The sequence below is a fragment of the Dendropsophus ebraccatus genome, chromosome 1 (assembly GCF_027789765.1).
Source record: "Dendropsophus ebraccatus isolate aDenEbr1 chromosome 1, aDenEbr1.pat, whole genome shotgun sequence".
NCBI lineage: Eukaryota > Metazoa > Chordata > Amphibia > Anura > Hylidae > Dendropsophus > Dendropsophus ebraccatus.
This window is the reverse complement of record NC_091454.1, coordinates 199,196,369-199,253,243: the sequence shown is the minus strand read 5'-3', so window position 1 is coordinate 199,253,243 and position 56,875 is coordinate 199,196,369. Positions and strand designations below refer to the sequence as shown.

The 56,875-nt window shown below is 45.4% G+C and overlaps 1 protein-coding gene across 2 annotated transcripts; it reads left to right on the top strand.

Annotated features, from left to right (window-relative positions):
• Window positions 1–19,704: 19,704 nt before the first annotated feature.
• On the top strand, window positions 19,705–54,807 carry LOC138786178 (zinc metalloproteinase-disintegrin-like agkihagin). 2 transcript variants are annotated; one of them, XM_069963019.1, is made up of 25 exons: window positions 19,705–19,825; window positions 21,108–21,190; window positions 22,255–22,334; window positions 22,545–22,623; window positions 22,994–23,070; window positions 23,922–24,093; window positions 35,241–35,303; window positions 35,649–35,720; window positions 36,828–36,997; window positions 38,394–38,478; window positions 38,852–38,979; window positions 41,169–41,346; window positions 41,552–41,641; window positions 43,014–43,209; window positions 45,074–45,134; window positions 45,231–45,375; window positions 47,339–47,419; window positions 47,956–48,031; window positions 48,294–48,399; window positions 48,502–48,595; window positions 48,924–48,989; window positions 51,307–51,372; window positions 51,616–51,684; window positions 53,101–53,163; window positions 54,317–54,807. In XM_069963019.1, exons 1-25 carry the CDS (start codon window positions 19,774–19,776, stop codon window positions 54,341–54,343), a joined length of 2,379 nt encoding a protein of 792 aa, XP_069819120.1. In that variant the 5' UTR covers window positions 19,705–19,773; the 3' UTR covers window positions 54,344–54,807. The 2 variants fall into 2 exon arrangements, with proteins under 2 accessions (XP_069819120.1, XP_069819202.1); XM_069963101.1 differs by having other exon boundaries at window positions 19,706–19,825; window positions 22,258–22,334.
• The last annotated feature ends 2,068 nt before the right edge of the window (window positions 54,808–56,875 follow it).

Below are 56,875 nucleotides of genomic sequence, written 5' to 3'. Positions count from 1 at the left end.
CTCTCCCTGGGAAAAGAGCTAAGGCCAAGTATCTGAGGGAGCCCTGCTCTAAAATCTAAATCAGGTTGTATGGACTGTGCTATTCTGTTTTGTTGGTGCCAGGTACTAGGCCTGCACTGAGTTTGCCGGGAGCATTTGTGTTTAGTTAGAGCCGGACAGGCATAGGGTTTTCTTTTGCTATTTTATTTTGTTTTGCTACAACCTGAGAAATAAAACTGGCTGCAGTCGGTTAAACCAAACCTTGGTGTGGACTGACTCCTGCATGTGTGCCTGCCCAGAGTGCCTCTTTCCTGCTACCTAATCCCTTACAATTGGTGGAGGAGGCTTTAGGCACAAAAATCTGGCAGAAGAGACCACTGTGTAAAATTTAAAGGGCCAGTGTTCTTTTTGTGGTTCCGATAAAGGACTATAAACCTGCACATATAAGATGGAGGACATGATCAAGGCTTTGTTACATGCTGTTGCAGCACAACAGGAGGCTACCAAAGTGCAAGCGGAGGCTACTAGAGTGCAAAAGGTGGCTCTAGAGGAGACTAACCGCAGACTGACTGCACAGGAGGAGCAGAGGCAAGACAGAGATGCTTTAAAACAAGTTGTGCAGCAACTATCCAGTGTCGCTGGAAGGTCCGCAGGTGTAACAGATGCCAGTCCTACCTCCATAAGGGCTAGTCATTTTTTGCAAAAGATGACAGCAACTGATGATGTGGAAGAGTACCTAACAACCTTTGAAAGAACTGCCGAGCGAGAAGGTTGGCCAAAAGACCAATGGGCAGGACTGTTGGCACCTTTCCTTTCAGGTGAACCACAAAAGGCATATTTTGACCTTGATAATCAGGATGCCATGAACTATGACAAATTAAAAAGAGATCTTAACACGGTTGGGAGTTACCGTTTCTGTCCGTGCCCAGCGTGTGCATAACTGGGTGTACCATATGGACAAACCTCCCCGCTCTCAAATGCTCAACCTCATCCATCTTACCAAGAAGTGGTTGCAGCCAGAGATCCTGACAGGCCCACAAATGGTGGAACGGATTGTAATGGACCAATATTTGCGGTCCCTGCCAGTCACCTCACGGAAGTGGGTAAGCCATGGGGATCCCAAAAGTGCTGATCAGCTGGTGGAGATGGTCGAGAGGTACACTGCAGCTGAGGAACTGATGAGTCTGCCACAGCGCCCCCTAGCCCCACAGCGGAGAACTCCAGGCCTATCTGGTAAGACTGTTCTGAGGGTAAAGGGGGCTGGCAGAGCTGATAGAATGGTGCCTACACATGTAGAGACTGAAAGTCAGGGACCTGAAGCCTGGCAAGCTGTGTCAGGAAGGTCGGTGACATCTAAGAGACTTAATAAAGATTTTATAAGATGCTTTTGATATGCCAGGACATGTTGTTGCTAATTGCCCTATGTCTTATGAACCTATGCAATGTGATGCTGCATCCATAAACCGTCGTTTATCACTTTACGCTAGGCTAGCATGTGTTGCATCGCCTGGTGGTGATAGTGATAAACAAATGTACATGATTACAGTAGAAGGTAAAATGGTAAATGCCTTACTAGATTCAGGTAGTCTGGTCACTCTCATCAAATCTGATTTGGTAAACCCAAGGAAAAGTCAGGTTGGAACCATTTGATGTCATTTGCATACATGGGGATAGTTACCCTACTGCAATGGTTGATATACATACCCAGTGTGGTCCTGTTAAATTTAAGGTTGGGTTAGTGCCAATGCTGATGCACGATGTCATTGTGGGGCGGGATTTCCCACAGTTCTGGGAGCTGTGGGAAAATAGAGTTCCATCTAATATTCAATAATCAAATAATGTAAATCAGCTCACCAGACCTTGTTTTGATGGTGTATATGGCTCTCCTTTTTTTCCCGAGCACGAGAGACTTTTATTGCGGGCCGTATCCCGTTCAGTCCAATGCGAAAAAGAAAAACTTTTGTCTCCAGCTCTTCAGTAAAAATCCAAAGTTTTATTTTTTAAAAATAAAACTTTGGATTTTTACTGAAGAGCTGGAGACAAAAGTTTTTCTTTTTCGCATTCCATCTAATATGCCTGTATGTTATGAACCTGAGTCTGTAAGCATAACTCCAGGTAACCCCAAAACGTTTCCGTTTTCTGTTATGGTTGGGGAAGCAGAGGAAACTAGTTCTAATGATGGGGCTTCTACAGATCGGGGAGACCTGACGACAAATTACATGCCTGACTTGGATGTGAGGAGGGACCAGTTTGGGGCCGAGCAATTAAAAGATCTGACCTTAACTAGAGCCAGGGAGAGAGAGAGACATCTGAGCACCTAGCAGACTTCTATAAGGCCATCACACCTGAGTCCTGATTACTCTGCCTCAGAACTCTAAAACCCGGACTGTCTAGCTGTGGCCTGGATACAGCACCCATTACCAGGCTTTACACCAGACCTACTGCATACATTATGATAAAACTTGGGGAAATATAGACTCCATCTACAACTTCTCCACATTGTCTGTTACAACACTCAGACCCATACAGATCAAGACATGTTGCAATGACTTAAAAATGTATTAGACCTAAGAATATACACAAGTCAGAGTCCAGATAAGACCCGGATATAATTCAATCTCCAGATCAGACCCCTAAATGAATTAGAACTGATCCGACCATTAGTCACACACCAGATCAGATGCTTAAGCTACAGTATAGCCCAAATCAGACACCTAAGTCATGGTCCAGATCATATGACCACTCATAGGTGCTCTTTCTCTTTGTCCTATCCTGTCTGTCCTCTCTTACACACACTCAGCCCTGTAGGAGGAGTTAGCTCTGTGTGGGAGGAAGTACAGGGAGTTAGTTGTTGGAGGTTCAAGGGGACCGATACAGGAGAGACTAGCTCTGACAGAGATTGCTTCTACAGCAGCAACCACTACTTTCACTATGCAGTGCTAAGCTACCTTAAGGGCAGAGAAGCTGTCAGGGAGTCCTGGGGTCCGGGAAGATGGAAGTCCCTTGTCTAGACCCGCAACCCCTGTCCCTACCTGCTTGCCCCCCTAGGCTAACCCCTAGGGCAGCAACTGGGCAACAGTCCCTAACTTACTTAGGGATACGGGGAGGTAGACAGTACACACAAACAGGTATATACAAACAGGTCAGGCAGTCCGAGTCAGCAACAGGAGGTCACGTCAAAATCCGAATCAGCAAACAAGGGGTAAACAGAGTCTGGTCCTAGGTCAAACACGAGAGGTAACGCAGTACAGAGGATGAGGCAAAAGCGAAGTCCAAGTCCAAGTGTCAAAATATCTAGCAGAACAAGATACGCTGGTGTAGCTGGGGACCAAACATACACTGGCAACTACAAGGTGTAATTCACCAGCTTAAATGCTACCAGAGCTCCCGCCCCAGCCTCTGATAGGAGCAGGGAGTCTGACAGCAGCATGAGATACCAATAGCAACCAGGGAGCCCTCCCCTGTACTCAGACAGGAGCAAGCCTCAGGAGAATGCAACACCTGAAGGCTTAACCCCACGAGCACCAGAGAGGAGTCAGGAGAAGCATGAAGCCGGGTGTCGGCTCCCTGGCAGCAGAGCAAGAAGTGTGAACAGGTCAGAGAGAAATCGGGCGTCAGCTGATTCTTCCAGCCGAGTTCACACACACAGACTGAACTCTAACCGAAGCCACTTAAGAACACCCAAGCCCATGCCAGGAACCTCTTAAGATTGTACAGGGCAGACTCCTTAACCAAGAGGAGCTGATCCTAGTAGGACAAAGCTACCAGAGTAAAAGGTCTACGTATCCTACTGCACAGCGCAGGGAAATCTCGGGCACCTGCTACACCCAGATACCCGACAACTGGGGCTCGTGCTACCCACCTAGGATGGGTTCTACGACACTAGGGGGCAGAAGGCGGTCAGACATTAGTCTAAACGTGAGTAAGAGTATCACATATCTAGATCTATATATAATGCAAATCACTGAATTATGAAAACCTTTAAAATTTCACTTTTATTTCATTCATTAAAAAATAAAAAACCTTAGACACACGTGACTCACCACCTCTTGCTACTCTATAACGGCCACCATCCTATTTCTGTATTTTCTGGCCTTTATATACAAAAAATCGCACCATGTAAACAGTATTATAAATATTGCACCAGTCCTTTAATTGTTGCACTGCTGATTGCACTATTCCACTGGTCCTTCTTAGCCCTATAGTGCAGGTGTGCTTTTGTAAACAGAAGACTTCTTAGTGCAATATAATATACATAGTAGTAAAGTTTTTACTTTCCTTTTTAGTAGATACAGTCTTTTTCTTGAGAACCCAACGCCGTTTCCATCGCTACTTTTCATCAGGGGTCTTTATTTAGCATACTTGTTCAAGACACTTGCTATACATGTGCGTACGGCTCTGATGGCGGCCGCACTCTGAGCTGTGAGCTCACGCTATTTATGTGTTAGCTCCTCCTCTATCCATCAAATGACTTGTGATCCGCACGTCCTACTGGTTGCCTGTTCTACATACCAGACCTGCAGATTGACGTGATGGGAGGAGGATCCCGGTGAATCCAAATATGAGGTCATTGAACCGCATTTGCTGCCAAGCCTCGTTTTCATTCCTAGTCCGTACCGTGGTAACTTCTTTCTTATTTCAGTTCATCCTTACCAAAACGTGAATACAATCTACCCTTAATTCCTCCTGAGTGTGGATATTCATATCAGTCTTTATCCGCACTAATTTGTTACAATTATACCTACACATGCAACCGCCTATTGTGAATTGATATGATGCGTTTTTTTCTGAACATGTGCATTTTTTTGCATATGCATTCCCCATATTGCTGCTTGATCCCCTATGTGCTCAGATTTTTTGAAAATTTTTTTTTGTTGTTTGTTACATTCCTCGGATTTCTGTTATAGTTTAGTTTCTGTTTAAGTGTTATTGTTTGTTGAATTCCTCATCCGCTTTATATTTAGTTCAATTATTTCGTGGTGTATATGTAGAGATAGCACAAAACCCCCTTCTCCACTGTTGTTTTTATTTCATTCTATAAAGCAACTATAGGAGATGAAATCATTAAGACCCCAGGGCTTCACTGTTTGTAATCTAAATGTCCATTCAGCTTCTTTCTTCAGAATTTTTTTGTCCCAATCTCCTCTTCTTCTAGTCTGTTTGATTACTTCAATTATTTGGCATGTCAGACCTGTTGGAACCTAATGTGTTCTCGTAGCCCTTCTCTCATACTCCTAAAGGTTTTCCCCACATAATTTTTTGGGCACGAACAGGTCAACATATATACAACTCCTTTTGTTGAGCAGTTTCCCAGGTCTCTGATAATGTACCTCTCTTCTGTGCTGCTGCTGTGAATTTCCTTACCTGGTTGCATATATGGACACACCGAACAATGACCACTCCGGTAGGATCCAGTAGTTTGCATCCAATTCTGGTCTGACATCCTTGGTGGCATATAACTGTGTGTTAACCTGTCCTTCAGGTTCTTCCCCCGTCTGTACGTGATTTGGGGGTTGTTTGGGATGATATCAGAAATCGTCTGGTCCGTTTTTAGAATTTGCCAGTAACGCGACAGTATTTCTCTGACCTCACTTGCTTTAGCATCAAAGGTACCAATTATTCGTGAGACCCCATTATCATCTTCTTTCTTTTTAGGAGTCAGTAGGTCCTCTCTTTTACTTATTAAGGCTCTATGATATGCTTTCCTAAGGACCTTATTCGGGTAACCTCGATTTCTGAGCCTCACTCTTAGCTCCTTCGCTTTTTCTTTGTACTCCTGGATGGTGGTACAATTCCTCCGGACTCTGAGGTACTGTCCTACAGGTATACCCGATTTAAGTGGAGTCGGGTGACAGCTATCCCATTGTAACAGTGTGTTTGTTGCTGTCTTTTTCCTGTGTATCGTAGTGGACAGTTTACCCTCAGGTCCGACATTAATTTCAAGATCCAGAAAGACCATCATCTCTGTGCTCAGGTTTGAGGTAAATTTTAGACCCAGATTGTTTTTATTCAGGACCTCCACGAATTGATTGAAGTGGAATGCTGATGATGTCCAAATTAGCAGAACATCGTCTATAAACCTTATCCATAAGCACCTATTCCTTAAAAGCATTTAAAAACAACATTTAGTATTTATTTGCTTTATACCCATCCATTTTATATATTAGCGCACTGTGACACACTAACTCTCATTCATTATATGAGATAAAAGCATAAAACAACACATACTAAACACTAAGGCTCAGTAATTAAATGTACTTATAAGTATCTGGTCCCATCCATTACTCAACACTCTTATGTGAGACACAAGCAGCCTGGTACTGTCATAGAAACACTCACCCAGGCTTAACAAGCACTCTATAGTTTATATAGACAGTCTATTATAAAGTCAGTTTATATTGGATCAATATGGTGTTGACCTCATATACGCCACACAGGAAATATACAATGGACTGGCGTTCTATCAATTCTAAAAACAAAAATTAGTTGTCAACAGTTGTCATGGTAAAGAGCATCCTTTGTTATACTGTGGCGAGATCATTATTATTGCCCTACAGCCAGTAGCGAAATTTGATGGGGGGCAGGGGGGGCGGCCGCCCCCGGGCCCACTCTGGCAGGGGCCCACCCAGATCGCTATTGATTTTTTACGCCGCACGCCGCACGCCACACGCCGCACGCCGCACGCCGCCCGGCATCCTGACGCAGGTCACCCGGCCGCCGCCATCTTAATCAGATGCGTACGGCCTTAGCGCACCGCTGCTGGTGCGTGCGCCGCCCTGGCCCGCCCACCTGCCAATCACCTCTGGCGCCGCGCTGTTCCGTCTCCCGCGCGCGCGCACAAGGTCAGTGCCGGACTGCTGCAGCACACAGACAACCCAGCTGGTAAGCGGGGGGAGCTGGATATGTGGACACAGGGGGGGGGGAGCTGGACATGTGGACACAGGGGGGGGGAGCTGGACATGTGGACACAGGGGGGGAGCTGGATATGTGGACACAGGAGGGGGGAGCTGGATATGTGGACACAGGGGGGGGGAGCTGGATATGTGGACACAGGGGGGGGGGAGCTGGACATGTGGACACAGGGGGGGGAGCTGGACATGTGGACACAGGGGGGGAGCTGGATATGTGGACACGGGGGGGGGAGCTGGACATGTGGACACGGGGGGGGGAGCTGGACATGTGGACACGGGGGGGGGGGAGCTGGACATGTGGACACAGGGGGGGGGAGCTGGACATGTGGACACAGGGGGGGGAGCTGGACATGTGGACACAGGGGGGGGGGGGAGCTGGACATGTGGACACAGGGGGGGGGGGGGGCTGGACATGTGGACACAGGGGGAGCTGGACATGTAGAAACAGGGGGAGCTGGACATGTAGAAACAGGGGGAGCTGGACATGTGGAAACAGAGGGAGCTGGTAAACAGGGGGAGCTGGACATGTGGAAACCAGGGGGAGCTGGACATGTGGAAAACAGTGGTTTTCTGATTTAACCCTATTTGGCCCAGTTCTCTCTGGCAGCTTCATAGAGGAGCTGGGGGCTGATCTGGAGATCCTGGGGGGAATGGGGGCAGAGGTCCGACCCCCCCACCCCAGTCTCTTACAGGATAAGGGACAAGTATGTTTAAATCAGAAAGCTGTGATTCGGATCACAGAGAGCAGGGTGCAGCAGCCTGTAGTGGCTGCCCGAGTTAGCTAGTGATTGAGCCTGCGGTACCTCCCTGTGAGTGATGCACCTGTCTTAAGCAGAATGCAAATTATCTACCTCTATGGTATATGGGTCAGTCAGTGTATAGGGAAAATAATAGTCTTTGCATAATGGATTTAACTTTTTTTTACAGTTTTAACTACAGATCTCAGGTGAACCTGTTATACTGCCCATACATCCATGACATTGGGATAGTGAGCGACTCCGATGAGAAGACACCCCTTGTAAGTCACTGTTTCATTTTATGTGTCTATATATGTAAATGTAGAAGCCTCTAACACTGCTCTTAATTCACTATGAGTAATGGAGCAGAATATACCCTTTATTATTTAGAAAGCATTGTTGTCAAGCGAGGTTCCCTTTGGGTAACATAATCGGTTGGGGGCCCACTCAGACTTGCTCGCCCCCCCTAGGCTGAACCCCTAGCTACGCCCCTGCCTACAGCTCTCTTACAGGCTAGACCCCAAAATGTCATCAGTACACATAGATCTGGTCACTAGAAGCAGAACTAGACTTTACCGATTGCAGTGGCTTTTCCTAGATCCTGTTTGTGACTCAGAGTACTCAGATACCCTCAGGACTTACAGTACAGCTGAATTATATGATAAGCTGACAGTCCACAGAAAAAAAAAACATAATGTGTGAGCAGGTAATTGAAGTAAAGATAACAACTTACCAACAGACTCCTTGAACCAATGATGATGGAATGGATGAAGGCACAAACTTATAATAAAAGCTTATTCCCACACTCCTTATAACACAGAACCTATGGACAGGGAAGCCCTGTAGTAGACCTTTTTCCCGCCAGGCATCATGTATCAATATGATGTTGGTGTAATGTCAGGAGGTTCTGCTGCAAGGTTAGAACATAGAGGTTGGCTGTTATCACCTCTGTCCAGCAGGGGGGTCAGTTCCCAGATAGGAGTAATAGCTATTACTGGGGAAGAAAAAGCCTGAGGTGCAGGAAGGTTGACCCACCCAGTATTTGCAGGGAGAGAACAGTCCAGTGCTGGGGGTCAAGGGCAGGGGCCTGTAACAGAATTAAAGAGTGGTGTGACAAGGTGATCCACACAGCCAGGTCCATAAGGGCTACAAGAGACAGAGCACTGAAGGAAAAGAAGAGCAACACAGCCCAGTGCATCACTGCAGCAAGAAGGAAGGTACTGCTCGGGGAAGACAGTTTCTTTAGCCATGAATTTACTAGCAAAAACTCACAGAAGTGCAGCCATTTGAAAATTTTCCATCTGTTCCATGACTCTCCAGTGCTGAATTGCCACTTTGGACCCCCCCCCCCCCCCCCGCTGAGCTCTGGGACATCTTGCACAGCTGAGGTCAGGACCCATCCAATCAGTGACTGGGGCGGGACACTGCTGCAGTCACTAATTGGCTGTGCGTGCAATCCATCAGCCGGGATGGGCATTTTTCCCATAGTTGTGACATCATCAAAACTCAAGGGGGGGGGGACTTTTGGGGGGATGTATGAGAGCTGAAATGTGATTGGTTGCTAGGGGAGGATGACTAGTGTTGATCAAATCTGTCTTTGGCTTTGGCAACGTTATCCAAACCTGAACGCTAAGCGTTTGATTCCCCCTAGCCCCAGAAGTTGGATGCCGCCCTATAGAATCCTGGAAAACATGGATACAGCCATAGGCCATAGACTGAATCCATGTTATCCTGGCAGCTCTAGGGCGGTATCCAACTTCTCCAGAAGCCGGGAATCAAAGGCCGAGCGTTCAGGTTCGGATAATGTTACCAAACCCCAACATTTTGATAGGTTAGATCAACACTACCTACGATTCCATCTCCTACCAATATAGCTGTTAAGTATTTAAGAGGGTTAATATGAAATAGACCATTAAAATGGGGAGAAGACCAACCGGGAGTGGCCCCACCTTAATTCTGTATTTGTCATGTTATATCTATATCTGTTATACTGTGTTGAAATTGCTCAGTTATACAGTAAAGGATAGACTGTATGTGTTGTCATGAATTAGCCAATGTACAGTAGCGGACTGACGAAAAAATCTCATTTCCTAAGTAAACTGGTAAACATTTACAACATATGAGCCACATGTACAGTACTTTAAAGGGAACCCGTCACCATGAAAATGCTATCTAAGCTATCGGCATCATGTTATAGAGCAGGAGATGCTGAGCAGATTGATATATAACTTTATGGGAAAAGATTTAGTATAACTTGTAAATCTCTGATGTTTCCAAACTAAAGAGTCCAGCCCATTGAGTGACACCGCCCACTGGACTCATTATCAGGGATTTCAATCAGCATGTTGCAAGTGATACTTAATTTGTTCCCACATATATCAATCTTCTTAGTTCTTCTTGCTGTACAACATGATAGTGATAAAATAGGTAGCATTTTCATGGTGACGGGTTCCCTTTAAGGCTGCTGTTACACACAGCAGTTTTTGTGCCAAATCCAGAAGTGGATCCACCAGGAATCCGAAGTATAAGCCCCTACTTTATATTTCCCATTCCATTTAGAGTCACTTCAAACTCTGGCTCAAATACTACAGCGTCCCCCCCCCCCCCCCCCTCCCCAACAAAAAACATCTCTGTGTGATTCTAGCCCTAAAGGAGGGGGAATTTTTTCAAATCAACCAGTGTCAGAAAGTTATGCAGATTTGTAAATTAATTTTATTTTAAAATCTCAAGTCTTCCTGTTCTTATCAGCCACTGTATGTCCTGCAGGAAGTGGTGTTTTCTTTCCAGTCTGACACGGTGCTCTCTGCTGCCACCTCTGTCCATGTCAGGAACTGTCCAAAGCAGCAGAGGTTTTCTATAGGGATTTGCTACTGCTCTGGACAGTTCCTGACATGGACAGAGGTGGCAGCAGAGAGCACTGTGTGAGACTGGAAAGAATACATCACTTCCTGCAGGACATACAGAAGTTACAAATCTGTATAACTTTCTGACAACAGTTGATTTAAAAACATTTTTTTTCCTTTAACCTGAAGCTCCATGTCGGCCATTACTGCTGCCACACAACGTATAATGATGCATAGATAAAAAAAAATTATATACCGCTATTCTTTGCCGCATCCTCAGTGCCTAATTGTACACTGTGTAATTTGTCCTTGTCAAAAATGAAAAATTTTTCAAATAAAGTGTTAAAAAAAAAAAAAAAAAAAATTATATACAAGTTTATTCCTTTACCCCATGTTCCTTTACCCCCTATGTTCACACTACGTAAGTTTCCGGCCGTAGCACGTTCCGTGAATAAGCGGCCGGAGATTTACGTAGTTTGCGTACAATGGAAAGTATACGATCTGTACGGCTGCACAGTTCACACTACGTACGAACTTACACCAGGATCATATGCGGTGCCGTAAAAAATGAACCAGACCATTGTTTGAGGACGGAAATGTCGTAACTTACGCCCGTAGTGTAACATGCGGTCCCGTACGGAGTGGGGATTTCTTCATTTTTGCACTTTTCTTTGCCGATCCAAAAGGTTCTGTGGCGTGTCCGGGGCTAGCCGAAGATTTCCAAGTAAAAGACCGCTGTCAGATCGTTACGTACGTCGCTCGGGAAGCGTAAGTAGACTTCGGGTGTAAGTTCGCGGACCGTACGTAGCCGGCCGCAACTTGCGTAAATCCCCGGCCGGAGTTTAACACGTATATGTCCGGCCGCGAAAATATGCGGCCGGACATATACGCAGTGTGAACATAGCCTTAAGTAGCAGAGAGGCCTTTTGGATCCCAGTGATGCTTGGAACCTGGTTGTGACCGCTGTTAATGTGCACCCGATAGCTACACTCCTACATCACATATAATGCCTTGTTGTTTAATGTCATGTGTAGAGATGAGCGAACCTGGAGCATGCTCGAGTCCATCCAAAACCGATCGTTTGGCATTTGATTAGTGGGGGCTGCTGAAGTTGGATAAAGCTCTAAGGTTGTCTGGAAAACATGGATACAACCAATGACTATACCCATGTTTTCCACAGAGCCTTAGGGCTTCATCCAAGTTCAGCAGCCACCGCTAATCAAATGCCGAACGTTCGGGTTTGGATGGACTCGAGCATGCTCCAGGTTCACTCATCTCTAGTTATGTTCACATCTACTACGTAGTCAACCTTCCGAGCATATAGTGACATACTGACAGAACAGGATGCCATTATATACAACTACATATCTCTTTCATACCCTGTGAGTACAATGGACTGACTACAGTCTGCTAGGGATTACACTTGGTCTATTTCTAAGCATATACAATTACTTGAGTCCCCCCCCCCCCCCCCCCCCCCCCCCCCCAAAAAAAAAAACCTCTACAACCTTCTACTTTTGGTCCATTGAACTCAATGAACACAGCACAGGTACGTTGCAGTATACATGGGCATACTGTCAGTGTGCCGGGTCCTAAGTAAACATAAACTAATGAAATGATTATGTCTATAGAAAGAACTAAACCCCAGCGTATGATGTTGTAACAGGTCACTTCTTCTTTCTTATTACCACTTACTTTCCCTAACAGAATATCCGGAATATGTATGCAGTGACCCAGAGCGGAACATGAGCTTGGTGGGAGAGCTGGGGCACGCTTGTGGCGAGCTGGGCTTTGCGGTGCACCACAACCCTGTTACAGTGTGACTCAAGGCTTTTCACTGGGCAGTTCCATGCTCCCTTAGGCCATCACAGAGAGGAGGGCGTCCGCACAGGTGTTTGTACTCCCAAAATAAGCCCTAGCCATTTTTTAGAGGAAAAAAAAATTATATGACCATGTCTTACTTTTGGAGAAACATGGTACTACTCATCATCAGGGGGTTCAGTATTACTAAAACCCAATAGCTTTGACCTGGTAACTAAAGCCTCATGGCTGCCTCACCACTTCTGCATTCAGACCTGTAAAAAGAAACTGCAGCTCAACCACACTAAGGCTATGTTCACACACCGTGAACAACTGGCCTTTCCGTCACGGAACGTCACGGAACGGAACGGCCGGTCTCTGCCCGGATCATCACTTAAGTACCAGCCGGATGATCTGTCCAGCCGCAGAGCTCTAGTAATCAGGTGTGGTAGATAGTTGCCCCCAGTAATCATGTGTGGTGACAAGGAATCTTCCTGACACTGAGTTGTTTCTGGCAGGTAGCTACTCAGCCGCAACAGCACCGCAGTGGTCTTCTCCATGATTGTGCTGTGCACCCAGGATGTATGATGTCATATGCAGCTTACGCATATATAACATCTTGTTAGCTAAGAAAAGACAACAGGGCAGGGGCCAGGAGAATGTTGCGTCAACAAGTTGAGGTAATTTACCGGCCTGTCATTGCACAGTCTGACTCCCCCATGTGCCTGAGGAAAGAAGGTCATCTCGCCTCATGGCAGAAGTGGCTTTGAGTAGGTGCCCACAGTAGGTAGATTGGTGCCCCCAATAGGTATGTAGTATTTACTGAACACATATCTTATCTAGACTCATAGCACTTAGGAGACTTAAATGAATTACATGTTACCCCCAGGCAGGGCCGGGACAAGGAGTTTTGGTGCCCTAGGCAGAGAAGGCAAATGGTGCCCCCCCCCCTCTCCACACACACAGGAGCATGCTGGGAGCTGTAGTTCTACCTCTGCCACACAGGAACATGATGGGAGTTGTTGTCCAACCTCAGCCACACAGGTCATGCTGGGAGTTGTTGTCCTACCTCAGTCATACAGGTCATGCTGGGAGTTGTTGTCCTACCTCAGTCATACAGGTCATGCTGGGAGTTGTTGTCCTACCTCAGTCATACAGGTCATGCTGGGAGTTGTTGTCCTACCTCAGTCATACAGGTCATGCTGGGAGTTGTTGTCCTACCTCAGTCATACAGGTCATGCTGGGAGTTGTTGTCCTACCTCAGTCATACAGGTCATGCTGGGAGTTGTTGTCCTACCTCAGTCATACAGGTCATGCTGGGAGTTGTCCTCCTACCTCAGTCATACAGGTCATGCTGGGAGTTGTTGTCCTACCTCAGTCATACAGGTCATGCTGGGAGTTGTTGTCCTACCTCAGTCATACAGGTCATGCTGGGAGTTGTCGTCCTACCTCAGTCATACAGGTCATGCTGGGAGTTGTCCTATCTCAGTCACAAATTCCACTAACACACACACACACACAGTCTATTAGTGTACACACACACACACACACACACACTCCATTAGTACACACACTCACACTCACTCCATTAGTACACAAATACTCACCCACCCACACAGCAGTAGCAGTGGAGGAGGACACTGAGGATGTTTCTGAGGATGCCGATCAGTCTCCTCATCGTTCTCTGTCCGGAGGGGGGGCGGGGGTTGGGGTATCTGCCATTACACTTGTCCCTGCACTTCTCCCCTCTCCCGATTGGCTCCAGAGGTCATGTGACATTAATTAGAAGCTTTTCTTCTGCTCCGGAGCCAAGCAGAAGAGAGGAGGAGCAGCGCAGGTCCTGCCGTTGCGGAGCTGGAGCAGAGTGGAGAAGGGATGCTGCTGTGTGAGGTCAGGTGGGGGGATTTTTACGTGAAGCTACATTGCGCCCCCTGTAATTCACCAGGAGATGGCGCCCTAGGCCATCACCTACCCTGGCCTACCCTTTGTCCCGGCCCTGCCCCCAGGTGTTTATTTGAAGTGCACCCACAAGCAATCATCAGTAATCTATGGGAGAACCAGGCTGGAAGTGTTTAATTCCCCTGCTCGGGTATGCTAAACTGTGTAACAAAGAGAGAGAAGTTCAATGCACCCCGACCAATCGAGACTTTTGATATGTCTCTTACTCTGTTTTTTATATGCTTCTTTTAATTGAATTGTAGTATTTGCCATGCGCCTGCATACACCCATCAGTGTCCTACAGTCTCTGTGAGATATACACCTCTATCAGGTGAGAATCTTAAGCATCAGGACATTCTATTTAGCTGACTTCCTTCTTCACCAGAAAACCTCAAGATGACAAAGCGATAGATGGCCGGTGAGAAAAATGCAAAAACATAGAATTAACAAGCTATATATATGCTACAACAGGAAAGATGAGTTATACATTTCTACTGGTGTGATGTCAGTCATGTTTCTTCAGTATTTTATTTGGTGATCCATCCCACTGATATCCTCCTGCATGTTGGACATTAAATCAGTTCAGGGGGTAATCCAGTCAAGACAAAAACTGCTGTTATAGGGAGGGGACACTCCAATCAAGGCATCAACTGCTGTCATAGGAGGCACTGCTGCTGTTATAGGGGGAGGTCCAGACTACACAACCAGACAGCTGTTATAGGAGGAGGCCCAGAGTGCACAGTCATACAGCTGTTATAGGAAGAGGCCCAGACTACACAACTAGACAGCTGTTATAGGAAGAGGCCCAGACTACACAGCCATGCAGCCGTTATAGGGGTCGGGTCTGACTATATAACCAGATGCTGTTATAAGAGGAGGTCCAGACTACAACTAAAAACAGACCCAATACAGAAATGAAAATTGCTAAAAAAAAAAAAAAAAAACCCTCTAACTTCTCAACAATTTTATAGTGTTAGACACATATAATTTTGTTTTACACTTACCATAGTTACTTCAACACACGAATGAGGATGTTTCAACATAGTCTTATATGTCCTGTTGCAAATTACAAGACCTCTTACAGGTTTTTGCCCAACCTGTGTGTGTTGCTATTTATACTGAGCCAACATAGACATAGATAACAAAACGGATTCTGTCGAATTTTACAATAAGGGTGAGTTCACACTATGGAATCTGGGTGCATAACCCGTAGGTGCATAACCCGTGCCATAGACTCCAATCTATGGGCAGGCGGATTACGCTGTTCACTCAAAAATTGACATGTCAATTTTTTAGGCGGATGGCGGATTTCACCCGACCATAGATTAGCGTCTATGGCACAGGGGGAGATGTGTGGGGTTGTGAGTGGGGCCAAGCAACTGAATCAGCGGCGCGTTATCCAAGATTCTGTAGTGTGAACCCACCCTAAGAGTTGTCCAGGATAAGAAACAGTGCCATTCCTGTGGCTGTATCTGGTATAGCAGGTCACATTAATTAATTGGAAGCCTAAGAGGATGACTCTAAACAGAAATATACATTAAGGAATCTCCCCTTAACCAGCATCTTTTTTTTTCTATAATAAATGTATTTGCTTTCACAAAGAAAAGAAACAACAGTTACATAGTACAGAAATTAAATTGGTCAAACAGAAAAATATCCAAAAGTCCTCCAATCATATCCAGGTAAAATAAAAGCTGAGCTGTGATTGGTTGCTCAGAGCTGTTTACAGCAGTGGATATTTTACACCCTTTGATAAATCTGGTCCCTAGTGTAGGTCTGATTTTCTTCACGATTGCCTGCCCTAGAGAGGCGGACTATACAGTGTGGCATAAACTCGAGAACCAAAATAATACTGTAAATAATAGTGTAAAAATGTCCTCAGTGACGTGGCCAGGCTTGATTCTGAAGGCGGTGCGTCATCGAGGTCAGGGGATATTATTAAACTGGGGGGAAGGCGCCGGGCCCGTCTCCAGTGCATAGAGCAGGCCTGTGCACAAGAAGAAACCAGCGCACAGTGAACTTACCAGACGTTGTTTTGAAAAATGGACCAAGCCACCTGGATCACCGCACAAGGGTAAAAAAAATATTTGAATTACAAGATGGCATTCCTCTTGCGATAAACCTGTCTCCCAAAATAATGTGGAATTATATCTATGAGAGGAAATATTACTTACAAAATCATCCCACCTTTAAACCATGACTGAAAGTCACCATCAGATAGAGTGATACATCCAGAGAATTCCAGACCCTTTAGGATAATTATTACTGATAGAAATACTGACTGGTGCATTGATCTGAAATCAATACTCTATGTCATGAATTTAGGTATCATTGACTTTTGGAAGGAGATCATGTATAATCTATTTTAGACCAAGCAGACTGAGAAATGTGAAAATTCTCTATCTTCAGGGTGATTGGTTCTCCACATATCTATAAGATCAGAAGAAGACAGAAATTGCTGCAAAATCGTTGGTGCTTCCAATTTAGGCCAAACATCTGTGTTGGTGTTCTGTCTGTCCTCTTCTATGGATACAACTGAATTTACAGTACATCTCCACATAACAGAATGCAAGATAAAGAACTTCTGGCTATGCCAATTAGGTGTATAGATATTTTAAAGGATAATATGCCCCCCCCCCAAGAGTATCGAAAAAGGAGATACATAATTTTTTCTTCTGTATCAGTAAATGAGTCAGGAAAGGTGCAAGGAAAGTGTTACTAATACGGATGAGTTCCCCCGCCTTTCTGCCAGCAGACGGTGAACCATAAACAGCTCCATAAACTTTTCATACAGTGTTAAATGTATTTTTTTTTTTTTTAAACTGCAATATCAGATCTTAACTTTTGAAGATGTTTCAGAACATTGTTTATCAAGGGAAGACAGCCCTTTTACATTCCAGGAAACTATTTGCATATCCTGTGAAAATAAGGTAATATGAGTATGATGAGGTTAACGTCAATGGCCACAGAAGGCTCGTACTGACGGCATTTACAGGAAACCTGCCAGAGATAGGATGACCTACATAAAACCAATAAACCTGAAATGAAATAAAGTACCCAGTAACGTAAAAAAAAAGTGCCCAACAGTGTGATAACATTTCGGACTTTACTTTTTTCACATCTACTTAAAGGCTCGCATCCTCTGGTGAACATTTGAGTTGGAACAGTAGAACCTTCTAGTGGTAGAGCTTCCGTCACACGAACTCAGCAGACAAGAAGTCGACTTTTCACTTGTGAACAGAATAAGATGTCATTGTCAAACTGTAATTGATGCTGAAGAAACATGATAGGTTATTGAGACATTGACATATTTTGTTGGGGTATACCCACCAATGTTGTTGGCTTTTGTTTCAATTGTTTGAAATGAGGAAAACACCATTGCTGCCTCTATGCAAATGCCCCAAAATATACATATCACCAGAGTGGGAACATTTTTATAGAAAACAAGCCAAATATCCCTAACTTTTTGCGAGTAGTGTATACAGTAGTAAATAAAGTAAGCCAGCTCACCATTCCTTGGTGTAAGCTTCGCACGATCCACACTTTGTCCAAGTGTACACAAACTGACTTGAAATCAGCGTATGCAAAAATCTTTAATCTTTATTGTTTCAGACCCGTAAAATCAACAGACCAGCATGATTAAGGGGGTACAAGCCGCCTGAAACGCGTAGATGTTCATCCTGGGTGGGATGCTGGTCTGTTGATTTTAGGGGTCTGAAACAAAGATTGAAGATCGTTTTTTGCGTATGCTGATCTCATGTGGGGAAAAAATTATTTTATCCACTGCCGATTTCGCACATTTTTTCCACCTACAAAGAATGCAGAGGTGTGTGATTTTTATCGTCAGTACACTTCAACCGTGTGAGACAGAATCTATAAAAATATTCCAGAAAATTTGCTTGTATGATTTATAAATAATTATTTTGCATTTTATTACATAAAATAATGATTTCATACAATAAAAAAACAGAACCTAATATTTGGTCCAGAAACCTGTGTTTGCAGTTACGTTTTGGACGTTTCCTGGAGTTCTTGACTAAGTTTGCAGACTCTGCAGCAGGGATTGTGTCCCGCTCCTCCATACACATCTTCTCCAGATCTTTCAGGTTTTGGGGCTGTCACTGGGCAACATTGAGTTTCAGCTCCCTCCAAAGATTTTCTATTGGGTTTAGGTGTAGAGACTGGCTGGGCCACTGCAGGACCTAGCAAAAATATTAATAAAAGTATTGTATTGCCCCCCAAAAGTTATACAAATCCCCAAGATACACTTATTATGGGGAAATGCTTATAAAGTGCTTTTTCCCTGCACTTACTACTGCATCAAGGCTTCACTTCCTGGATAACATGGTGATGTCACTTCCTGGATAACATGGTGATGTCACTTCCTGAATAAAAATGGTGATGTCACTTCCTGGATAACATGGTGATATCACTTCCTGGATAACATGGTGATGTCACTTCCTGGATAACATAGTGATGTCACTTCCTGGATAAAATAGTGATGTCTCGACACGACTCCCAGAGCTGTGCGGGCTGTGGCTGCTGGAGAGAATGATGGCAGAGGGATGCTCAGTTTCCCTCCAGTGCCCTGTGTCCCTCAGTGTCCCCCTATCATCATCCTCTCCAGCAGCCACAGCCCGCACAGCTCTGGGAGTCGGGTTGTGACATCCCCATGTTATCCAGGAAGTAACATCCCCATGTTATCCAGGAAGTGACATCACTATGTTATCCAGGAAGTGACATCACAATGTTATGCAGGAAGTGAAGCCTTGCAGTAGTAAGTGCAGGGAAAAAAGCACTTTATAAGCATTTCCCGTAATAAGTGTATATTGGTGATTTGTATAACTTTTGGGGGGGTAATACAATAGTTCAATAAAAATTTTCGCTGGACTTCTCCTTTAAGTGCTTCTTATTGATGCCACTCCTTAGTTGCCCTGGCTGTGTGTTTCAGGTCACTGTGGGAGAATTGCGCAGGCTTAGCATCCGTGGGCCTTCCACGGAAATCTTTGGACGTGTCACTTTGATACATCAGAAGTCTGTAAAAGTGATATGCACCCTTTAAATAACTTTCTAGCATTCAGAACTGATGCTTTAGGTTCCATACAGTGTGGAAGGGAGACACTGTAACTAACATAGATTACATCACTAGTTTTAGTGATTATATAGTTTTAGTGTTTTATATATCGCATTCTATAAAGGAAATCCTGCTAGATTGTAGGTGGCATACTGTGTCAGTTTCTAAGATTTGCATGATCTTATCTTCTCTCTTCCCTTCCTTACATCTGTGTATATATATATATATATATATATATATATATATATATATATATATATATATAGATATTTTGCGGTTCTGTCAAACACGTTGAGGCTATCAGTTATACCTACTTTAGCTCATAATAAGGCATTTTGGAAGTTAGGTCGATGCGTACGTGATGTAAGGTCATAGATGAAGCATTATTGGGAAATCGCTTGCGCAGGACACTACTCACCACTTTTAGCACTTGCACACAGTTTCTCTGTTACTTCTTCATCTGTGACTCAAGAAGGAAGAGCATAGAAACAATGCTGAGGGCTGCGCTGCTCCTCCTCGTGCTGTTGAGTGGCTGGAGTCAAGGTGGGTGCTCACTGTAATACGAGGGTCCTAGGGGGATTGAGGAGATTTGTTTTCTCTGTGCTCAGTTGTGATTTTGGAGCAGGAGGTTTCTGCTCTCATTTTATGAAGATATATAAAAGACTTCTCAGGTTATTTCCCCTTTTCGTTATAGAATGAATGCAATGTGTACCGGATGCTAAGTGTCAGGGGAGAAGCAAAAACAGCCCACTTAAAGGGAAAGTGTCATCAGAAAATAACTTATTGATTAAATAATGTTTTTAAGTTAAACATATTTTTTAAGATTTTTTCTAATCTTCCATTTTCCTATATATTATAAAATAATTCTGATATCTTGCCGTATTATTCTCACCAATAGGGCTAAAAGTCAGCTAAGACTTCCTGTTCTGTATGGGGTGATAAAAAGAGGCTGCTGTAAAGTGATCTGTAGAGCATTGCAGTGTCATGTGACACCTGTAAATATATGAGACAATAGCAGCTTCCGGTAGAATGATGTCTTCACAGGTCACAAAGCGCGCTCAGTAATGTTTCACATACATCTCAAGGGGACAGACTATGGGGGACATTAAAAGGCGAACATGCCTTTTTTAGGCGCAGATGGGCTGGATAGGCTGAAAAATATTAGCAAATTGTCTATTTGCTAATATTTTTTCGCATCGGGCCCATCTGCGCCACCTTTGCCAGTGGGGCGGAGAAAGGGCGTTATGGGAGTGCGGCAGCACGCAGAGGGGGAGCGGCCTCTGCGTGCGCCACATTTATCATTTTTCCTGGGGAAAATTGATACTGAAACCTAAGCCAGCTCTGAGCTGGCATAGGTTTCAAATTATTTGCACGGACAGGCTCCGTGCACACGGGATTTATGTAGAGGCAATGCGCCTCTACATAAATCCTCTGAGCTCCCGAGCTGCAGGGACATTTGTGAGCCTGGCGTAAAAAACGCCGGACTTCATAAATGTCCCCCTATGTCTATTGTCTATTGTCGTCTATGTCCATGGGGCTTGCTATAAAGCATGTCATTAAAACCTCTTCTGCTCTGGACAGTTCCTGACATGGACAGAGATGGCAGCAGAGAGCACTGTGTCAAAACTGTAAAGAAATCACCACTTCCTGCAAGACATACAGCAGCTGATAAGTACTGGAAGACTTGAGATTTTTTTTTTAAAGAAATTACAAATCTGTATAATTGTCTGGCTCCAGTTGATTTAAAAACAATTTGTTCCCTACAGAGAACCCCCTTTAAGTTCTAATATTATGATATCAGTAATCCTTTGGCCTTTTCTTGTAGGCTTCAGTAAAATTCCAGCAGGGCAAAAGTATGAATTGGTCTTTCCGCAAAAACTTCACGCACAACACAAGAGAGACGCTCAGGTACAGAACTCTGAAAAAAATAAAGTGACTATGGATGGGTTGTACAGAAGAAAGATCTCAGCAGGGATTTATCTTAGATTGTATGAATTAATACCATATATTTATTTCATATGGATATTATTAAACATGGTGTAAAGTGAAACTGGCTCAGTTGCCCCTAGCAACCAATCAGATTCCACTTTTCATTCCTCACAGACTCTTTGGAAAATAAAAGGTGGAATCTGATTGGTTGCTAGGGGCAACTGAGCCAGTTTCACTTTACACCATATTTGATAAATCTCCCCCTATGAATCTATTTAATATCTTCTGTTTACATCTATATACTGTATACAATGGAGAAAAGCAGCACCTGATAGCAGGGGCGTAACTATGATTCATGGGACCCCCCCTGCCGCAGGGGCCCATAGCAGTTGCGTGGTCTGTCTCCATGGTAGCTACTGCTTGATAGTAGAAAACAACACAGTTGAGGCAACTGAACCAACCCTGACCAGAGGAGTCTTTGAAGACTTATTCTCATCTTATACATACAGCCCATACAGCGTAAAATGGCCAGGTGCTAATATTTTATTCACAAAACGGCCATTTGCGAATAAATTAATTCGCATATGCCCATTTTACGCCAAAAAATACTACTTTTTGCTTTGATAACTTCCCCCCTATGTGTGAACATAGCCTACTAGGAAGTTCTTGTTGAAAAGTTCTTGTTGCTATGTCCTTTCATGGCTATGTAGTAACTATGGCTATGTCTATGATATTAAAGCAGGTCCAATATTCCTGCCATAGGCCATAAATGGTCCTATTAGAATATTTATTGAAGAGTATCACACAGGACAAAGGAGGGTTCGTTACAATTCCAGATTTGAACATGGATTTTAAGGCTACAGTATGTTCACACAACGTACATTTCATTAAAAGAATTACTGTTCTTTTCATAGTGAAATGGGTTGCAGCGAACATCAACATAGCCTAAAATAACCTCTTTATTGTATTCAGATTAATGTTATTTTACCACTTCCACACTGTCTATTAGGTAATATACTGAATAAATTTGCCTCTTTTCTTAGCAGAGTCGGTATCCGGACCTGGTACAATATGGCCTAGAAGTAAATAGTCAACCAATAGTTCTTCATCTAGAAAAAACAGAGTAAGTGTATGCTATGTCTATACTGGCTTATTCTGAATGTCTACATAGTATTTTTATAGGTTGACCTTCCCCAACTATCTTCAACCCTTACACTGCCATCTTTTCTCTTGACCCCTATCCTAAAAGCCAACCATTACATGAGGAAAAGTCAAGCAATGTAACACCAACCTAGTTGACCATTGATGCCAGTGTGACATATGTTTCTTGCAGAGACCTCATATCTGAGAATTACACGGAGACTCATTACCTAGACGATGGTTCTCCAGTTACCACCAGTCCTGATGTAACGGTAAGGTCTTTGATTTCATTGAGAGGGCTCACAAATGTTTTACCAATGTACTTATATTTTCCATTCATAATAAAGTAGCGGGGGGCGATTTAGAGATCCCGAGGGGGCACAAAGGTTGGACCTTATGCAATCTCATACTGCCACATAAATGATCCTATTAATCCTGCAGATACTGAAAGAATAGTCCAAGTGTTCTGTTATTTGTACGGTCATCCTAGAGGCCATATTACCAATCTAAACAGTGCTTTAAACAAGTTTTAATTGCCTAGATTTACATAACACAGATAGATGATTATGTGGCAATGGATTCACAAGCAATCACTAGGCGGCGTTTTGTTTTTAAGTGACAATTATATTTTTTGTCTTGTAGGATCACTGCTTCTATCAGGGGTATGTGAAGAATGAAAGCGGCTCCCAGGTCAGCCTCAGCACATGCCATGGATTAAGGTGAGATATTAATATTGAATCCAAAGATAGAGAAAACTTTTCATGATGCCTGATATACTGGTAATCCCCTTGGTACAGGTACGTCATGGCGATTCTGTGGTCTCAGAAGCAAAGCCCATAGAATCGGTGAGGGTAGTTGGCTGTAAATTACAGCTGCACTATATAACACCATAGATGCCGCAGCTAGTATAACCTAGTAACTAATGTTGTCTGAGATGGGAATGCCACTTCAAGCTCTGGAATACACCAGTGGGTGTGGGGGTCATAAGTAAATCCTGAAAACATGACCTGCTGGGAGTCCTTGAGCACTGGGTTTGGAAATACTTAGGAAATTCTTAGTTGACAGATGGGGAACCCCTGTTCAGGATGCTTATCTCTTGGTCAGAGTACAGAGAGTTTATAAAGAGCAGTTTCCTACTCTGGAGGACCTGTCCTGTTCTGCATTAGGGCCCTGTCATACTACGGAATCCACGAAGATAAGCTCCGGTGGATTTCGTGCGCACTCCTGCTTGAACATCTGGCCGTCCCATAGGCCCATTCTATGGTCAGGCGGATTCCGCCGTCCGGCCAAAGAATTGACGGAATAGAATGGAGCCCATGGGACAGGCAGATCTTCAAGCGGGAGCACAGAGGGGGGGTGAGCACACAAAATCTGCTGGAGGTTATCCGCGCGGATTCCATAGTGTAAACGCATCCTTACACAGAGTATTATAACTTCCTATATATTCCTGGTGATCTGCCTATAATTATAGGTCCCTTCTACCAAGAAAGGGTTCTCCAAAGCAGACAACCCATCTAATATTACTAGAGAAGTTGGTTTAGAACAAACATACTGTGATATTTTCTTCTAGTGGAGTTATTATGGTGCAGGAACAGAAATTCTTGATTCAACCTTTGAATATGTCAGAGACCGGGGCACATGCTGTATATCAAGCCCAGAAGACCTCCATAACCTGCGGTGTGGATGATACCAGTGTCAATAAGACAATGACCAAGATTGACTTTTCTAGTACCAGTAAAGAAGTAAGGAATACTTCTTTTTTTCTTTCTTTCTTTCAACCAATTTTATTTTGTAAGTCAAGTAAGTCATAGAAACACAGAATAAGTACCAAAAAACTGGCCACACAGGAAAAAAAAAAAGAACAAAACAGCTCAAAGCAGATAGGTACAGTCCAGTCTGGGCAAATCCATAGCTCTACAGCTCTACTTCCTGGCCACAAGGATCTCCTGATGAATGTGTGGAGTGAAGTGGAGATGAAGTGCCCCAGTATAAGTGGTTCACTAAGTTTTATACCACCTGGGTAAAATATCTCTGTCAGTTCCCCTCTAGGGAACACCTTGTCCGCGCCAGGGATCCTTCATCACCATTCAAGCAGTCCAAATGTAGTCAAAGGACTGTTTCTCAGTAAGACAAACCAATGTATTATACAAGTTTCACATGGCTATCCTGGGAGGTCTTGGGAAGTCTGCCATATCCAGTTGTATTAAAAATAAAAAAGAAAGAAAAAAACTTTGGGAGCGGTAACGTCTTCTGTGTGAACTAGTCTTTAGAAATGGTGAACTTACACTTGGTGAGTGGTGAGGATTTCACCACTCCTAAAAGTAACACGCCCAAAGATAATTTTGCAAGGCTCGCTGCGATCCTCCCGGTGTGAACTCCCAGTTCCCCGGTCTCCGAAATACCAAACAAAAAAATATAAAAAAAATAGGAGAGCGAACTTTACATCTGATAAAATCATAAATATGTATTGTTAAAAAAGGGAGCACAGATGTTACTTACGCTGAGGAGGGGAGTTTTGGAACGCTCCCCTCCACCTCCAGGTTCTCCTTCAGAAAGATCTCAGCAGGCATCCAGATCAGTCTTCGTTTCTTGTAGCTACCTTTCAGCATCTGGAGAGAAACACTGGGATTCCTGTATCCCAGTGAAGTAAATTAAGGGTTCTGTATACACTTTACTAGGTTTTATTCATATCCCAACGCGTATCGAGATATCAAATCTCTTTCTCAAGGACAATGTTCAACAAACACACATGCAAGCTTAAAAAGCCCTCCCCTTGCTCCTCCCCCTCATGACCTCATACTGGAACCATTTTACAAAAAAAAAAAGAGGCACAATGTTAAAAAGGTATAAATACATAAAAACAATAAAAATCTCTATTCTTATCAATGTGGTTACACTCTTTCCAACATTTCATTTAGACCATTTGGTGTTAGTGTGTTTAGCCTAAAAATCCTATAGCTCTCTCGTTTGCATAACTTCGCAAATCTATGTAATTGGCTTTCTATTCTTTCTACTGGATACACTTTTAGCAGGCTGGCGTCGGCATTGTGGAACTGAGCAAAATGCCGTGATACACTATGCTTGGCAAATTTGTGTACTATGTTAAATCTGTGTGTATTTAGTCTGACACGTCCTACCTACGTACTGTAGGCCACAAGGGCACTCCAGTACGTATATAACAAAGTCACTGCTACATGATAAGAACTGTGAAATTGCTATTTCCTCTCCTGACACCTTACTTTTTAGCATTTTTGTTTTGTTAGCAATATTCGGACAGGTTTTCCACACTATTTTTCCACATTTGTAGATCCCTGAATTTTTAGATTTTTTTGGTTTTTAATTGGGATAAGATGGAGCTATCAGTTGTCCTAAAGTTTGAGCTCTTCTAAAAATCATACGTGGGCCCTGGGTCACTGCTTCTGATAAAAAAGGATCTCTAAGTAGAATTTTCCAGTTTTTTTTCTGAATTTTTTCAATACTTCTATGGTTACTTGTGAACTTAGTGATAAATGAGACCTCTTTTTTCTCTCTTTCACCTTCTTTTCCTCCTTTTTCCTTCCTGTATTCATTACCTGTAGCTTTCTATCCAAACCCTCTGCTCTTTTCTTTGCTCCTTCAATAATTTTTTGGGGATAGTTTTTTTGTTTAAATCTTTCTTCCAGTACTTTGGTTTGTTCTTCAAATACTTCCTTTTCTGTGCAGTTCCGCTTTATCCTTAACATTTGACCGAACGGAATATTCGTTTTCCATTCCTTTTTATGTTCACTGTGATAAATATGTGATAAATATCCATTCGCGTCAATAGGTTTAAAATATGTTTTTGTATTAATTTTACCATCCTTAATATAGATATTCAGATCCAAAAATGAAATTTCAGTATAGCTACAATTTTCTGTGAACCTCAGGCCCCATTGGTTATTATTTAAAAAAACTCATAAAATCCATCAATTTATCTTTAGTACCGTTCCAAAATATTAAAAGATCATCTATAAATCTTCCATAAAAATTAATATATTTCATAAAATTACTGTTGTATACAAATTCCTGCTCGAACGCTCCCATATATAGATTCGCGAAAACTGGCGCGCATTTCACGCCCATTGCGGTCCCGAGATGTTGAATAAAAAATTTGTTTTCAAAAACAAAATAAATTATTTTCTTTTTTTTCCAATTCAAAAGAGTTTTATTGTAAATTCAAGAAAAAGAGTACAAGTACAAAGAATCAAAGCAGGAGATACATCCATGACATAAACATAAACAATGTCCAGGGGGTTGGTCCCGTTCCCACGGGGGAACGGAGTTCGTGGTGAACTAAGGGCCTGCACAACTAAACAGGAAACAACAACCGTAATTAAAATTATTAACCAACGTATCGGCTAAGAAGCATAGATCTATTTGCTTAGGCAGGAGGGATAAAGCCGACAGGCTCAACACAAGTATAGATCACGTGTGTAGAGAACAATCCATAGATCAATCATATTAGAAAGGAGAATACAGTTAACCAGACAAGAGCAAGAAAAGAAGGGGGACAAAAGTAGGAAGGGTGGGAGTAAGAAGAACAAAAGAGAACAAAAGGAGAGGGGGAAGGAACCCGAGTGCTCCGGAGGCTCCTTGGGAGTTAAGGGTCCGGGGGGGGGGGGGGGGGAAGGGTCGGGTTTCGGTGTACATTAATTCCCCGAAGAGGCACCCGGGGGAGTCGCAGGTCCCGACAACGAGGCCGGGGCAGTAATCGAGCGGTATCTAGGGGAAGACAGGAATTCCAGCCAGGGAAACCAGGATTTAGAACATGTCTTGGATGTTTGTGGGGTGGAGGCCAGCAGTTCTTCCATATGATAAGTATGGGAAACCTCCGTAAACCACTCCTCTAGGGACGGTGGATCCGGAGATCGCCAGTGTCGCGGGATTACCGTTTTTGCAGCCTGCAGAAGGTGTCGCAGCAAGGATCTTTTGAATTTTTGTTGGGGTATGGGGAACATGAAAAGAAGGACGGCTTCTGGAGTGCTGGGGACGCAGGCACCCGTTATTTCCGATATGAGTTGAAGCACTAACTGCCAGAACGGTTGCACTCTAGGGCAAGACCACCAGATGTGCGTCATAGAACCTACATCGGAGCCACATCTCCAGCACTCCTCTGAAACCTCTGGATACCATCCATGAAGGGCCTGAGGGACCCTATACCATCTAGTCAGGATCCTATAACAGGTCTCCTGGGATCTAGTGGCAATGACAGCCTTATGGGTCAGGAAAAAACACTTAGCCCATTGTTCCTCCGTAAATTTCATGTTTAGTTCCCGTTCCCACTTATTACAATAAGTAGGAAGAGGCTGGGACCCGGAGGCCAATAATAGTCCATAGATGGTAGAGATAGAGTGGGGGGGACAGGAGGGGGCCAGGCAGAGGTGCTCAAAGTCTGTGAGAGGGCGGTGTAAATGTTTACCCCTGTGGACCGTGGCGTAGAAATGACGAAGCTGGAGGTAAGCAAAGGGAGCCCGAGGGATGGGTGTGTCTGCAGGGACAATGTCGGAAAGGGGTCGAAGTGCAGTGGCAGACAAGGCGTGATGGAAGCGCATAGGGCGGGATTTAGTGAAGCCTAAAAAGGGGGAAGTGGAGGCTCCCGGTGGAAAATCCGGGTGGTCCGTGACTGGGAGCAAAGGGCCGGCTCGGTCGACCAACGAGTCTCTGACACCGATGAAATGGAGGCTAGCCGCTGTGTGTCGCGTGGAGAATGACATGGCAGAGGTGTCAGAGAGAGAGGGGGCCCAGACCCAGGGCATGGACGTCAGGGCTTTGGAGCATAGATCTTGGGCGATACGGACCCATAGTTTGTTTTGTTCGTTATGGAACATGTCCAGAATCCGGGCATGGACGCAGGAAAGGTAATACAGCCTGCAGTCAGGTAGCCCTGCGCCCCCCGACAACTTGGGACGAGTTAAGGTCTGTCTGTTGAGGCGGGGGCGTCTCGATGCCCACACGAAGGTCCCAAAGCACCTCTGAACCTGCCGGAAGTAGTGGGAGGGGATAGATATGGGAATGGTTTGTAGGAGGTATAGCAGGCGAGGCATAAGGGTCATTTTTACAATGCTAATCCTCCCGAACCAGGAGAAATCAGCGCGGTCCCAGCTCTCCAGATCCTTTTGAAACCTGCTTAGTAGAGGGGAAAAGTTAGCAGCAAACAGGGAAGATAGGTCAGGGGGGATTTTAATGCCCAGGTAGGTGATGCCTTGCAAGGGCCAGGAGAATGGGAAGGAAGCCTGCAGGGTGTGGACAGTCCGTGTGGGCAGAGAGACGCCAAGCGCCTCGGATTTTGACAAGTTGATTTTGAAGTTCGACCACGAGCCAAACTCAGATAAGCGAGCCATCAGAGAGGGGAGTGAGATCTGGGGGTTGGTTAAGTAAACCAGCAGGTCGTCTGCGAATGCGGAACACTTGTACACGTTACCCTTAATAGAGATACCCTGTATGTCCGGATCCCTGCGGATCGCCGCTAGTAAGTGCTCCATAACGAGGACATATAAGAGTGGGGACAGGGGGCATCCCTGTCTAGTACCGTTTAAAATTGGGAAAGGGTGTGAAAGGGCACCATTGATCTTTAAGTGCGCGGTAGGGGAGGAGTAGAGGGCAAGAATTTTAGATGTGAATATGGGGCCAAGTCCGACATGGCGTAAGGTTTGTGCCAGGGAGGGCCAGGAGATCCTGTCAAAGGCCTTCTCGGCATCAAGTGAAAGGATCATAAGCGGTAGCTTCTGGGATTTAGCATAATGTATGATGTCTAAGGTCTTAATAGTGTTGTCCCTGGCTTCTCTCCCCGGCACAAACCCCACTTGATCAGGGTGTATAAGGGAGGGTAAGATGGTGTTCAATCTGTTGGCCAATAATTTGGAGTACAATTTTAAATCAACGTTTAGGAGGGAGATGGGTCTATAACTACCACATTGCTGGGGGTCTTTTCCGGGCTTTGGAATGACGACAACATGGGCGGTGGTAGTGTGCCTCGGCAAGGGGGAGTCAGGGGAGACGTCATTAAAAGCAGCGAGCATAATAGGGAGGAGAAGTGTCGAGAGCTCTTTGTAAAACTTCGCCGTGAACCCGTCGGGCCCTGGACTTTTCCCCCCCGGAAGGTCCCCGATTGCCGAGGCCAACTCCACCGAGGAGAATGGTTCCTCCAGGGAAGTGAGAATGTCATCGGGTAGGGGCGGGAAGGGGATGTCAAGTTCGTGGGGGGGGGTAAATTATATAGTGCCGAGTAAAAGGAGTGGAATTGCGCCGAGATGTCCTGTGTGGTGTGGGCCTTAATCCCTCCTCGCGTCGTAATGCAGGGTATATGGGAGTGAGCTATGCGCGCTCTAAGAGCCCTAGCCAACATACGGCCGCTCTTATTGCCGTATTTATAAAACCGGCTCCGACAGACCTGGAGTATGCGGCCCCAAGATGATTCTAGAAGGCGTTTTACCTCTAATCTGGCTTGTTGGAGGTCTCTCAGTACTGAAACCGAGAGAGCTTGCTTATGGGCTAGCTCGAGTCTGGTTACTTTTTGGAGGGCCTTAGAAAGGGACTGGGCTTTTGCTCGCTTAAGCCGGGAACCGTGTTTAATTAATACCCCCCTTAAAGTGCATTTCAACGCCTCCCATTTCAAGAAGGGGGCTGTAGGGTCGTTGGCATGGTCCTGAGCAAAGTTCGCAATGGATTGTTTTAGGTCAGCCATGCAGACCGTGTCCTGCAACAGGGATTCTTTTAGTCTCCAGGACCACGTTGGTCTAGTGAGGTGGGGTAGGCGAAGTGAGCAAAATATGGGGGCGTGGTCTGACCATAAGATGTTGCCGATGTGCGCGGAAACCAGCCACGGGAGCGCGCTATGTTGTAAGAGAATATATTCTATGCGACTGTAGGTGCCGTGCGGGGGGGAGTAGAAGCTATAGTCGCGATCCGAAGGATGAAGCAGCCTCCAAGAGTCGCATAATTGTATTTGAGAGAGGCCCCGTTTCACCTTCTTGATTGAGGAATAGGCGATGCTCGACCTTCCAGACGAATTGTCCAGGGTGGGGTCGAGGGTGAGATTAAAATCCTCGCACAGCAGTACAGTCCCCTTCAGGTGTGGGAGGGATATGTCTATGAGGCGCGTGAGGAATTCAGCCTGACCAGCGTTCGGAGCGTAAACGTTGAGGAGGGTGAACTCCTGGCCGCCCACAGAGAGACCCAGGATGATGTAGCGGGCTGAGGGATCAATTACCGTATGCAGGACTCGGTGGGGCAGGGATTTATGGATTGCGATAGCAACCCCTTTAGATCTGGAATCAGGGTTATTAGCAAAAACCCACGTGGTGTAGTGCTTGTGTTTGATATGAGGGGCATGACCGGTTTTAAAGTGGGTTTCCTGGAAACAAGCTATGTGTGTCTTTTTGCGGTGTAAATGGTGTAATACCTGGGCACGTTTCTCAGGGGTGTTCAGGCCCTTGGCGTTGAAAGAGGCGATGTTGAGGTCTGCCATATGTCGGAGGGGAGGGGAGGGGAGGAACGACCAGAGCACTCAGAGACCTAGAAGCTGAAGGAGAGGAGAGATCAGTCCTAAAAAGAGGGGAAGAAAACGTACACGTAAGACAACACAAAGAGAAGAAAAATAAAACAAAACAAGCAGTAGTAGAGCGACTGCAGCTGTATCTAGAGGTAAAACTAGAACTCAGAGTGTCTAGATATTCAGGAGAATCTAGACTAACTCCCACCTATTGGGGGGATTGTGGTAGGAGGGAAGTAATGTAACAATGGATACTCCGGGGTCTGCTCCCGATGAAACATATAACTGATAATTGAGTACATCGGACAGACATGTAGAAGAGGGCCGGCAAGAGGGTCCAATTCCTAAATGGAAAATTCTGGCTAGGGGAAAAAAGCAAAGAAACGGCTAACGGTTAAATCATGCTATAAGATGTAAACAATGTGGAAACAACAGTATCAGAGGCGGGGCCGTCAGTTCCCGGGAGGGGGAGAGAGCCTCCCATGTAGAGGAGTACGCTGGGAGGGTACCGACGGTCGAGCGGTTCTTCTCCGGGACGAACTGGGGGACAATCCAGTCTCAGCGGTTGGGGACCGGGTCCGAGCTTGTTGGGGGTTTGTTCTGGGGCGTTTCCCCGATAGTGGGGTGAGAGTGGGCCACTCTGGTAGAGACACGTGGGGCAGGTCTAGGTCCTGAAGAAATTCCGGCAAGTCATCAGGGGTGCGCAAGGTAAAGACCCGCCCACCTCTTCGCACCGTTAGGGCAAATGGGAATCCCCATCTATATGGTATGTTGCGGTCCTGAAGCTCCGACAGCAGCGGCTTCAAGGCTGCCCTTTGAGCTAAAGTGTGGCGGGATAGGTCCGAGAACAAGTAGATCTGTGTATGTTTGTAGAGCAATTGTTTCCTGCGTCTGGCTTTCTGCAGGATCTCTTCCTTGGTCGCATAAAAGTGCACCCTGCAGATTACATCTCTCGGTTTTTGGTCGTCAGAACTGGGTGGGCGAAGGGCCCTATGGGCTCTGTCCAGCTCAACATGAGAGCCGGCGGGTCTTTCTAAGATGTCGTTGAAGAGAGAGGTCAGCACTGCAAAGAGATCGCCAGGAGGGACGGTTTCGGGGAGGCCTCGGATGCGGAGGTTATTTCTTCTGCTCCTGTTCTCAACATCATCAAGGTGTTGCTGTAGGGTGAACAACTGATCAGAGTGCTGTTTCACTTGGCTTTGGAGGGCCTGTAATGTAGTTTCAGAAGAATCTTGTGACGACTCAACCCGGGTCAGTCTGTCGGACAATGAAGATATTTCGGAGCGCATCAGGGCAAACTCATGTTTACATTCTATCACGAGTTGCTTAGCCAGATCAGAAAAGTCCGCCTTGGTAGGTAGAGAAAGGGCTAGTTGTTGGAGATCAGCAATTGTGACCAGTTTCGCTTGGACGGACAAGGACCCAGCAGGGGATAGGGGGTCTGGCAGCATAGACATATCATGGAGGCCGCTTGGTAACAGGGTAGAGGGGTGCGGGCGAAGTATCGGTGGGGTTTGGTCCAGGCTATTCTGGAGTGCGGACCCAGAGGAGGACGGGGAGACATCCCGTTGTGGCAAGGGTGGCAGGGTGGACGCGCCCAACATGGCATGGGTGGGCGTGCGGTGGGGGGATTCCCCGTCCCAGGAGGAGCCCGTGGACCAATGTGGAGAGGCCTGGGTCCCTATGCGTGGAAGGGAAGCGGGGGCAAGTTGTTGGGGGGGAATAGACCAGGCCTCCTGTGGGGATGGCGTGCAGGAGATGGAGGCCCCTCTAGGCAGCAGAGGAGGGGGCTCCGAGGAGAGGATGGCCTCTGTACTCACAGTGCCCTGAACGTCCAGGATCCGGGCCTCTAAAGGAGTGAGCTGCCGCAGCTGAGAGTCTGGCAGCTGATCCGCGTCCCGACAAGGGGGAAAGGCAGCCAGCATCACATGTCCTGGGGTCTGATGGAGGGCTTTCCCGGGAGAATCGGGGCCTGAGGCGCATGTCCCGGGCAGCGGGCGGCCATCTTGGACGTCACGTGGGAGCCTCATGGCGGCGTCCTCCCCCGGCCTGTTCAGAGAGGAGGACTGCCGTTGCGGGGAGTGGAGCGCAGCAACATGATCCCCGGTGGACTGAAGTGCGGGTCCCGGGGACCTCCCGCAAGGAGCGGTGAGTGGCGGGGATGAAGCGGAGGTAGGGTAGGCCGCAGGCGAGGCGCTGCAGTGGCGGGGGCCCGTGGAGGCTGCGGCAGGCTCGGGGATGCACCGTGCAGGGTCCCGCTGCGGGCCTCCCGGCGTCACGGTGGTGGGCGGTGTGCGCTCCGGGATCGGAGCCAGGGAGGGAGCGGATGGCAGAGATGAGGCAGTCGGGCCTACCGTATCCTGGCCGGCTGGGAAGATGGCGGCTCCTTGCATGACGCGGTCCTGTTGGATCTGCTGGGACCGGGTAAAATAACTTTCAATGTCACCCGCAGGAGACGCAGGGCGAGTAGAGGGCTTCCCCTTGCTTTTTTTAGCCGTTTTCCCCATGTGTAGCAGCTCGTCCAGGGCAGATGGGAGCAGATTGAGGTCGGAGCTCAGTAGCTGTGCGTCCTCACACTTCCATGGCTAGCCACGCCCCCCAAAATAAATTATTTTCTAAAATGAACTTTAAACCATTTAAAAAAATTGTGGCTCAGGGAAGAATATGGGGCAATATGGTTTGATCAATTCATATACAGACACTCTGGTGTTGATTTTTAATATAGGCCTGGCGGCATTAGTATCAGCCATAGATGGGATGTGCAGCCGTTCCATTCTCTCCAGTTCGTGTTTTGCAATTCTCCCTCTCTGAACAGCTAGCACTCCTTTATAAGACCCACATGACCAAATTTAGCAGGATATGTCTGTGCTCACATGTCTGGACCCTATGTCTTCCCCATTCTGTGAGAGCAGCAATGGTAAGTGTAATACCATATCCATACTTGTGTCGTTTGGGGGCAGCCTTCCCCGCCGGTGGTGCTGGCTGGGTTTTGGTGGGGCTTTTTGGGTCTGGTCCTGTGACATTGGGGTTGCAGGGCCGTTCCATGGCCTCCCTTCCCTGCACGTGCACGCTTTGCGGGGTTGGCGGTCGCTGACCGACACGGTGTGGAGTTAGCGTAGGGACCCGTGTGGACCAGAGGACCTGCGCGGTGGTACACGGGGCAATATGGTTTGATCAATTCATATACAGACACTCTGGTGTTGATTTTTAATATAGGCCTGGCGGCATTAGTATCAGCCATAGATGGGATGTGCAGCCGTTCCATTCTCTCCAGTTCGTGATTTAAAAAAATTGTTTCGAGTTGTATAGGCCTTGGGCTTCAATTACCCAACCTGGCACTCTCTGGGCTAGTTGGGTAGAAGGCGGTTACATAGTCAACTATCTATACGTGTGTATGAGTATTTTTCTTCACTGTTCTCCTCTACACTATAATCCCAACACTGCTACATTGGACAAGGCCCCCAAGACGGTCCCAGCACCTTCTCTACAAACAAACCTTACTTCACCTCAACCTTTCCTCGACTACCTCACGCACTTTAGTCACCTGCACCTGCTAAGCTCTAAGTATTGTTTTTGTGTATTGTACTGAAGTCTGACAAAGTAAAGTCTATTTCTGGTTATGTGCTGGACTCTGTCCTATTTTTGGTCGCCGCACCTGCACCTACACCTCGGGCTACCATTTTTCAAGCACAGTGGCTGTGTGTGCGGTGCTGGTTCATATCACTCCTGTCCTGACCACAGTGACAAGTGCCCAAGCAAATGCTCAAGCCACAACACCAGGCCTACCTGCTACAGATCTGTGGTCCTATGTCGCAGTGGCCCTCCAAGTAATGATCCAATATACTGAGAAGCTTCTGGCCTCAGCATCAACTCCTAGGCCTAATAGGATTGTCATACAACTATCTTTCCTCCTGTAGACATGCTAAACTACCATGACAATATCCAATAATACATTTACTAACTATGACTAGTGATGAGTAATCTTGCTGAATGATTGGGTTCAGCTGAACCTGAACGCTCGGCGTTTAACTCCCAGCGGCTGAAGAATTTGGATGCAGCCCTAAGACGGCCAGGAAAACATGGATACAGCCTATGACTGTATCCATGTTTTCCAGGACTCCCTAGGACTGCATCCAACTTCTCCAGCCAACATGTTAACATTGCAGCAACCAAGCGTTCGTCAAGTTCCCTCATCACTAACAATGACACAGACACAATGACCAGAGGTGTATTGCAATACAAGGCTCCAGTGTAATAGCTACCTCTGCATTCCCTATAGCCACACATATGACTATGCTATATGTTTTCTTCTCAGTAAATGTTATCATTTAACCTTGTAATAAGATATCATATTAAACTTCCTCTGCTTTGTCATTATAGAAACAAGCGTTCCTAAAGGCAAGAAAATATATCCAACTCTATATGGTAGCAGATAAATCTATGGTAAGGGTATATTTATTCCACAATGAATTGACTTTTCTTATGTCTAATACTTAGGATGACAGATGCGCTCCAAATCTACAAATCTAACCTGCTCATTGTCCCCTATTGCACAGGAGACACCGAGGAGGAAGGTATGTCTCTTACCGTCCTCCTCTGCGCCATTCTGATGCAATTAGTCGTGTACTTCACGGTTCGATAAACGTTAGGAGCACTGGGGCACCTTTTAGGAGCACTGCCCTCCCCCATAGCACTGACCTGGCCCACCCCCAGCCCATGAATTTCTCTAGACTGAAGAACCCGATTTCCAAAAATCTCACTGATGACATTCTTTCTTTTTTATTCTAGTACAATAGATTTAAACAAAGAAAAGATCAAATCCGGCAAAGGATACACGCCATGGTTAATTATATGAACCAGGTAAGTTAATGTATATGTATATACAGTGGTACCTTGGTCTTAAGAGTAACTTGGTTTAAGAGCGTTTTGGTTTAAGAGCTCACAGTTTTTCAAAATTGTGACTTGGTGTAAGAGCATTGCTTTGGTTCAAGAGCTCCCTGTACTGGGTGGGAGGCGGAGTGGGGGGAGGGGCATGGTCTACATAGCGGGGTCTACAGCCCTGTACTCTGACACAGAAAGTCTCCCTCACCTTCCAAATCATAGCAGATCCACTTCAGGCTGGGGCTTACATCAGGGGACAGGACTGTGGAGGTTATGTCTCCATAGCTGTAACCCCTCTCTCCCCGGACAGAGAGCGCTGCATGTATGTGCCCACATCTGCCCTGCTCATTCCTTCATGCTCCCTGCAGTCTCTGTCAGCCCTTGTGTTTCCCATCCTCTCCATTACTGTACAGTAACTTATAATATCACATATTCAGCTGTTTCTGAATGTTTGTTTCATCTGTTTTACACGTTACTCAGAATAATAAATCATTATTTTGGGGGTGTGGAACCAATTGTCTGCATTTCTATGATTTCTTATGGGAAAATTTGCTTTGGTTTAAGAGTGGATTTGGATTACAACCACGGTCCCACAACGAATTATGCTCGTAATCCAATACATCTTTGCAATTTACTTTATTCAGTCTATGCTATACATTTGGCCACCGCGTAGGGTATGTTCACACTATGGAATCAGTGAGGAATTTCAAGCGGAGTTTGTGATGCAGACTACACTTGAAATTCTGCCAATCCCATTGATTCAATGGGATTTCTCAAGCGCAATCTGCCCAAAGAATTGACATGCCACGTAGTGTGATCGTTGTCTTTTAATATGTTGTATCACAACCGCCACAACAGTAAGGGACCGCCACTCACTTCAATGGCCATGATCAGGCAGGCCCTCCTGCAGCTGCCCGCTAACCCCCCGTCCCCCCCGCTGCTGTCTGTGCATGTAATACCACAGACAGCAAGCAGGGAACGAGGAGTGCTGATCTGACAGGTTGGCGCTCGCTTCCTCCTATAGATAGTGCTGTATAATTGTTTTTTCTATGTATTAGATGTAATCATATGTGTCTTCCTTTGTAGGTGTATAAATCCTTAAATATTTTTTTGGCGCTGATTGGATTGGAAATCTGGAACAGTGGAGACCAGTTTCAGGTGGTCTCCTCAGCTAAAAGCAATTTGAATAGCTTCTCTGTGTGGAGAAAAGAGCACTTGTTACCCCAGAGACCTCATGACAACGCTCAGTTCTTAACGTAGGTTTCTACTGTGTATATCAAACTTTTATAAGGGTATAAATGGCAATTTGCCATTATTAATGACAACCAAAGGGTAATAATGTTTTGAACTTTTGACTTACAGGTTACGTATCTTACCATCTACTACAGCATTGAACGTGAGACAACCATCATGTTATAGAGAATAGAGATAAGCGAAGCTCGAGCACACAGCATGTGATTATCGGTGGCTAAAGAAGTTGGATGCAGCCCTAAGGCTGCCTGGAAAACAAGCATACAGCCATAGGCCATAGGCCATAATGAGTTTACTTCACTTCCTGGTGGGAGGTTAAGGGGAAAAAAGACAGGGAAGGGGGGCAGATAGGTGATTTAAGCATATTACAGTGCTATATAACTTTGTAATGTGTTTCAATTAGTAGGAAAAAGCTTTTCGCTGGAGTACCCCTTTAAGTAGTGGTGGGCGGGCTAAGCTCCCATTGGCAGGGAAGCTACTAGAAAGAATCAGGAGCAAAACAGTAACAATACAGTTACATTACATGAATCTATGCTCAATAGCTACAAGTCAGATTTATGTATGAGATAGTTGAGATGATTGTCTATAATATGATGGTAGTCTCACGTTCAATGCTGTAGTGGATGGTTAGATATGGAGCCTGAAAGTCAAGAATTTATAACATTGTTATAAGAGATGAGCGAATTTACAGTATAAACGAAGTGAAGCGCTTTGTTAGCTTGGCAGTCGACCTATCAGCCGGCTGCCTTCGAACTTCGTGCCGCTCCAGGTGCCTGGAAAAGCCGGATCCAGTCCTGGGAAGCTGGGAGAAGTTTCCCAGGACTGGTTCCAGCTTTTCCAGGCACCCAGGAGGAGCATCACGGAGCTGCACGGATTGGCACAGAGTTCAAAGGCAGCTGGCTCCGCTTTGTTTAGTTTATACTGTAAAATCGCTTATCTCTAATTGTTTCCATTCGCAGACCCTTTTCGGTACTGTTTTTGTGCTAAATTTTAGTTATTTCATGTTGTAGTTTCTATTTATATGCCTAAAGCTGCTTTCAAAAGTCACCTAGTTGCCCTTGGAAACAGACAACAGTTTAGCGCCACCCCTGCGGACAGTCATGTGACTGAACAGCTCATCTCTGTGTACTGTAACTGTTTTCCGAGCTCCCACAATGCACTGCTCTTTGATACCGGGAAAACTAGCAGAACTGGGTATGTATTTATCTTTAGAGATGGCCGGAGAAGGAAACATTGTGCAACTCAAAATCAAGAGAGGAAGTAGAATTTGTAAAACTACTCAACATTTATTGTAGCTTTTATGGGCTGTGATCAGTTTTTATTAGTTTTTTAACAGTTTGAGAAATTTCTAACATCTGCCCATGAGTAGTCTGTGACAGCTGTCCACCTTTTGTTTATTAGGAACATTGACTTCGATGGCAGCACTGTGGGACTTGCATGGGTCAACGGACTCTGTAGTACTACTGACTCTGCAGGAGTGATACAGGTAAGTTATTATTAGGGAAGACGTCACAAAGTAAATGTCCCCCTGTGTATCGAATAATGGACGTTATATGAGCAGATGCCAAAGTTATGTTCATGACAATTAATCATGGACGTTATTTTTAGCTGTCCACACACATTTTTTTTTCACTGTCCTTTGACCATCTTTAGTACTAAATTCAATGGACCTTTAAAAAAGAACCACACCCAAAAGGGCCTGAAGTAGAATAATGTAACAACGTCCCTCATTGTAATGACAGGAGCCAAAAATGCAAAATGACGGACGGAGGAAAAAACATGATGTGAACATAGCCTTACAATGGACCAGTTCTATCAATAGAATTCAGAATTTCCAGTTTACAATGTTATATTCTCAGGACCACAATGAAGACTATATCCCTGTAGCTGTAACTCTTGCTCATGAACTGGGACACAACTTAGGAATGGACCACGATGATGATTGCCATTGTACGGACACATCTTGTATCATGGCTTCATTTGGAAGGTGGGTGAAGTAGAGAAATTTTATATAATAAACGGAGCGGGCCGGCCGAGGGCGAGCCGGATGGGCACTATGGGGACAGGCAGTGCTCCTAACAGGTGCCCCAGTGCTTCTAACGGTCTCACCGGACCATGGAGCACACGACTAACTGCACCGCAGCGCTGCCGAGGAGGAAAGTAAGACACATACCTTCCTCCTCTGAGTCTCCTGTGCAATAGGGACATATCAGCAGGTTAGATTTGTCTAACCTGCTGATAGTTGCCCTTTAACAATATAAAAGATGGGGTTGGTAAAGAAGGTCAAACTGATATATTATCGAGGAAATGCCTTACAATCGATTATAAGCTTGTCTGTGTCGAACCTGCAGATTTTTAGGTTGCTTTTGAGGGAGATCAAAGGGTAGATGGCTTAGAAGGGAGAAGACCAAAGGAGGAAGTTGGAAAGAAAGTCCTGGTTACAAGGATATGAGAGGTTGGACTGACAAAGTGGAGACTGGAACAGACAGAGCAATAGTTATATGTATGGTAGGTTTTGTAGATTAAAGGTCGTGCTGGCCTATGGCTGTATCCAGGGACATATTTACCACTAGGCACCCATGGTCCGGTGCCTAGGGATGCACCTTGCAGGGGGGCAGCACCAGGGAGCGGGGGAAGAAAACATTTTTATTTTTTTTTTGTTTCCCACCTCCCGTTCAGACTGTGGAAGTGTGGCAGTGTTATCCAGTCACAGTATGGCGGTATTGGTCAGGTCTGGTATGGCAGTGTTATCCAGTCACAGTATGGCGGTATTGGTCAGGTCTGGTATGGCAGTGTTATCCAGTCACAGTATGGCGGTATTGGTCAGGTCTGGTATGGCAGTGTTATCCAGTCACAGTATGGCGGTATTGGTCAGGTCTGGTATGGCAGTGTTATCCAGTCACAGTATGGCGGTATTGGTCAGGTCTGGTGTGGTGGTGTTATCCAGTCACAGTATGGTGGTATTGGTCAGGTCTGGTGTGGCGGTGTTATCCAGTCACAGTATGGTGGTATTGGTCAGGTCTGGTGTGGCGGTGTTATCCAGTCACAGTATGGTGGTATTAGTCAGGCCTGGTGTGGCGGTGTTATCCAGTCCCAGTATGGTGGTATTGGTCAGGTCTGGTATGGAGGTGTTATCCAGTCATTGTATGGTGGTATTGGTCAGGTCTGGCATGGCAGTGTTATCCAGTCACAGTGTGGTGGTATTGGTCAGGTCTGGTATGGAGGTGTTATCCAGTCATTGTATGGTGGTATTGGTCAGGGCTGGTGTGGCGGTGTTATCCAGTCTGTGTTATCCAGTCACCCCATGTCTGTGTTGTTTAGGTCTGGTATGGCGGTGGTAAATGTGAGGCCTGGAGCTATTACCTACCAATCCTGTGCTGAGAATTCCTTCAGAAATTTGCAGACGGTTCTAATCATAGATTCAATGTGCTATTTGGTGAGTGAAGGCTTAGTGCCTAGGGCAGCAACAGGGCAGCAGCAGCCTAGGGCAGCAGCAGCTGGTAATACGGCCCTGGCTGTATCCATGTTTTCCAGGACTCGCTAGGGCTGCATCCAACTTCTGCAGCTATCGGTAATCAAATGCTGCCTGCTCTGATTTAGACAAACCCGAGTGTGCTTGAGGTTCGCTCATCTCTGTCGTAGACCCATTTTGGGCGTACAGGGGCTACAGATGGTCCTCTATGAAGGCTTTGAGAGATCAGGAGGTTTTCTATCTAACAATTGTCTGAATGCCGTCCATCAGATTGTTTGATAGGAACAAGTAAGAACAGATTGAAGGGTGTGTTACGGTAGAATCAGACTACACAGGGATTGTTAGTAGTCTGTTACTATGGAGATCCATAAAAATCTAAAGGAGCTTGAGAAACAATAGTGAAATGAATGGTTAACTAAGATTTTAACTTAGTTTTAATGATACATTCTTACTTTTGATACAAAAACTTTAAATATCTACAACTGGTAATATGTGGAGCTCACTGCATATGGACTTATAAAGCTTCGCCCCTTGTGGCACCTGTTGGCATAAACAAAGAGCAGACTGAGGAATAAAGTGGGTGACTTTATAATCTCCCACAATGACCCACCAACCTAATAACTTGTGAATATTCTAAAGTGAGCTCCACATAGTAGATACATTCATGTAGATAGTAGGTTCTGTGATTGCAATTCTCTCTGCAGTGGTAGTGCTTCAAGAACCTTCAGTTCCTGTAGTCAGCAAGAGTATCAGAAATTTCTCCTGGAACATATGCCTCTGTGTATGAAGGACAAGCCTAACATGGATGAAATCCAGTCTCCTCCTGTATGCGGCAACAAATTCACAGAACAAGGTGAAGAATGTGACTGCGGCACTGTAGAGGTAAGTACGTCTACATCTCCCTCACAATTTAGTTAAGTTACTTGAGGACATGATTTGTTATGCGAGATTCAGTAACTTCCATTGATTTACATAAAGAGTTGGGTACAAAGATTTAGGACATTTATTAAGTCTGGTGTTTTTTACTGTTTATATACTTTAAACATTTTGGGTGTAGGGGTAACCAGCTACATCCTTAATGTTACAGGAATGTACCGACAAATGTTGTGATGCTGCCACATGCAGACTGAAGGACGGCGCCCAGTGTGCAGAGGGTGAATGCTGCTCAGACTGTAAGGTGGGTGACATTCTCAGGTGTATATTGTTCCATTGCATATTTTGTCCAGACTGGAATACCCCTTTAAGCCATGTTCACATGGCGTAGGAGACCGGCCGTTCTGTTCCCTCTATGGACGTTATGGATGCAGCAAAATATACCTCAGAAAACCATGACTAAGGACCCAGTGGGGTCTGAAACGCGTCGGTGTTATATGTATGTCCAATAAAGCCACTCGCTTCATAGGGTGCACTGAATTGGTTTTCAACGGCCGCTATTCACTGAATAGCAGCCGCAGAAAACTGACATGTCAGTTGTTTGCAGCACCGCTAGGGGTCCCGGCCGGATCGTATACTATATGTATACGCTCTAGCCGGATGTCTATTTGCTCGTATTAACTACGGCCGTTTTCTACTGATAATATATATTTATAAATAAAATAATTTTACTCCTGTGATCTTTCATGCTTTCTTCTTTTGATGCAAACTGCCTGCTCTATTGTCTTCAATCCTGTAATAGACTTCCTGTTCTTGTTTACAGGACATTCTAGCCAGCAATTCAGTTCCATTGGGTGCAAAAAGTTATAGTCTAGTGGGGGGGAGAGAGGGGGTTGGCTGAATTCCTGGCTAGAGTGTACACAGGAACAGAAAGTCTGTACACCAGAGATTCTGCATCAAAAGCAGGAGGAAAGTATGAAAGGTGGAAAAATAACTATATTTATCTATATATATGTATGAGGTGCTTATAGAGAATGTACAGTACCACTATAACTACTCAATTAATATTATTATTAGAGATGAGCGAACCTGGAGCATGCTCGAGTCGATCCGAACCCGAACTTTCGGCATTTGATTAGCGGTGGCTGCTGAAGTTGGATAAAGCCCTAAGGCTATGTGGAAATCATGGATATAGTCATTGGCTGTATCCATGTTTTCCAGACAACCTTAGAGCTTTATCCAAGTTCAGCAGCCCCCGCTAATCAAATGGCGAACGATCGGGTTCGGATCGACTCGAACCCGAACCCGGTTCGCTCATCTCTGATTATTATGCATATCCAGGTTTGGTGCACTGGAGACGGGCCCAGTGCACCGACATCTCCTCCACTTAATGACTTCATTCTGAAGGCGGCGCATCACTGAGGGGAGGTATCGGTGCACTGGGGGTGCTGGGCCATCCAGTCATATATTCCTCCTGCATTGCCCCTCCAGGTATAATGTAGTATTACATGCCAGCCACTAAAATGAATCTCACTGTTTTAATGCATAGACTGCCTAAAGTTGCTAAAATTTGAGCTCTATTACATGGGGCTCCATTACATGGCCTGATGCTTGTGGCCGACGGCTTTCAGAGTTGACCCCCATATGCCCAATATAATCTTGGTTTCGATCCACAGTTGAAGTCCGCAGGCTCGGTGTGCAGACCTGCCAAAGATGACTGTGATTTGTCCGATATGTGTGATGGACAATCCACCACCTGTCCCCCTGATCGTTTCCGGATGAATGGATCTCCCTGCAAGAACGGGGAAGGTTACTGCCATAATGGAAACTGTCCCACTCTTAGGAGCCAGTGTGAATTTTACTGGGGAGCAGGTAAATCATACACCCACAACTTCATACTGGATTGTAGGGAGAATGACACTAGCACCACTGGAAAATGATGCAAGGGTAGAGCTAGGCTCTGATCTAGTATTGTCTGTTTTTCACGGAGCGTGATTTTGTCCGCTCCGTGAAAAACAGTCTGTTTATTGCATCCATTTAGATGCGCTGGGTTGGGGGTCAGGGGATTGGTGACAGGAGCAGGGAGATGGGAGCAGTGACTGGAGCGGGGGGGATGAGAGTGGTGACAGGAGTGGGGGTTATGGGAGCGGTGACAGGAGTAGGGGAGATGGGAGCAGTAACAGGAGCGGGGGAGAGATGGGAGTGGTGACAGGAGCAGGGGAGATGGGAGCAGTAACAGGAGCGGGGGAGATGGGAGCAGTGACAGGAGCAGGGGAGATGGGAGCAGTGACAGGAGTGGGGGAGATGGGAGCGAATGGCAGGAGCGGGGGAGATGGGAGCGGTGACAGGAGCGGGGGAGATGGGAGCGGTGACAGGAGTGGGGGAGATGGGAGAGGTGACAGGAGCAGGGGAGATGGGAGCAGTGACAGGAGCGGGGGAGAGACAGGAGCAGTGACAGGAGCGGGGGAGAGACAGGAGCAGTGACAGGAGCGGGGGAGATGGGAGCGAATGGCAGGAGTGGGGGAGATGGGAGCAGTGACAGAAGCGGGGGAGATGGGAGCAGTGACAGGAGTGGGGGAGATGGGAGAGGTGACAGGAGCAGGGGAGATGGGAGCGGTGACAGGAGCTGGGGAGATGGGAGCGAATGGCAGAAGCGGGGGAGATGGGAGCAGTGACAGAAGCGGGGGAGATGGGAGCGGTGACAGGAGCGGGGGAGATGGGAGCGAATGGCAGGAGCGGGGAAGATGGGAGCAGTGACAGAAGCGGGGGAGATGGGAGCGGGTGACAGGAGCGGGGGGAGATGGGAGCGGGTGACAGGAGCAGAGGAGATGGGAGCAGGTGACAGGAGCGGGGGAGATGGGAGCGGTGACAGGAGCAGGGGAGATAGGAGCGGGAAGATGGGAGCAGTGACAGGAGCAGTGACAGGAGCTGGGGAGATGGGAGTGGGTGACAGGAGCAGGGGAGATGGGAGCGGGTGACAGGAGCGGGGGAGATAGGAGTAGGGAGATGGGAGTGGGTGACAGGAGCAGGGAGAGGGATCCGTGCTGCGTTATGACCTGTCCTAAATTTTTCACGGCAAGAATCATGGCACAGATGACGGCACGGATGGTATGAATGCACACATAGGATTTAATGGGCCCTAATATTGTCTGTGGTCGCGAATCTGCAGGATAGAAGAATCTTACCCACTGTTCTGTTTCCATAGGGCAGGGGGCACTTAATAAGAAGGTAGTTTTACTGCTTTGTAAATTAGGTCGATCGTTACACTGGAAGAGGGGTGCTACAACCCTCAGTGTACCGATCCTGCAGTGATGAGCGGCTGGGGTGACTCTGCAGAGCTTTTTCTCAATTTGTGGGGAGGCAGCAGGCAGGTAAATTGGCTAAATAAAAAGGAGGATGAAGGTAAGAAAACTACCTTCATCTGCAGCATCTCCAGCCCTCTTGGAACATAACAGAGGGTTAGATTGTGAGTTAGGCTGTCTGAGCCTGATCATGCAAAGTGACTGTACACATCCCACATCTGTGATCTAGGAGAAATATTTATAGAATATAGAATAACCTTTTTATGTCTTGTTATAGGGTTAGTATTCCTTCATACTAAATTAGGAGGGTATAGATGAGCATTGGGTATAGGCACCTATTTAGAGGATGATACTTTCTTTTATATCACTTTTTTTTTTATTTCACCTTTTAGAAATGTGTTCTTTATTAAACATTTGTCCTATTTGTATACTAGGGTCTGTGGCAGCAAAGAACTTCTGCTATGAACCTAACAAACTTGGCTGCTATGAGTCTAGGTAGGCGTTCCCCAAGGATTATAAGGAAATACTCACACTGTATGCTATATCCTATGGTAACACATGTCTTCATTTTTTAAATCTCTATATTTTCAGCTATGGGAAATGCGGTGTTCTGTATTGTTCTCGAGGCAGCGATAAACCCATCAATGAAAGACAAGGTTACTGCATGTTTTCAGAATGTAAAACTCTTCGTCCCAAAGTGTTGGTGAAAGATGGAACCAAGTGTGAAGATGGGAAAGTAAGTTTTCTTATACTCTTTAATACTAATAAGCTATGAAGCCTAAGGATGGGGTCAGCAGTGTCATCCATTTTTCTGATATATAGTTCTTTCCTTCTGTTGCCGCTGCAAGCGAGAGGTAAGGCTCTGTCCACACCGCCATCATGAATTTTGTTATAATTTAAAACATGAGAGTAGAAGCCAGGCCCTTCAAGTAATGGACGCTGGCTGCGCCTAACAGAACTGTATGATGCTGTATGAAACTGGACATATACAGAGTATATACATATGTATTACAGCCTTAAAGCACGTCATTAAAAAAAATGATGCATTATGTGAAATTAAAGTTACTCTGTACCCACAATTTGTCCCCCAAACCACCTGTAATTTCGAATAGCTGCTTTTATCTGTCCTGAGGTCCGTTCGGCAGGTGATGCCGTTATTTTCTTAAAAAACTACTTTTAATATTGCAGCCCTGTGTGAAACTGGCGTGACCTAGAGTGTCTGTGCTTTAGGCTGGCACAACCTCTCTGTCCCTCCTCTCCGCCCTCTTCATCATTAGGAATGCTCCAGGCAGGTATTCTCCTATTCATCACCTGTGTGACCACTGCACAGGTGCCTTAACAATCCAGCCCATGTGCAGTGCTCACACAGCTGATGAATAGGAGAATACCTGGCTGGAGCATTCCTAATGATGCGGAGGGCGGGGAGCAGGGACAGAGAGATTGTGCCAGCCTAATGCATACACAATCTAGGCCACGGCCGTTTGGCACAGGGCTGCAAGTTTAAAAGTTGTTTTTTAGGACAATAACTGCATCACCTGCCGAACGGACCCCAGAACAGATCTTGGATTTAAAGGAAATATCCGAAGGTACAAGCAGTTTGGGAGGGACAGATTGTGGGTACAGAGTCACTTTATACATATTTCAAACATACAAGAATTTATGAAACTGTGCTGTTTAAAAGATATAGACTAAAACCATATTTGTCTGCATTGGTTTGATAACCTGCTGCCATAGGGGCATAGGGGTTACGATGACCACAAGATGGGTCATACAGGCTCATTTCAACTGCAATTTCCAGGAAGTACTGCCAGTTGGCCTCCACTACTCCTATTTATAAACTTGTAGGTATTTTGGGGTCTCTTCACTACATATTTCTTTACTCCGCCAGACAAAGTTAAACAGTACCTGCCATTATTTAAAAAAAAAAAAAATTGGACATGTCACAGAGACATGTTAGATGTTTTGATTATTCAGAGTGTTCAGACCACAACCAATCGGGAAAACGGGAAGTCCAAATGCAGTGCATTCTCTCCCGACTCTATTATATGACTTGGACAGCCGCATAATGGAAATCTATAGGGCCGTCTAGGACAGACAGACAAGAACATGGAGGGAGAATGCGCTGCATGTGGATTTCTCCCAGCTCGCTCTCCTGATCAGTCTCGGTCTAAACACTTAGACTCCTACCAATGAAAACTTTTGACATGTCTCTGTGACATACCATAAAACGAATGATCCAACAGCACCAATCACAAAGTGTGGAGAGTGGCCTTCTTGTCAGTAGGTGTAGGACGCACACCAGGGGGTCTCCATTCCCAAACAGAGACCATATGACATCCAGAAATGAAGGTTTCCGACAGCATACAATAGTGAAGGTAAGATGAAATTTATTTAAGCATCATATTACGGTGGCAACGTTTCGACTTCTCTAGCCCAGAGAGGTTGAAACGATGGCACCGTATATGATGCTTGAATAGATTTCATCTAGGCCTTTTTTCATAGAAAAAAAATAATATAAGTCCCTATCTTATTTTTGGAGAAACAAGGTATGAGGGGGGATAACCTGCAACATAATATTCCAGGTAGGCAACATATAGGCTGTATAGAAGGTTACATGAAGTTGGACCTGATGAGTCCACTATTGGATATTGTTTAGATTTTTTTCTATTCTTAGCAAATAACAAATTGTCATTTTCTAGATGTGTATAAATGAGAGATGCACTGCAATTCCGGATGCCACCCAATCTGCACACTGCGCTGCCAGGTGCCCCGGACACTCGGTAAGGCCTGACTGTACGTGCTTGTATTGTAACATGCATAATACTACATACAACCTGGGCACAGATATAACTGTTTTTTCAAGAAAGCAGCCAACTTTTCCTAATAAATTTTCTGTCAATCTGTCCAGTGCACTGTTAGATCGCTACTAGGACAAGAAGACACCTTTCAAATATAAGACTGTGCTTCCATAATGTGAAAAAAAAAAAAACATTTTATTTTTCTGCTAAAGGAGCCAAAGAGGCGTCACCAGGTACCTGAATGACTGCAAGCTGGAATGCTTCCTTGCTCCCCCTCTCATCCCTATCACTGCTTGGGGCCCAGCTTCCAGTTTACTGTAAAACAAGCAGGGATAGGGGGCGGGGAGCGGTGGTGAGGAAGCATTCTAGCCTGCAGAAGTTCAGGGGATTGGGAATACAAATGTTTTTCTATCTGAAAGCACAGATGACTATATGAAAGGTATCATGTGTCTCTTTGACCTCAGCAGTTTGGAGCATGATTTGCACACAGATTCCCTTTAACTTTATATCTCTCACAGGTTTGTGACCATGAGCAGCAGTGCCATTGTGAGGAAGGCTGGGCACCACCCTACTGTGACACCATTGCTGACAATAGTAAGGAAAATATATAGCAATACAGAGTTGTATGAAAGGGCCGACATGAATGCAAGGGGAGAATAGCTCACCCTTCCTATGTCTCTCCACCAATCCACCATTAAATTAATTCTCTCAGTCCCTCACATGCAGACAAATTGACAACAAGAAGCTGTAAGCCATTTGTAAAGAGCCTTCTTAGAGTGGAACAAACTTTGCCTGATGTAAAGGAAATGTTCTACTATACGTTTTCTTTAACTTCATTCTCCTTCTTTCTGACCAGGCTCCGCCGGCTCCACTGCCATTGCTGTCATCATTGTTATTGTGGTTCTCGTACTGGTTATTGTGGCTTTTGTCTTCTATAAGAGGTCCGAAGGGATGTGGCTGAGGTATGACCACCATAGTGTTTTTCAGCCGGTGGTTCCTAGCCATCGACAAACAATAACTCCCATCATGCCTTGATACAACCCATTCTCCTCTTGTCTCAGTAGATCCCGTGTAGCTGGCTCAAGTCGGACTAATCCTACATTCGGGATCCAAAATCAGACTCCTCAGCAACCAGATTCCCATCTCTACAATCCACTGGTAAGATGGTCACCTGCGTTACATTGTCTTCTATGCCATAAGAGTACTCTTGGCTCTTTTTTAGTAACTCAACCCATTGTTTTACTAGCAGAATGGCACTTAAAGGGGTTGTTCACAAAATAAAATTTCAATTAAACTGGTGCCTGAGATTTGTAATTTACTTCTATTAAAAAAAACTCAAGTCTTCTATTTATATTTATACTCTAGGTCCCAAATCACTGTCATCCCTGTAACAAGGTTATGCGTGTCCATTGAATAGACTGGTTCTCTCATCTCTCTTCAGTTCTTATATTATATTATTATATCTTATATTTCATGTTTCCTACAGTTACAGAACAATGCTGGAAAATCTACAAGTCCACCCCAGCCTCCAGCCCAGTATATGAAGCCTCAGGTATCTTAGATTATAAAGTGTTTACAGAGTTAACCAGTAGGGAAGCCCACTGGGAGACTGGTGAGATAAACCTCCTCTGACCATTCAGCTCTTATTATCACTCTATAAGAGGCAGCTATAATGTTGGAATTAGCACAGAGCATAGTGCCAAGAAAAGCAGCACTGAGCATACTGAAAAGATGGAGAGATGGTACAGGCCATAGAGAGGAGATGGACTGTGCTGGGTATAGTACATGGAGGGACGGTACAGGACATAGTGAGGAGAGGGATTGTGCTGGGTATAGTACATGGAGGGACAGTACAGGCCATAGTGAGGAGAGGGATTGTGCTGGGTATAGTACATGGAGGGACAGTACAGGCCATAGAGAGGAGATGGACTGTGCTGGGTATAGTACATGTAGGGATGGTACAGGCCATAGTGAGGAGAGGGATTGTGCTGGGTATAGTACATGGAGGGACGGTACAGGACATAGTGAGGAGAGGGATTGTGCTGGGTATAGTACATGGAGGGACAGTACAGGCCATAGTGAGGAGAGGGATTGTGCTGGGTATAGTACATGGAGGGACGGTACAGGCCATAGTGAGGAGATGGATTGTGCTGGGTATAGTACAAAGAGGGATGGTACAGGCCATAGTGAGGAGAGGGATTGTGCTGGGTATAGTACATGGAGGGATGGTACAGGCCATAGTGAGGAGAGGGATTGTGCTGGGTATAGTACATGGAGGGATGGTACAGGCCATAGTGAGGAGAGGGATTGTGCTGGGTATAGTACAAAGAGGGATGGTACAGGCCATAGTGAGGAGAGGGATTGTGCTGGGTATAGTACATGGAGGGACGGTACAGGACATAGTGAGGAGAGGGATTGTGCTGGGTATAGTACATGGAGGGACGGTACAGGCCATAGTGAGGAGATGGATTGTGCAGGGTATAGTACATGGAGGGACAGTACAGGCCATAGTGAGGAGAGGGATTGTGCTGGGTATAGTACATGGAGGGACAGTACAGGCCATAGTGAGGAGAGGGATTGTGCTGGGTATAGTACATGGAGGGACAGTACAGGCCATAGTGAGGAGATGGATTGTGCTGGGTATAGTACATGGAGGGATGGTACAGGACATAGTGAGGAGAGGGATTGTGCTGGGTATAGTACATGGAGGGATGGTACAGGACATAGTGAGGAGAGGGATTGTGCAGGGTATAGTACATGGAGGGACGGTACAGGACATAGTGAGGAGAGGGATTGTGCTGGGTATAGTACATGGAGGGATGGTACAGGCCATAGTGAGGAGAGGGATTGTGCTGGGTATAGTACATGTAGGAATTGTACAGGACATAGTGAGGAGAGGGATTGTGCTGGGTATAGTACATGGAGGGATGGTACAGGACATAGTGAGGGGAGGGATTGTGCTGGGTATAGTACATGGAGGGATGGTACAGGACATAGTGAGGAGAGGGATTGTGCTGGGTATAGTACATGGAGGGATGGTACAGGCCATAGTGAGGAGAGGGATTGTGCTGGGTATAGTACATGGAGGGATGGTACAGGCCATAGTGAGGAGAGGGATTGTGCTGGGTATAGTACATGTAGGAATGGTACAGGACATAGTGAGGAGAGGGATTGTGCTGGGTATAGTACATGGAGGGATGGTACAGGCCATAGTGAGGAGAGGGATTGTGCTGGGTATAGTACATGGAGGGATGGTACAGGCCATAGTGAGGAGAGGGATTGTGCTGGGTATAGTACATGGAGGGATGGTACAGGCCATAGTGAGGAGAGGGATTGTGCAGGGTATAGTGCATGGAGGGATGGTACAGGCCATAGTGAGGAGAGGGATTGTGCTGGGTATAGTACATGGAGGGATGGTACAGGCCATAGTGAGGAGAGGGATTGTGCTGGGTATAGTACATGGAGGGACGGTACAGGCCATAGTGAGGAGAGGGGTTGTGCAGGGTATAGTACATGGAGGGACGGTACAGGCCATAGTGAGGAGAGGGGTTGTGCAGGGTATAGTACATGGAGGGATGGTACAGGCCATAGAGAGGAGATGGATTGTGCTGGGTATAGTACATGGAGGGATGGTACAGGACATAGTGAGGAGAGGGATTGTGCTGAGTATAGTACATGGAGGGATGGTACAGGCCATAGTGAGGAGAGGGATTGTGCTGGGTATAGTACATGGAGGGACAGTACAGGACATAGTGAGGAGAGGGATTGTGCTGGGTATAGTACATGGAGGGATGGTACAGGCCATAGTGAGAAGATGTGTATATTTGTATATGTATATTGTATATCTGTATATTTCTTATTTTTTACAGTTGCAGAACTTCACAGGACGACCTACGTATCCACCACAGCCACCAGCTCAGTCTCAGAAGCCGCAGGTATCATTCCGTTTTTCCACATCATACTGGGGTGATACATAGATTATAGTATATCGACTATTTTACACAAAAAAATGTATCTGGACATTATATGATAACAGCTGGACTATTTATCGACATAAGTCTGTACCTGGTCTATTCAGCAGCCACAAAGGCCTGTAGACAATGTTACAGACCACCATTAATAACCTTCTTCCTTATGTCTTATACCTGGCAATAACTGTTTTCTATCTTTGAGCACAGATGCAGTATAATTGTGTGGTACGCCCTCACCACTCTCCTGTCCAGGCTCAGACACCTCAGTTCCCACAAGTAAGTATATAGGGAAGGAAGCAGCGAGCCCTGGAGCTAACACTTTTGTGGAGATTGTTGACACAAAACAGGAACTTTAACTTCTCCATATTTACCACTGATATAGACTGATATAGTGTTTGTAGCAGCTGTTGTCTTAGCACCTCTTGTCTGCAGACACATACCCCACACGCATATAACACTATTCATATCTTCTCCTTATAAGCCACTAACAGGAGAGAATGTTTATTAAATTACAGGGAAATTTATTAAGGGTTTTGTACCTATTTTTAGATGAATAATTGGATTTGTTGCCTATTTTTGGTCCTAAGTTCTATTTATGAACCAGTATTGGACAGGTGAATATTCTTTAGATGCAACTTTTTTTTTTAATCTGTTTTGAGTATTTACCAAAGAGTTGGCATAATCCGGGATTAGCGCCCAATTTATCATTTGCAAATTTTTAAAAGGTTGCACAAATAGGTGCAGGCTTACATCTGGTCAGTACCAGGTGAATATGCTTGCGCAAATTTTGCTTTTTTTTGTGACTTTTTACCTAGATACACTCGCTATGGCAGTGCTACATTTTAATAAATCAGTCTCAAGATATTGGAACAAAATATACACCAATCCTCATTAGGAGAGTCACACACTAGACTCCTTAGTAAATGCCCCTCATAGTGTGAACATAGCCTAAGCCTTGAAGGGTTTATGCAGCATTAGAAAAACATGGCCACTTTTTTTCAGAGACAGCACCACTCTTGTCTCCAGTTTGGGTGGGGATTTGCAACTCCAGCTTAATTGCAAACCACATCTGACCTGGAGACAAGAGTTGTGTTATCTCTGGAAGAAAGTGGCCATGTTTTTTTAAGGGCCTATTACACCAAACGATTATCAGCCAATTACCGATAATGCACAATGTCAGCAGATCGTTGTCTTTCAACATAAAAAGGATACTGCCAGCGACAGTCTGCCAGCCATCGCTCTGTGGAATAGGAGCAGCGGCAACAGACCACCACTCTCTTCCATTGCTATGGAGCCGCATCACAGAGGGGAGGGCTGATAGTCACACTAAGGACCAGCGGCTCGCCTCCAGTGCTTCATGCCCACTGGTGCTTGGTAATAGATTAGTGCCATGCGCGGGAACCGGGCAGCGATTCGAAAAAAGGACAGCGGCATCGGCATCCCCGAACCAGTCTATTCATGTAAAAAACAAGTGATGTACCATTGGTACATTCGCTTTAAGCACAAACTTCTAAAATGGTGCACATGGCGAGGTATGTTAGCTGCCATTGACGTTAGTCACATATATCTTTATTATACTACCTCATGGCTGTAATACCTGTACACCAATAAAATGTGCCATAATATGATGTGAATCTTTAATAAAACAATCTTACCCTGCTCTGTTTGAACTGTGTCCATATTTGATTTTAGGCAATTAAGCCGCCAACTACAGCCCCTCCTCAGCCACCAATGTATCCCCCGATCCCACCACAGGTACTGTATGATATATTTCACTATTCTGAGAGTCAGGGCGGTATTACATGGCCTGATTGCTATAGTAAACGATCGCTGATCTGCTCGATCGGCGCAGGTTTACTGAGCCTTTTACACGACTATCAGCAAGGGCTGAGTATATATTTTTAGTGATGTTCGTGCAGCCCTTGCTTTAAAAGTTAAGTTCATACATTACCTCTCCACACTCCCCAGGGTTCTCTTTGCTCCTGTCTGCTGTCCACAGCCTCAGGTGGAACCTCAGAGCCGGTTTCTCAATCACTGGCTGTGGCGGCCCCATCCCGGCCAATGATTGGCTGAGCAAGCTGTAACTTCAGAGGCCGGCTGTGAAGTTGAACTGGCAGCAGTGAGGAAAAGCAAAGAGAACACCAGGGAGTGTGGAGAGGTAATGTATTTACAGATTCATCAGCCGTTGGCCGTGCATCTCTATTACACATAGCGATACGCGGTCTCTGTCCGATGATTTTAGGGCAGGTCAAAAAGACATAAACAGCTGATGATCATTGTCATTGGCTGGTCATTGTCCTTAATACACAGAGCGATAATCTGCTGTACCGGGCGGGGTCGCCAGATTATCGCTCCATGTAATAGGGCCCTTACTGTATAACATTATAAACAGTTTAGTCCACAAAATTGCTGATAGATGGCGCTGTAGTCATGCAAATGATGCAGGTCTGTCACATAAACACGGTAGCTCCACAGGTTTAAAGTTAACAGGTGGGTTCATACATGGGAGAAGCAATTTGGTATAAGGGAATAGGCAAGAAAAAAGTAACGAAATGGCAGAAGTCATGCCCTGTCAAAGAACTACATATTCACTGGAGCTACGGCTAGAAGGAGTTGCTGTGGTTGCCTGATATACTGTAGGTGGTGCAACATGATAGTTGGCCAGGTACAGGTTTTAGATGAGCGCCGGCCCTTTAAGAGTCTGAGCCAGCACGCACCCTATGGACAGGACTGGATGCTGCAGCAGAAGAAGGAGGAAGATCGGGGAGGCTAGGCCGCCATGCTGTGTCTGCTGGGAGGCACCTCACCTTGACAGGAACAACCCACTAGCATTACAATATACATAGATAGACGTGACATTTATCCATTGATCTTATCCAGTGACATGACTTAATTAATCCTATTTTAGGCTGCAAAACCGAACTACAGAAGATGACACGGAAGCTCCTAGGCAGACGACATTTCATCACCCCGCACCTTCTACATAACAACGTATGACAGTATAAACAACAGGAGAACCAGCGATGGACCCCATCCACCCCGCCAGTGACCAGCTGGAGCACCAATCCACATCCACAAACAGAGTACATATGACAGTCACATCAGAGATCAAGGGCCGGTCTAAATTGAAGCCGTTTCTTTATTGCAACAAGTACAACGGCCAGTGCAGTCTTCTTGAAGCAAACACAATAGCCGAAACGTTGCACTTTTGAGTGGTTGCAATAGAGGAACGGCTTGAATTCAGACCGGACTTGCGTCTCTCTTATGATCATGATACATACTCTATATATTACTGTGGTTTATCCTGTGATCTCATTATTATTTATACATATGATATTCTGGCCTTATATTTATACTGTCACAATCTGATATATATATATATAAATTATTTATAACTAATGATCTGTCCAGCCCGCCTGCTCATTTCCTCTGTGGTTGGTGGAAGTGTTGTTGGGTTTTTTTTCTTGTTTTTTTTTCAAAATACTTTATTGGGTTTTTCTTCCTACTTTTTCCTTTCTAAAGTCAGTTCACATTGTAAGCAGTAGTGGATTATAATAGGGGCGTTTTGGGCGGCAGCCCGGGGCCCTGAGCTCCTGGGGGCCCATGACCACCCAAAAAGACTTATACTTTTAATGGTGTACTGTCTCCTGGCTACACTTCCGCCATGATTTGCAAAAAATCACAGTTTTTTTAATGGCAATTTTGCATAAATCAGGACATCATGACATTATCTGTCCTGTACTATGAACGCCAGGCTAGTGCCGCCATAGTTACAGTGGGGAGGGGGGGGGGCCAGGCTTGGTGAACAGCCCGGGGCCTATGGTAAAGTTAATTCGCCCCTGATTGTAAGGTATACAAAAAACACTGATATGACATTGTAAGATAAATGGGAAATCTGTTACAAATCACCAAAGTAACATCAACAAATATATCAATAAATAATAAATATAAATAAACAAATTAAAGAAAACACAGAACAGAAAATGAAATAAAATAAAAATATAACGGCTCCAGGTAGAGAGGACACAACCAAAAAACGGAAAGCTACCATATACTTGGGAATGTAGATTAGCTCACGTGATTTTCAGTGCCCCAAGTGTACCTTTAAGGTCCTCCTTCCATCGCTTTAATGATGTCAACACAGCTATTACATGCAGCGACAGCGAGTGGGTAAAAGCGGAGAGGGGGTGCGGAAAGCTGCAGGGGGGCTGCCCAGGTGATTGTTGAATTGTCAGGGCAGCCCATAGAAGATAGCGATGGTCTGCTGCTGCTGCTCCCATTGCACAGTGCGATGGCAGTAGATTGTTGCTATCTGGATCGTTGGTCTTTCACCATGTTGAAAGACATTGAAAGACACCATGCATGTCGGCTGATTGTTGCCTTTTATTACACAAAGGGATTATTGGCCATAATGGCCGATAATCAGCCAATAATCAGCCAATAATCGCTTTATGTAATAGGGCCTTAACAGCCAATCTTTAAGTATACATTGTTTGGCCGTAGCCAGGATAATGTGTACTATGGGGAAGGTGTAAGTGTAAGGTCGGATCTTCTATCTGTACTGATATGAAAAAGGGCTTCACACATTCCAACAGTGCAAGGACTTGTAGCCGAATTGCCAGCTAGTTGGATTTTATCCTGCCAGAATGGCTTTAATATTGGGCATTGCCACAGCCCATGAAGACCAGACTCCCTCCTTCAGTACTGAAGCATATGCTACTGTCATCTGGGTCTGTGTCCTTAACATGTAAGGGCACAGACACAGCTGACAGGAGGCACAGAGCAGGGAGCGATCAGCTCTCTGCACTGTGTCTTTCAATTCTAGATCACAGGCTGCATTAGGTCTGCAATCTAGAAGTGCAGCTACAATGTCGGCACTCCGTCACGTGGTGCCCGTGGATACAATCGTAATATATCAACAAGGATTCCCGGGCACTTCACCACAGCTTTAACTTGCAAAAGTGCATTTATTTACTAGACATGGTGCACACATACAATCAGTCAAGAAGCGTTTCGGCAAAGTCGCCTTTATCAACTGCCTAATACAAACAGGAAACAGACTGTCTTTATACACGTTTATGCTCTCAGTGATGTAATCAGTCACCCGGGAAACCAGTAAATAAGTTCATTACGATGGAATAGAAGTGCCGTGCAGCTGCTACAATCATTACGCGCTGAGTAAACAAGAAATCATGGGTGTAAGTAACGCAACCCGAACCGCAACATATGAACACACATGTAAACATACCACATAAAACATGTAAAATACATACAAAAGTTAATACACAACTATAAAGGTTAATACATGCTGTGAGACAGTGACAGGAATGGTGGTTGGGAATCGCTATATCTCCCTGAGATACCTATCATACGTGAACACTAGGTTCCAGGAAGTCCAAACCTCATCCAGGGAAAGCTGGGTGAGATATGGAGGAATCCAGGAAAGTTAATACCCATAGCAAACTAC

What these genes read in the sequence shown, in the direction of transcription:
- LOC138786178 (XM_069963019.1), top strand. Translation starts at nt 19,774, where the DNA reads ATGCTGAGGGCTGCGCTGCTCCTCCTCGTGCTGTTGAGTGGCTGGAGT. An exon ending in CCCAGTATATGAAGCCTCAG is followed by an intron (nt 48,990 to 51,306) that starts GTATCTTAGATT and finishes TATTTTTTACAG; the next exon opens with TTGCAGAACTTCACAGGACG. An exon ending in AGACACCTCAGTTCCCACAA is followed by an intron (nt 51,685 to 53,100) that starts GTAAGTATATAG and finishes ATTTGATTTTAG; the next exon opens with GCAATTAAGCCGCCAACTAC.